This window comes from Narcine bancroftii, chromosome 1 (assembly GCF_036971445.1).
Source record: "Narcine bancroftii isolate sNarBan1 chromosome 1, sNarBan1.hap1, whole genome shotgun sequence".
In the NCBI taxonomy this organism is placed as follows: domain Eukaryota; kingdom Metazoa; phylum Chordata; class Chondrichthyes; order Torpediniformes; family Narcinidae; genus Narcine; species Narcine bancroftii.
In genome coordinates this window covers 212479979-212552067 of record NC_091469.1, presented here as the reverse complement: position 1 = coordinate 212552067, position 72089 = coordinate 212479979, and the positions used below count along the sequence as shown (strand labels likewise).

The 72089-nt window shown below is 42.0% G+C and overlaps 1 long non-coding RNA gene across 3 annotated transcripts; it reads left to right on the top strand.

Annotated features, from left to right (window-relative positions):
* Window positions 1–34897: 34897 nt before the first annotated feature.
* Window positions 34898–60110, top strand: LOC138738907 (uncharacterized). 3 transcript variants are annotated; one of them, XR_011341856.1, is made up of 4 exons: window positions 34898–34988; window positions 55514–55669; window positions 56667–56760; window positions 59858–60110. It is a non-coding gene; the product is annotated as an uncharacterized lncRNA (long non-coding RNA). The 3 variants fall into 3 exon arrangements; XR_011341857.1 differs by having other exon boundaries at window positions 34979–35066; XR_011341858.1 differs by lacking the exon at window positions 34898–34988 and adding an exon at window positions 52077–52248.
* Window positions 60111–72089: the final 11979 nt, after the last annotated feature.

Sequence of the window (72089 nt, the reverse complement as noted above, 5' to 3'; positions counted from 1 at the left end):
GAACATGCTGAAGGTGAGAGGGAGATGGTTTAATGGAGATCTGAGGGGTAAATGTTGCACACTGAGAATAATTAGTGTCTGGAGTGAACTGCCAGAGAAGACAGTCGAGGCAGGAACAGTGACCACATTTAAGTGGCATCTGGGTGGTTCCAGAATGAGCAGGGAATGGGGCATGTGGAATTAACTTGGTGTGGATAGGGTGATGGTCATCTCAAGGGCCCTGTTTCAACATTATTCTCCACTACTGCCTGCAGTGACTTTGTGTGCCTGGGCCCTCAGATTCTTCCCCAGATCCACTCAAAGCCTCTTCCTCCTTTCCTTAAACCTCTGCCATGGAGAATAGTGTTTTATTATCTCACTTCTTTCTGCATCTCATATCTTCTCCATCTCTGTATTATGCTGCTAGAACCATAGAGCAACAGAGAAAATAGGCCCTTTATTCATTTGAGGTGATGCCGAACTATTTCTTTGCCTACTTCCAATGACTGCACTCAACCCGGAGCCCTCCATATCTCGCCCATCTATGTACTTGTCCACATGATCTGTAAATGTTAAAATGAGTATGCATTCACCACCTTAGTTGGCAGCTCATTCCTCACTCCCATTACTCCATGTGAAAAAGTTACCCCTAAGGTTTTCCACTTTCACCCTAAACCCATGTCCTCTGGTTTGTATCTAACCTCAGTAGGATAAAAAACTTGTTGCCTTTAATCATCAATACCCCTCATAATTTTGTATACCTCAATCAAATCTCCCTTAAATCTTTGACGCTCCAGGGAGTAAAGTGCTAACCTGTTTAACCTTTTCCTGTAACTCAACTCCTGAAGTTCCGGAAACATCCTAGTAAATCTTCTCTGCACTCTATTTATTTTATTGATATTTTTCTTGCAGTTAGATGACCAAAACTGCAGACAATGCTCCAAATTTTGCTTCACCAATGTCTTATACAACTTTACCATAACATTCCAACTCCTATAGTCAATACTTCGATTTACTAAGGCTCTTATGTCAAGAGCTCTCTTTTCATCTCTATCTACCTGTGATGGCACTTTCAAGGAATTTTCTATTTGTATTCCCAGATTAATCTGTTCTACTGCACTCCTCAGTGCCCTACCATTTACCTTATATGTTCTACCTTGGTTTGTCCTTCCAAATAGCAACACCTCACACTTGTTTGCAGTAAATTTCATCTGCCATTCTTCAGCCCTTTTTTATAGCTGGTCTAGATCCATTTGCAAGTTTGGAAAGCCTTCTTCTTTGTCTGCAACACCTCAAATCTTTGTCTCATCTGAAAAATATGCTGATCCAATTTACCATATTAGCATCCAGATCATTGATATTGATGACAAACAACAATGGTCCCAGTACTGATCCCTGAAGAACACTAGATTGAGAAACAATCATCCACTACCACTCTCTGGCCTCACCCTATGGCCAATGTTCAATCCATTTTATTACCTCACCACAAATACCAAGCATCTGAACCTTCCTGACAAACTTCCCATGTGGGACCTTGTCAAAGGCCTTACTAACATCCATGCAGACAACATTCACAGCCTTTCCTTCATCAACTTTCCTGGTAACCTCCTCGAAAAACTCTATGATTAGTTAAACAGGATCTACTACACACAGATCCATGTTTATTTTCCATAATCAGTCACTGGTTATCCAAATCTTAGAATAACTTACAGTAATTTACGAATACTGATGTTAGGCTCATCAGCCTATAATTTTCGAGGTTATATTTGGAGTCTTTTTAAACAACAGAACAACATGAACTACCCTTCAATCTTGCAGCATCTCAACCCTGGCTAAAGACATTTTAAATATTTCTGCCAGGGCCCTGCAAATTCAACTCTGGACTCCCTCAATGTTTGAGGGAATATCTTGTCTGACTCTGGGGATATATCCACCATCATTTGCTTTAAGACAGCAAAACCCCCTCCTCTTTAATCTGTACAAGGTCCATGACCTCACTGCTTGTTTTCTTTCCTTTCCTACACTCTGTGCCAGTTTCCTGAGTAAATACTGATGCAAAACCCCATTCCAGATCTCCTCCATCTCTTCTGGCTCCATACAACCCAACCACTCTGATCGTCAAGATGACCAATGTTGTCGCTCAACACCCTTTTGCTCTGAGTATACCTGTTGAAACATCTTAGGATTTTCTTTCACACTGTCTGCCTAAGTAATCTCCTGTCTTCTTTTAGCCCTCCTGATGTGCTTGTTTTTTCTTGCATTTTTATACTCTTCAAGTACATAATTTGCTCCTTGTTTCCTGTTCCTCTTGTACAATTCACTCTCCTTCACCAGTTCCCCAATATCCCTCCAAGCACCAAGTTCCCTATCCCTGTTAACTTTGCCTTTACAAATATCAGTACTCTCAAAATTTTGCCTTTAAGACCCTTCCACATGCACAACACATCCTTGCCAGAAAACAACTTACCCCAATCCATACTTTCTTGATCCTTTCTAATGTCTTCAAATTTAGCTGTTCTCCAATTTAGAATCTCAACCCGAGAACCAGACCTATCCTTATCCTATCCTTGAAGCTAATGGAATGATGTTCACTGGACAAAATGTTCTCCGACACAAACTTTTGTCACCTGTTCCGTCTTGTTCCCAAAGAGGAGATCCAGTATTACACACTCTCTCTCCCTCTCTCTCTGTCGTACTTACAATATAATATATACTCTATATTGATTGAGTAAACTTTCCTGAAAACATTTAATAAACTCCAAGCCATCCAGCCCTTTCACAGTATGGGAGTGCCAGTCAATATGTTGGAAGTTAAAATCTCCTCTTGTAACAACTTTATGTTTTCTGCAGCTATCTGCTATCCCTCTACACATTCACTCCTCCAATTCTTGCTGATTTTTAGGCAACACCATGAATGTGGTCAGACCTTTTCCATTCCTTAGCTCCACCCATGTAGCCTTAGTGGGTGAGCCCTCTGGTCTATCCTATCTGAGCACAACTATGAAAAATATTACAGAATTAGAAAAAAAAATATCAAGGAACAGGACATGAAGAATAATACAGGCTATTGGAGACTAAAAAGGTAAGATACCATATATTACAAACACATAGAAATAAAAAGCTATACCAAAAACTAAACAAAAATATTTTGAGTGAGGTGAATGGGCAAATAAAGTCTTATCTTGGCAAGTTAAAGCAGCGGAGTCATCAAGAATAATAAATGCAAGAGAAGAACATGAAAAAGCCCTGGGTATCCTACAGCCGAATAAATCAGTGGGGGAGGATGGATTCCCACCCAAATTTTGCAGACAATTCAAAGAATTACTAATGGATGTTCTGGACCAAGCAGTAGAGACACAGACCCTCCCAGAATCATTCTCAAATGCTATTATTATATACTACCAACAAAAATAGTTACCCATTAAAAACTGCTTTATATAGACAAATTTCACTGTTAAATGTTGATTATAAGACACTAATAAAAGTGTTAGCTTGTAGACTAGGGCAATATCTACCAAAACTGATAATGAAAGACATTCCTCAAATAGTCTAAGAAGGTTATTTAATATAATCTATATGGAAAAATTTGAACAAAATCCAAATATAACAGTCTTCTTTGACGCGGAAAAAGCATTTGACTGTTTGGAATGGTCCTTACTATTTAAAACAAAGGAAAAATTTGGCATATGCAGAACATTTAAAAACTGGAGAAAAACCTTACATCATAAACCACAAGCTAAAATTATAACCAATAGTCAGATGCCAGCGGTGTTTCCCTTGAGTAGATTGGGATGCCACCTGCACTTTTTATACTCACGATAAGAAGAGATCCAGACGGAAAGGGCTTCAAAGTTGGACAAGAAGAACACAAAATTTGTCAATTTGCTGATGACATGCAATTGTACCTATCAGACCCAGTTAAATCTTTGGAAAATTTACATGAAACATTGCAAAAATATGGAGAAGTATCTGGCTATAAAATAAATATGGACAAAAGTGAGATAATGCCAGTGACACATGCAGAATGTGAAAGGGATCAAAAAGGAAATAAATTTAAATGGAAGACAGATGCAATAAAGAATCCAGGTCCTATCACTGTTCAGACAGAGCCCATCCTCTTTGAATATTTCCTTCTTTCCCCTATACTGTTGTTAATTTCCCATGAATTGGAATCGACTTCTCCTATACCAATCCTTGAGTCACGCATTTAACTCCAGTCTTCTGGACCTTCTGCCAATTTGCACATGGCTCAGGTCGTTATCCAGAGATAACCACCTTTTTGGTTCTGAATTTTTAATTTGGTCCCTAGCTCCTCAAATTCCCTTAGCAGGATCTCTTTACATTGTCGGTACCCACATGGGACACTTCAATTGGATCCTTGCCCTCCAACTGAAAATTCTCTGTCACTCAGATTAAGACATCCTGAACCGGGCACTAGGCAGGCAACACAGCCCTCGGGACGCATCTACAACATGAGAATTTTATTGTTATGCCTTTTGTTGCCTTGAATACCGGAGTCAAGCCTGAAGAGGATCTTGGGCAGAAGCATAATACCTTTTAAAAACTGTCGATAATGACCCTCAACATGGTGGCTGTGTTTCTCCCATTTAAAAGGTTTCTTATTTCTATGTTAATAACATGAATGTTTATAGCTCTATTCCCATATTCTAACCAACTCAAAAGGAGAGATCACCTCAGACCCAGCCCCTATCCCATACAGAAAGTGATAGAATGGATTTTGAGACAGGACAAACTACAGACAAGTGAAAGTAAGGATATCAATGTGGAGCACAACAGGGTATAACATGACAGCTTTTGAAACCTCACTGCCTGCTATTGGTTAAAGAAAGGATATGTGGTGGTGTGAGCAATGGGAGAAACACAGCCACCATGTTGAGGGTCATTATCGACAGTTTTTAATTCAAATTCACCGCACCCCTTTAAAGGCAGCCATGAGCTCAGTCACCTGGTGCATTGTGACGTCATAATCGCTGCCCAGGGTGTGGGCTGGAAGGGTTGCTGGAGTCAGAGAGAAACCTCTGACAACACCATTTTCCCATGGCTGCCCTGCCATGTGGCAATACAAGCAGGGCTGGTTTGCCATGAGGATGTGACCCACCATACAACGTCCCCCACAGAACCGGCTACGCGTCCTGATGCTTTGGCGGCTGGCCCCGACGCTTGGGCGTGGCCGTCTGCACTAGCTGTGATGTCCAGATGGGCTGCCTTCAGGCAGTCCAGCATAAAAAGTTCCTCTCTCCCCCCAACGTCCAGAGTGAAGGTTCTGCCAGACCGGTGAAATACTTTGTATGGCCCCTCGTATGGTCGCTGTAGTGGTGTACCTTGTGGTCCCCTCCACATGAAAACAAACTGGGCCAAGTCAAGCTCTTTGGGGAGATGAAACAGCAGGGTGCCGTGGCGGGCCGGGGGTGGGGGAACTAGGGAGGCCAGTTGCTTGCGTAAGTCCGTCAGCAGGTTTTTGTCGGTGGCCGTGGGCTGAGAAACTCACCCGGCAGGAAAAGCGATGCGCCATAGACCATCTCTGCTGCTGAAGCCTGCACGTCCTCCTTGGGTGCTGTCCTAATCCCGAGGAGGATCCAAGGTAGTTCTTCCGCCCAGTCTGGTACAGAGAGCCTGGCCATAAGCGATGTCTTCAGGTGCCCATGGAACCTCTCCACCAACCCGTTGGACTGTGGGTGATATGCTGTGGTGTGATGGAGCTTGAGCCACAGGACCTTCACCATCTGAGTCCACAGGGCAGACGTGAACTTTACCCCTTTGTCATTAGTGATGCGCGCTGGGACTCCAAAACAGGCGATCCATTGGGTGACCAGAGTCCTGGCGCACGTCTCTGCAGAGGCCTCCTTAATCGGGATGGACTCCAGCCACCTTATGGCCCGATCCACAACCGTGAGGAGGTAACGAGCCTTCTTGGACATCGGTAGGGGCCCAATGACATCAACGTGGATGTGACGGAATCTGCGAACTGCCGGGTCGAAGTTCAGGATGGGGGCTCGCGAGTGTTTCTGGACCTTGGAGGTCTGACATTTGGTAAAGTTCCTGGCCAGTTCCGCCACCTCCTTCTTCAGCCCGTGCCACACAAACTGCTCCGCGACCATCTGTATGGTTGTCTTTACTGCTGGTTGAGTGAGGTTGTGGATCAGACTGAAGACCTTCACCCTCCAGTACGGCGGGACCACAAGACGCGGTGTGCGTGTTGAGATGTTGCAGAGCAATGTGTCTGGGCTGCTGGGCGCCCAGACATCCTTGAGTTTGAGGGCCGAGATGGTGGCCCGAAAGGCCTACATCTCTGCATTGTTCCTCTACGCCTGAGTCAGTTGCTCATAATCCAGGCTGGGTGCGAGAGTGTTGGTGGCTGGGTGGGAGAGCACATCCGTCACTACATTGTCCTTGCCAACCCTGTGTTGGATGTCGGTCGTGAACTCAGACACATACGAGAGGTGGCACTGTTGTCTGGCAGACCACAGATTCTTGGCCATTGCTTGAGTGAGGGGCTTGTGATCTATGAAGGCTGAGAACGGTCTGCCCTTGAGGAAGTAGCGGAAATAGCAGCTGGCCAAATACAGCGCCAGGAGCTCCCGGTCAAAGGTGCTGTATTTGTGCTCCGGCGGGTGCAGCTGCTTGAATGAAAAGGATAACAGGCACCATTGTCCATTGAGCCACTGTTCCAGAACCCCCCGCCACTGCTGTAGCTGAGGCATCCACGGAGAGTGCCATGTGTGCCTCCGGTCATTGGTGCACCAGCAGCGTGGCACTGGCTAGAACCTCTTTTGTCGTGAAAGCCCTGTCCGCGCCCAAATGTTTTTCTTTGGTGGCCATGAGCGCGAACAATGGGTGCATGGTGCGCGCGGCTTTGGGGATGAAACAATGGTAAAATTTCACCATCCCCATGAACTCTTGGAGGCCTTTCAGGCTGGAGGGTTTGGGGATTTACCTTCTCCGGTACCAGTGTGGGCCCAGCCGCCAAAATGGTGTACCCCAGGAACTGGAGGGACTCCTTGCTGAACTGGCATTTGGCCGCGTTGATCGTGAGGCTGAAATCCGCCAGCCGGGCAAAGTGTGTGCGGAGGTGGGCTTTGTGTTCATCACAGTTGCGACTGGCAATGAGAATATCGTCCAGGTAAATTAACACAAAGTTCTGGATTTTTCAACTGTGTCCATGAGGCGCTGGAACATTTGGGTCATGTTCTTTAGACCGAAGGGCATATGCAGGAACTCGAAGAGGCTGAAAGGGATGATAATGGCCATCTTACCTATGTCATCTGGATGCACCGGGATCTGATGGTATCCCCGCACGAGGTCCACTTTGGAGAAGACCCATGTGCCGTGGAAGTTGGCGGAGAAATCCTGTACGTGGGGCACCAGGCATCTGTCGGGTGTGGTTGCATCATTCAACCGAAGGTAGTCCCCGCACAATCTCAAGACCCTGGATGATTTCGGGACAATATGGAGTGGTGATGCCCAGGCGCTGTCCGAACGCCAGACGATTCCCAGTTCCTGGAGACTGGAGAACTCCTGCTTTGCCTGCTGGAGCTTCTCAGATGGCAGCTGACTGGGTCTACAATGCAGCAGGGGGCCCTGTGTGGCGATGTGGTGTAAGACCCCATGCTGGGGCAGGGCAGCGTTGATGGCGGAGAATTTGTGTAGGATCTTGTCAAACTCATCCCTGGCGGCGGCTACAGTGGTGATTTTGGGTCTGCAGGTTTCTGCTGTGTCCAGTCAGGTGGTGTGGAACGTTCAGGCGTTGACCAGCATTTTGGCCTTCATGTCAACGAGAAGGCCGTGAGCTCTGAGGAAGTCGCCTCCTAACAGCGCAGTGCCCATAGAGGCTAGGATGAACCTCCAGTGGAGGGGGGGGGGGGTGGTGGATGATGTCATCCACCCTCGCTGCCGTATCTTGGTCCAGAGTGCCCACGACATGATAGAACATCATGGCGTCTTAGGAGATGTTGCGGAGTTGAAATTGTGCTTCCGTCTGCCCAAACCACGTTATTGGTTGGTGGGTCCAAAAGGGGAGAAGCTTGATGGAGGCAGCATTAACCTCTGCTGAATCCATGGTGTTTTGAGTCCAGAAAAACATCTGGTTTCTTCGGGGTCACCATTGTGGCGGTGTGAGCAGTGGAAGAAACACAGCCACCATGTTGAGGGTCGTTAACGACAGTTTTTATTCAGATTCAGCACGTCCCTATAAAGGCAGCATGAGCTCAATCACCTGGTGCATTGTGACATCATAATCACTGCCCAGGGTGGGCACTGGAAGGGATGCTGGAGTTAGAGAGAAACCTCTGACGATGCCATTTCCCCATGGCTGCCCCGCCACGTGGCGGATACAAGCGGGGCCAGTTCGCCATGAGGATGTGCCCCGCCACAGATACATATTTTTTTAATGGAACTTTTACTGCCTCCATTACAGTAAACAGTCCCCCTGCCTTGTTTGCCATAGGGACATTGGGACCTCAAGTAGTCCCATGTCTGAGAATGCTCAAGCCAGCAGATGGATCATCGCTTGAGAAGTGACAAGTCACTCATAATCCAAAAATCCTAGGATGCGACATTGGATCGGGAGTGCTCAGCTCTCACTTCAAAAATACAGAGGTGTGGTTCTATACTTGTACAATTTCAAATGAGTAAGGGGAAAATGACCCTCACTCTTAAATATTACATCATTCTATATAAAAAATAATTATTTTCCCTGTCCTGATACCTGGCCTTTTGGTGTTTACCTTTCACAAGCAAAATAAAATGTGTTATGGTCTCGCATTGTCTCAAAAAATACGATATGAATATGAATCTCTACCTCTAACTGTGCCTTTGGAACCCGCTCCAGGCCCCGACTCCCATCTCCAGCTCTGTAAATTCTTCCTTTCACCTCCATCTTCCCTGCCTCTGCACCACCCCCCCCCAGGTTCCTGGTCCCTTTTCCTGTCTCTACAACCTTCTCTAGTACCCCAACATCCCTTCCTGTTGGTGTCATCTGCTTCCATCCCCTACACCTCTCCCCATCTCTGTAACCCCCTCCAGTCCCCTACGCCCCTCCAGACCCTATAGCCCTCCCTGTCTTTGTAATGACCTTCAGTACCATCCACCCCTCCCTGTCCCTCTAACCCCCTCCTGTCCCCTACTCCCCTCCCTGTCTTTGTAAATCACTGCAGTTCCTGCATCTCTCCCTGTCCATTTTACACCCGCCCCACTCCAGTCCCCAACAGCCCTCCCTGTCTCTGCAATCCCCTGCAGACCCTTACACCTCTACATGTCTCTGTATCCCACTACAGCCCTCTATCCCCGTCCCCATCTCTGTCACATTCTCCAGTCCCCTGCACCCCTCCCTGTGTTTGTAGATCCCACGAGTCCACTATACCCTTTCCTGTCTCTGCAATACCCTTCATACATTACTCTCATCACTGTCTCTGAAACATCCTTTGGTTCCTCAAACTCATCTCTTTCTCTGCAACTCCCACCATTCCCTTATACACCCTCCCTGTCTCTTTTTCCCACTTCAGCCCACTACACCCCTCATGTTTCTGTCACCTCATACATTCCCCAGCACCCTTCCTATCTCAGATCCTACAGATCCTTACACCTCTCGCTGTCTCTGTTGTGCCCTTCAGTCCTTTACACCCCTCCCTGTCTCAGTAACCCCCTCCCCTCCCTGCCTCTTTCTCCTACTCTGGCCCCCTACACCCCTTGTGCTTCAGTCACCCCCTCCAGTCCCCTCGACCCCTCCCTGACTTTGCAACTCCCATCAGACCCTGCCCACCTCCCTGTCACTATAACACCCTTTAGTACTCCACACCCCTCTCTTTCTTTGTGACAATCTCTGGTCCCCGATATCTCTCCCTATCACTGTAACCCAGGGCTTCCAGACCCTACACCCTTCCCTGTCTCTGAAATATCTTTCAGGCCCCAACACTCCTCCCTGTTACTGTAATGCCCTCTGATCCCCTGAACCTCCCTGTCTCTTTAATCCTCCCTCTGGTCACTGAAACCCTTGTCTCTGTAAACCACACCAGTCCTCTATACCCCTCCCTGTCTCTGGAACCCTCTTCAGTCCACTCAACATCTCTGTGTCTCTGTAACCCCTCCAGTTCTCTACACCCCTTTCTTTCTCTGCAACTTCCTCTGATCCTCTGCACTACTCCCTTTTTTGTAAACATCTCTATCTCTGGAACCTGCTCCATGTCCCCTATCTCCTTAACTTCTTCCTCCACTCTCCCTGCCTCTGCACCCCCCCCCCACCCACCCCACCTCCAGACTCAGCATCCTTTCCTGATGCATCCGTCCCCCAACACCCCTTTCTGTCAGTGTCATCCTCTCCAGTCCCTTATGCCCCTCCTTACTTCTGCAATCCTCTCCAGACCCAACAGCACTCCCTGTCTCTGTAATGCCCTCCCATCCCCTATACTGCTCTTGTCTCTATAACTCCCTCCGGTCCCCTGCACCCCTTCCTCTCTCAGTAACCCTCCCTTCAGTCTGAGCCACCCAGCCTATCTCTCTCACCCATTCCAGTCCCATGAAGCTTGCCCAGTCTCCGTAATCCCTCCTGGTCCCCTCTACTCATCTCTGTCTCTATCATCCCGTCTATTCCTCACACCCTGTCAATGTAAACCCCTCCAGTCCCCTACACACCTCCCCTATTTCATTAACCCCTCCCGATCCCCTTCAGTCCCTTATATGCCTCCCTGTCTCCAGTCTCCTGCACCCCTCAATTCCTCTGTAACTCCCTCTGGTCTCCTACACTACTCCCCATCTCTGTAACCACCCCTCACCGCCACTCCCGATCAGTGAGCATTAGGTATGTCGCAGGTACGTGGGATAAGACTGGTCAGGGAAGTTAGAATTCTTGATCGTTTTCATTCAGCCATGATCCTATTGAATAATGGGGCAGGCTCACAGACCAGATGACGTCCTCCTGTTCTTATTTTTCTCTGTTCTGAGGTCACATCTGGTGTATTTTTTAATCTATTCAGAAAGGCAAGTTATAAAAATGTTTTGAATGAAACTGCAAGAACACCTGTGTTTGCTGTTCTTTTTTGTCATCATTCTTTGTTGGCATCAAGGCCTCAAACTCCTTCAGTGTGTCTGCAGCCATTTTCATGTCTTCTTCATGGAATGAAGTCTGCAAAACAAACGGCAGGCTTGGTTGCTATCAACCCGAAAAGGAATAAAAGGCATTTTGAGGTGTTACTGTTAAACAAATGCAGAAAAATGGAAAGATTTCCAGAAGGGAACACTTTTCTAAAGTTAATATTGAACATCATGTGGCATGGAAAACATTACTGGAGCAGTGGTTATACATTTATAGTATATCAGGAGATGCAATCGCTGCTTAAATTATTTTTTGGTCAATAGATAGAGCCTATCACATACCTTGATGAAGGTCTCAGGCCCGAAACATTGGTTATATTTCTTTGTCTCTAGATATTAAGGGTCCTGCTGAGTTTCTCCAGCAATTTTGTGTATTTACTACAATCACAGCATCTGCAAACTTACTCATCTCACTGCAAATTTCTGTCTTTTCCCTCTTTTTTTACATTTACAGTTTCTCAATTCTACCCACAGGATTTCTGCATTCCTCTGATCTTGTGTCCCTTCCAACAAAGGGTTTGATATCTTTTTACCAACAAAGCCACCCCCACCCCCTCCGCCCACTTGCTTGTCTTTCTGATAGGATGAATATTCTTGGATGTTTAGCTCCCAGCCGTGATCTTCTTTCAGCCATGTCTCTGTTGTGCCCATAACCTTGTACCTGCCAATTTCTATTGGTGCTTTAAGCTGATCTTCCTTGTTTTGTACACTGCAAGGATTTAAATGCAATACATTTAGTTTCATGTTCAGCGCCCTTCTCACATTTCTCTCCAAGTTGCCAAAGTTTAAGATTTAATCCATGTCCCTTTGCAGCTCCAATGTTTTCAGTTATTTTATATTTAGAATGTACATTTGGATCAAATGTGGGCAATATAGAAAAATTGGCACTTGTTTCAGCTATTATTATCTGTTTTAATTTAGTCCTTCCATCTCAGCTGCTTAAAGTACCATCAACAAACTACTGTACATGTGTTAATCTGTCCCACCATCTGCCGACTATAAATGTCGTGAATAATTGTGGTTCCAACATTGTTAACTGCCTGAAAAATCCTTAATAAGACAATATAATCCACCACTAAAGATACATACATGTATCTCAGAATAGTGTCTTTTTGAGATCCATCTTGCTCTGTTGCATTTAATGGTAGATATTGAACCTGATTCGTTGTGCTCTTGATTTTACATGTGCCTCTGTGACTCAAATAAACTGCGCACAATGCCCTGTTCTCCAATCAATTAGAAGGTGTCTTGGGTATGTTTTGAAGAGACCCTCAAAACCAAAATATATCAGTATCGCGTCATCATTTTTAGTCGTGTTTCACTGTTCAATGCATACTTTTAGTTAACTCCTTTGACCATTTATTATTGCCTCTGATCAGTTTGACCTATTTTGAACAGATTGTTTCTTTAATTACTCAACCAATAGTAAAACATTGGCTTTAAGTATATGCACACATCTTTTTAGAACCTAACCATGATAAAAATATTTTTACGATTATGGTTTGAAGTAATTCTTGATAGATAATTAGACAATGGAACACTTACCATGTGTTGTAATGCAGCAAATCATCCCCCAACGTAAAGTAGGATTAGTGAATAATAAAAAGCCCTTTGCTTTTAATACTGCATGCATAGAATGACAATGAATAAACACAGGAACAGAATAAATTGAATCATACTTCCATGACTATTTTGGTGGTTTAATGATCATTTGTAAAACACCATTTTCTGGGTTACTCTGCAAAATTTAAAACCATTGTAGATTACAATTGATTTTTACAGACAAATCCCATGAGATTCAGCTCATAACAACTTAGAATGGCAAGCTGGAAATTAGAGAGGTTTAAAAAAAATACTAAAGCTGATCACCCTTCAGTTTTGTTCCCGAAAACATTAAAATAGTACCCAATTGGAAGTGAGGGAAATTTTAACTTCTATCCAATGGCTACATGATATTATGTCTTCTCTAAGTTTGGAAAAATAAATTAGATACAATATTAAAAAGGTGAAGTTTGGACTTGATAAAAGGTGGGGCCTATTCATGGATTTTTCACATAAATTGAAGAGTGAAGGTGTATGGATGCCCTGAAGACTCCCTGTCTGGTATTTGAAGGTTGTTATTCAATCCATATCTTCATAATTTATACAAATTCATCTTGTTTCGAGGGAGGGATTGGATTTATTGGGGGAGGGGGAGGGTATTTTCTTTGCTTTTTTTCTCTCTTTAGTAGATTATTAGATAAAATTGGGTTTGAAAATGGGTTATTATAGATCATAGATTAAAATAAAAATACCTTTTTTCCTTATATAATGGAATTAGATTTATATCTATCTATTTTATATTTAATACTAACTTTGATAGAATATCTGACATAGAATAAATGTTAACCTAATACAATGAAAATCCTAATACAATTATGGAATTGGATTTATTGTAGGAGATAAGTTAATAATCATGAACATATTTCTAATTCATAATTCATCTGTGTTTGTATATGATATAACCTGTATAGAGGGTTTTATCTATTAACCTCTTTAGAAATATCTTAAAAAGAAAGGAAGTGAAGGAAATAATTTGTGTACAGGATGGCAATTTGTTTCAATTGATCAAGTTAGTGAGTGCCAAAGGACGCAATTATAAGTTGAATTAAGCTAGGTCTTGATTAGATTCAGGGAGTTCACTTATACTTATGGAACAACTTGTTGCCTGTGAAATGGTCACTGCATTGCTTCAAGCAAGAATTTGATATCTTTTTCGTTTTTGTGCACATCTCCTTTTATAAAGCACTAGGCACAGGAAAGAATTATAAATTATTTCTTGGACTCATTTGTATTTGTATCCCAGAAATGGAAGTATCAGAGAGTAATTTCCTGAAGTTTTCATACACACTCCTCCTCCCCAGCCCACCAGAATCGTTGTCTGAAGATGAAGCGCAAAATAATAGAGGATCCCTTCCACCCTGCATACAGCATCTTTCAGCGACTTCCGTCAGGGGAAGAGATACAGGAGTATCAGAGCCAGCCCCACCATGCTGAGGAACACCTTCTTCCCGCAGGCAGTGAAAATGCGGAACATCCAAAGGAATTGCTCACATTAACCATTCAAGACTCACATATATAAAAAACAATACTTATTTATTTATGTGTATAGATGAAATACGTGTCCTGCATATGTACTGTCTGCTTGTGCATTTTGTCTGGTTGTGTGCCTGCGTGTTTTGCTCTGAGGACTGGAGAACGCTGTTTTGTCAGGTTGTACTTGTGTAATCAGATGATGATAAATTTGACTTGACATTCCAGCTGAAATCCTTTCTTACAAATAAAATGACTAGTTTATAAGCTCTTCCAGGTCATTGCATGGTTTTGTGTGGGATGGTCAGCATATCTTGTTGGTCAGACTTGGGTGACCAGAATGTCTTTTCCTGTGCTTTATTGCTCATAAATTACTATGCCAGCTGAAGGATCCCAAGTGCAGTGCAATTCATTTCATTCTAACTCAAATAAACATGCTGGAGAAACTCAGTAGGTCACACAACATCCACAGAAAGTAAAGGCTAATTCATGTTTCAGTCATGGGCCCTTTGTCAGGTATAAGCAAAAACTGGCAGGTGGCTGAATAAAAGGCGCTTCATCATTCAAAGTTGGCTACTGTTTTGTGCACATACTCAAGAAAATAAGCAGTTAAGAAGGGGAAGCCTGGGAAACAACCCTACAGGGTAATTGACCACGGCAGGTAACCAGTAAGGGGTTCAACAGCTGAAGGACCAATACAGTTGAAGAGCCTGTCAGTTGGGCTGCCGGAGGCTGGCATGCGGGAACCAGGTATCAGGATCGTGTTTTGAGGGAGTGCTGAAGGCAAGAAGGGCTCCCAAAAGGGCTTCCTGATTGTAGCTGAGGTTTGGAACTGGGAGCTTGGGTTTGCCAATGGCGTGGATAGGAGGCTGTATGACTGCAGAGGTTGCAGGAATGCTGACAGTGAATCCATTAACGTGGTGACTACAAATGCACTCTCTCTCTCTTATGTTTGGGGCTACCTGGCAATGCGAGTGGTGCTTCTTTGTGTGCCCTTACACATGGGAAAAGCTGGCAAATTGTGTTTGTATTTACCTTTTGTGTATCAGTACAAGACAATAAAGGAATCATGAATAAACCAAATTAATTATTTGCAATGGCTGAGCAAAGAGTTTCATTCACAAAGACAATATTTATTTGTACTTGTTGGACTGGTGGATTATATTCTCAAGTATAATTTCTAGGAATTTTGGTGGGATAAAGCAGTTTAAAAATAATACTTGCTGCAAGTAACATTTTAGAACATAATTTCTGATGAGCCTTTCAAATAGCAGAATTTTAATATAAATTCTTGTTTTGTTGCCTCAATTTTATACATGGTTTTATTTTAAATTTACTTATTTCATTTTGTTACACTGGAGTACAGATTGGATTAATATAGATCTATGCCCTGAATTTATATTTCCAATATTAATATTTTATCATTTTATCTTATATCTTATGCATATGTCAATGTTATAGCTGTCTAACATGTTACTGTTGGCAGGAAGTATCATGAGTTGTACTAGACACGAATTAGAAAAAGAGGATGGAGAGACAAATTAAGTGGCTGAGAACCTATAACAGAGCCATGAGTTAGCCATCAAGTGTGATAAATAGAACCAATTGTTCCATTATTCTCCAAAAGTATTTCATGGGCTCCTAAGAAAATAACATTCCAATATAATTGTGGTTTTGGACAGGATGCGACTATCATAATCTATTTATTGGCAGCAGCTCTCAGGTCACTCGATTAGAATTGGGAAAATTATGTTGCTAATGAGAAGGTAATGAAAGTTTCTATTAACCCAGATATTGTAACCTGACATAAACGCCTCATGGAAAAGTGCAATGTTCCACACAGAGTAGTTAACAACTTTTAACACTTACTGTTCCTAATATAATGTATTTCAGGTTTTGATAAGGAAATGCAAGGAATGTGTGCACTGTCCAACTCTCAGATTCTATGAGGTATGGGTTATGGGTTCGGGATATGAGTTAACTGATATTCTCTACATTCACTTCCTGACCATAAAACCATATGAATAAGATGAAAGTGTTAATAAGTTAGCACGTTTGTAAAAATGATTGAAAACACCTTCTCATCGGCAACATGAGGAATTAGATGATGATCGAATTAGAAAGAGTAAATTTGTAACATCAATCTTCCTCTTTTCATCTTCTCTCTCCTCTTCCCCACAAGCACCACCAATTCCTCCCTCACTGTCATACGCCCTTTTACACTTTTAACACTAATTCTACATTAATTCCATTCCTTATTCATTCCACATTCTCATCCACTCTCGAACTAGGAGCAATTTAAAATGGTCACTAACCCTACTAACATGTCTTTAGGAAATGGAGAAGACTCCTGGCCTCAGAAGAGATCTAAGTGGTCACCGGGGAAGCCGTGCAATCTCCATACAGACAACAGTCAGGACTGAACCCCAGTCTCAGTGCCCTGGAGCTGTGGCTCTATTTGCCAAACAATGGAACCTCCCATTGGTTAGATTTTAGTGATCAATCATGAAATATTGAAAGAGAAATCAACAAATAAGAAGACTGGAGCAATTTTTTTTTAAAACATAGGATTTTAAGGATTTAATTTAGTCATGCCCTTTCTGAATTGTTAATGATTCCACACATTCATTTGGACTTTGAGGAATATTCTGCTAAAGTTCACAATGACTAAATTTAACTTTTGTAATGGTTTTGGCAAAGAAGCAGCACAGCTTTCTTCATTCTTTTTAAATTTTATTGAAGTCTGAAAGATACTAAATGAGCTTTCAATTTAGTATCCAATGTTCTACAGCAACTGTACCAACACTGATGCAGCTGGCCACGGAGCTCTCAATCAAGCTCCTGTAGTGTAAAAGATTCTATTTTTGAGTCATCCAGAAGCAACAAATATTAAGAAAAACACACATCTTTCTTAAGGTTTATTTCAAAAGAGGTACAAACTTTGCAGATTTAGAACAAGACTTGGGGGTCCGAGATTTGCATTTGAACTAAACAATTTAAAGCCACTTCCTAATTGCACATTGTCACAGGTTGACAGAAGCATGAGCAGCTTATAAGCGATACGACAGAACCCGTTCCCATTTGATTAACGGCTGACCGATAGTGATCTGCCAAGATTACTACAGAAGGCATAGACATGGCATCTCAGTATCAAGCCATGCCTTTCTCTTTGAACTTGAGCAAAAGTTCCTTTTCTTTTCCTATCTTGTCAGGAAGTGCATTCGCTGTTGCACCTTCCTGACAAGTGAGAAGATGTGTGTCCAGGAATGCTCACTTTTTAAGTCGACTCCAAGGAAGTAATATTAAAGACTAAATGTCATGGTTTTATTTGACAAGTTATGAACATTCCCACACAGTCAAAAACCCCTCCAAAAATAGTGTACAGAAAGGGTAATGTTTACTGATATTGAGGCAGGCTGCTTTTATCAAACTTTCTTGAATATACCTCATTAAATATTTGTAATGAAATCTCTTCAGAGGTTGGTTGAAAAAGCCTGGCAACAGTATAAAGCAAAAGCTGGATGATTTCCTTTGCAAAGCAAAGGAAAATGTAGTTGGCAATGGTCAAAATCTTCAACCCAGTCACTTATTTCATTGTTATTTATGTTCAGACCAAACATTTTGGCAGTTTCCGCAAAATAGGATGTCAAGCGCTGAAGAGCTGGCTCTGAATGGGTAACTAAAGCGGCATCGTCTGCAAAGAGTAGTTCACGGACAAGTTTCTCTTGTGTCTTGGTGTGAGCTTGCAGGCGCCTCAGATTGAAGAGAATGCCATCCGTGCGGTACCGGATGTAAACAGCGTCTTCATTGTTGAGGTCTTTCATGGCTTAGTTCAGCATCATGCTGAAGAAGATTGATAAGAGGGTTGGTGCGAGAACACAGTCTTGCTTCACGCCATTGTTAATGGAGAAGGGTTCAGAGATCTCATTGCTGTATATGACCCGACCTTGTTGGTTTTCGTGCAGTTGGATAACCATGTTGAGGAACTTTGGGGGGCATCCGATGCGCTCTAGTATTTGCCAAAGCCCTTTCCTGCTCACGGTGTCGAAGGCTTTGGTGAGGTCAACAAAGGTGATGTAGAGTCCTTTGTTTTGTTCTCTGCACTTTTCTTGGAGCTGTCTGAGGTCAAAGGCCATGTCAGTAGTTCCTCTGTTTGCGCGAAAGCCGCACTGTGATTCTGGGAGAATATTCTCGGCGACACTAGGTATTATTCTATTTAGGAGAATCCTAGCGAAGATTTTGCCTGCAATGGAGAGCAGCGTGATTCCCCTGTAGTTTGAGCAGTCTGATTTCTTTCCTTTGTTTTTGTACAGGGTGATGATGGTGGCATCACGAAGGTCCTGAGGCAGTTTTCCTTGGTCCCAACAAAGCTTGAAAAACTCATGCAGTTTGACATGCAGAGTTTTGCCGCCAGCCTTCCAGACTTCTGGGGGGATTCCATCCTTACCTGCTGCTTTGCATCTTTTCAGTTGTTCGATTGCCTTATATGTCTCATCCTGGGTGAGGACCTCATCCAGCTCTAGCCTTAGGGTCTGTTAAGGGAGCTGGAGCAGGGCGGAATCTTGGACTGAGCGGTTGGCACTGAAAAGAGATTGGAAGTGTTCTGACCATCGGTTGAGGATGGAGATCTTGTCGCTGAGGAGGACTTTGCCGTCTGAGCTGCGCAGCAGGCTTTGGACTTGGGGTGAGGGGCCGTACACAGCCTTTAGCCTCGTAGAAACCCCTGAAGTCGCCAATGTCCGCGCTGAGCTGGGTTCGCTTGGCGAGGCTAGTCCACCACTCATTTTGGATCTCCCGGAGTTTGCGCTGAAGATGGCTGCATGCGCGACGGAAGGCTTGTTTCTTCTCTGGACAGGACGGCTTTGTAAGGTGAGCCTGGTGGGCAGCTCGCTTCTTTGCCAGCAGCTCCTGAATTTCTTGGCTGTTTTCGTCGAACCAGTCCTTGTTTTTCCTGGAGGAGAAGGCCAGTACCTCTTCAGTGGATTGCAGTATGGTAGTCTTCAGCTGATCCCAGAGGGTTTCAGGGGACGGGTCCATGAGGCGGATTGCATCGTCTGCATATAGTGATACTTTATGAATATCCCTGCAACGAATAATACCAGTAATATTGGGTGCTTCTCTGATAGCAATTGCCAAAGGTTCTAAAGCTAAGTTAAATAATAAAGGGCTAAGGGGGCACCCTTGCCTGGTGCCCCGAAATAATCGAAAATATGGTGATCTTTGGGTATTAGTAAAAACCGAGGCAAATGGGGAATTATAAAGAAGTTTAATCCAAGATATAAATATCGGACTAAAATTAAATTTTTCAAGAACTGTAAATAAATAAGGCCATTCTACTCTATCGAAGGCCTTCTCAGCATCTAGTGAAATAACACATTCTGAAGACTTATGTGAAGGAGTGTAAATAATATTCATCAATCTTCTAATATTAATGGAGGAATAACGATTTTTAATGAATCCAGTCTGGTCTTCAGAGATAATATATGGTAATATCTTCTCTAGCCTTGTCGCTAGAATTTTAGAGAAGATCTTAGAATCAACATTCAACAAAGAAATAGGTCTATAAGAAGAACATTCGGTCGGGTCTTTATTTTTTTTCAAGATTAGAGAAATCGTAGCTCTGTAAAATGATTGTGGTAGTTTACCCAATGTGATAGATTCATCAAACATCTTAATCAGCCAGGGAGAGAGAGTAGAAGAAAAAGCTTTATAAAATTCCACAGAATATCCATTGGGACCTGGTGCTTTCCCCGAGTTCAGTGAGAAAATAGTATTATTGATCTCCGAATCTGTAATGGGTTTACTTAATTCTAAGTTATCTTGAAGTAATACTTTTGGGAATTTCAAATGTTCTAAAAAATTAAACATATTACTAAGATCTTGAGGGGATTCTGTACTATATAAGGATCTATAAAAATTTTGGAAAGATTGATTTATCTCTTCCTGGTTAACAGTCAGTTCTCCATTCTGTTTGCGAATCTCCACAATTTGGCGTCTAGCTGAAATATTCTTCAGATGATTAGCCAACAGTTTACCCGATTTCTCACTATGCACATAAAAATCAGATTTAGATCTAATTAGCTGGTTTTCAATCGAAGATGTAAGTAACAAATTATATTCCATCTGCAGTTCAATTCTTTGTTTGTAAAGTTCTTCAGTAGGATCAGTCACATATTTCTTATCAATGTCTTTAATCTTCTCAACCAATAGATGAATCTTGTTTTTGATGCATTTCTTCAAAGCTACTGAGTAAGAAATAATTTGACCACGAATATAAGCCTTGAATGTATCCCACAATATTCCATAAGAAATTTCCGTACTGTAATTTGTTGAAAAGAAAAAGTTAATTTGTTCTTTCATAAATTTAACAAAGTCTAAATCTTGCAATAATGTAACATCAAAACGCCAGTGCTTAATAGTAGAAACAGAGTCTTTGAATTTAAGAGAGAGTTGTAATGGAGAGTGATCCGAAATGGCTATAATGTCATACTTACAAGCAGTTACAAGTGGAATAAAACGTGAATCAATAAAAAAGTGATCAATTCTCGAGTATGAATGGTATACATGAGAAAAAAAGGAAAAATCTTTATCCGTTGGGTGAAGAAATCTCCAAATATCAACAGCTCCAGAGTTAGTAAGGAAAGAGTTAATATATGTAGCCGATTTATTCGGTAGGAGCTGTGAAGGTTTCGACCTATCTACCAGGGGATTCAGACAACAGTTAGAATCCCCACCCATTATTAAATGATATTCATTTAGATTGGGTAAAATAGTAAACAAAGATCTAAAGAACTCAGGGTGATCTACATTCGGGGCATAAACATTAACCATGACAACCTTAATATTGAATAATAACCCAGTAACCAATAAAAATCTGCCATTAGGGTCTACAGTGATGTCATGTTGAACAAATGTAATAGAGGGATCAATAAAAATAGATACACCTCGAGTCTTAGAGCATGAGTTGGCATGAAATTGTGGGCCTTTCCAAGATTTAAAAAAACGCAGATTATCCTCCTTCCTCACATGAGTCTCCTGTAAAAAAATAATCTGTGCTTTCAGTCTCTGGAATACTTTAAAGACCTTCCTCCTTTTAAACATGTTGTTTAGACCATTAGCATTCCAAGAGACAAAATTAATGTTTTGATCCATTACTTAGGTCAACCCTCCAGTATATAAAGGGTTAACCAAAGCAGGGACCCATGCGCCCGGAAGAAGAATTAAGATATAAGGAAGGACCGGAAATGACGACGTGTCAGCCATTTCTGTAGTTCTAAAAGAAAAATCAAGAAAAAACAAAAGAAAATGAAACATAAGAACCCTTGAAGGAAAATCAAAACCCACCCCCCACCCACAAAGCCCCCCATCTGACCAGAGAGTGATCAGAGAAAAAAGAAGAGATAATACTAAACCTACCCCCATGTCTTCAGACGGCAGCTCCTAATATTAAGATAAGATCCACCACCTAAACTTATAAAAAGGATAACTCAAGCTAAAATCAAATACTAAATATTGAAAGAAAAATATTTAAAAAGAAATAAAAGAAAAATCGTAATTGTGTAGTACCTACTGATAAAACAAAGTCATAAAGAGTTAAATCATTTTAAAATTAGTTTATGAAGAAAGACAAAGAGAAAATGGCGAATGTAAAAAAACCATGAAAAGTTTTAATAAACAAAAGATAAAAAATCGCCATTTTCAGTAATTCAGAAATAAAATAGTAAAGAATATAATCATATTATTAGTATAGATTAATATAAAATTAAACATACACTTATATATTTAAAAAAAAATTTCTCACAGAGGAGAAAGAAAATATATAAAAATGTGTTAAAGATGAACAGGATAATTAGAGCTATAATGATCTATTACTTTTCGAATGGTCAGAAATCAGAATCTGACTATTAACCTGAAAAAGACCAATATCTACCGCATTTTTTATCGGTCACTCGGGCTGAGAGGTCGCGCTAGACGGGAAATTAGCCGACAGGTAGTTCCGTGCTGCAGACACGGAGTCGAATATTTGACGAGCTTGGTTCTCCGGAGAAATCCTGAGCCTCGCAGGATACAGGAGCGCAGGTTTCAGTTTCTTCTCAAAACATTCGGACATCAGATCTTTAAACAGTCTTCGAGCGCGTACTACCTCCAGACTAAAATCTTCATAGGCTCTTAGACTAAAGCCACGAACAGTCACATTTCCAAGTCTTCTGGCTGTACGAATCAATCTATCCTTTGTACTCACGTAATGCATACGGACCATCACCACTCTGGGTTTGGAAGCTTCAGCATTTCGGTTCCAGATACGATGTACTCTATCAAGTAGCGGTGGATTAGCAGGGAATTCGGATGGGTATGTTTCTTTTAAAAGCTCGGCAAAAAACGTCAGGAGATCTCCTTTCTCAATGCCTTCAGGAATTCCAACCAAACGAATATTTTGTCTTCTGGAACGGTTCTCTGAATCAATGCTTTTCAGCTGGAGTGCTTCTAGTTGTTTAATTGCTTTGGAAAGTTTCTGTTCGACCTCAGTCAGTCTAATCTCTTTTTGTTGAACTTCAGTTTGAAGAGCTGCAATTAAGGTATGTTGTTTTTTGGTTTCAGATTCTGAAGCAATTAAAGCTGTACGAAGTTCAGCTAGGTCTTTTTTGCGACAAACATCTTTGAATTCATCACAAAAGAATTTTAAAAAGTCAGTGAAGGTCATCTCACTTAGTTTAATGTCTGGTTGTTTCTTCTCTCGGCCATTACCTTCTTCTGCCCGGGTTTTAGCTCGTGTAGCTTTTCCTTCAGTCATTTCTTCAAAATTTTCAGACTCAAGTATAATTAGAGAAATAATAAAGATCTTTCTGACTTCTGTGAAGTTAGTTCAAAGGTGGATACAGGTTAAAAATAGTATATTTTATGGAGCAAAAACCAAAACGTGTTCACTCCATGAGCGCCACCTGGAGACTCCGTGCAATTTCTAACTGACATCCTGCATAGTAAAATGGGGAAATCCAAAGGTTGCTCGGCTCTTTCTACACTGATTTAGAGCAGAATCCCATTATCTGGCTCACCATTGAAAGAAATAGTGTGTTGCGGCCCGTGGCCCACTCCACAGGCCGACACAGTAAACAGTCATTGAACACGACGATTGGGCAGACAGGACATGGGATGAGACGCCCGCTCCCATAGGCTGCGGGAATAGCGGTCGAATCAGCCAATCACAGCCAGCAGATAAAAGGGGGTCCAATCTGGGCCCTTGCATCCGGGAGAATCAATCAGCAGCCGGCCTCGCTCAAGCCACACCCCGGTGGTGAGCCACAGCCCAATAAAGTTAGTGTCGATTACACTCCATTGGTGTGCGTGTCTTCTTTTTACCTTGAGCTTTAACCGTAGCGACCCCGCTACAAATGTACATTTGCTGCATTTATTGACTCAATGTGCTATATGCAGTTCATTCAAGGTTCAAAATTCAAGATTCTTTTAACTGTCATGATAAAACAGATGTAATATTACACAAAATTGCATTTAGTCTGCTGTAATTTAGTCTGACCCATGACTGTAATGCCAGATCCAGCTCCTATAGAGTCATTACGTTTGCAGGTGACCCCACAGTAGTTGGCCTTATCTGAAACAACGATGGGTCCCACTGCAGAGAACAGGTGACATGACAGTAGTTGGCCTTATCTGTAACAACGACAGGTCTCACTTCAGAGAACAGGTGACATGACAGTAGTTGGTCTTATCTGTAACAATGACGAGTCGCACTGAAGAGAACAGGTGGAAAATCTTGTGAAATGGTGTGAGAATAACAACCTGAGCCTCAATGTGGACAAGGCAAAGGAGATGGTTGTGGACTTCATGAGGACCAGGTGTGACCATCCTCCACTACACATTAATAGCTCAGAGGCGGAGCGAGCACCACTTCCTTGGAGTCCATTTAATGTGACCTCTCCTGGATGCACAACATCTTCACACTTATCAGGAAGATGCAATGGCGACTGCACTTCCTGAGTAGATTGGGGCGGGCAGGGTTACCGGACATCATCGTGCCAACCTTCTACAGGAGCTTTATTGAGAGGGTCCTAGCCAGCTGGATGACAGTATGGGATGGTTGCTGTAGAGCAATAGATTGGAAGTCAATCCAAACGACCCTAAGAGCAGCAGAAAAGATCACTAGAGTCTCCACCTCCCCCTCAATGTGATCTACCGGTATTGTTGTTTGAAGTGGGCTCGCCAAATAATTGATGACTCCGAGCACCCCACACACAGCATCTTCCAGCTACTCTGGTCAGCAAACAGATACAGGAGTATCAGAGCCAGAACCACCAGGCTGCGAAGCGGCTTCTTACCAGGGGCACTGAGACTGCTGAACGACTGAAGAACTCCCCATGCAAACCCTCTGAGATCCTACCATTTATTGAACAATGTCTGTTTTGTTTTATATACTTTATTGCATATGCAACATTTGTCTGTATGTTATGTCTGTCTATGTATTTGCATGTTTTTGCACCAAGGAACAGAGAATAGGTTCTTTTGGTTGTACTTGTACAATCCAATGAAAATAAACTTGAATTTGATCTCGGTGTTAATACGGCATGAGGTCATATAATAAGTTCATGAATCACAGAATTTGTGACCTGCTGAGGGACAGAACAAGGGTGTTTAAGGCCGGGGATTGGGATCTTTACAAAAAGTCCTGGTATGACCTGCAGACGGCCATTGCTGAAGCCAAGTGGTAATTCTGCAGGAAGCTGGAGCCAGCTGTGGCAGGAAGTGCAGGCCATTACTGCCTATAAAGTGAGGGCGAACACTATCGATGGCTGTGATGCTTAACTAGCCAATGAGATGAACATCTTTTATGGCCGCTTTGAGAAGAAGAACCCAAGCAATGCCTACTAGGATCCCTGAAAAGGTTGAGGACCTTGTGAATCTGTCTCTGAGGGTGATGTCAGGACATCATTCAAGAGGATGAACCCTCACAAGGCGTCAGGCCCTGATGGCGTACCTGGCAGAGTACTGAAAATCTGCGACAACCAACGAGCCAGAATGTTCACGGACATTTTACAACTCTCCTTGCTGCAGTCAGAGGTTCCACCCACTTCAAAAGGGCATCACTGATCCCGGTACCCAAGAGAGTAGTGTGAGTTGCCTCAATGACTACTGCCCAGTAACACTAACTTCTATTGTGATGAAATGCCTTAAGAGGCTGGCTATGGCCAGAATTAACATGTACCTCAGCAAAGATCTGGAACCACTGCAATTCACTTATCGTCACAATCGCTCCTCAGCAGATATAATAACGTTGGCTCTCCGTTCAGGTCTGGATTACCTCGAAAACAGCAATTCATACATACGGCTGCTCTTCATCAACTACAGCTCAGTCTTCAATACCATTATTCCCACAGTGCAGGTCAAGAAGCTACAAACTCTGGGCCTCTGTCACCCTCCCCCCCCTCCCTCTGCAACTAGAGTCTTGATTTTCTCATTGGAAGACCACAGTCAGTACGAATTGGAAACAACGTCTCCTCCTCACTGATAATCAACACAGGCACACCCCAAGGATGCTGCTTATCCCACTGGCTAATCGTTATACACCCAAGACTGTGTGTCCAGGCGCAATTCCAATGCAATCTACATGTTTGCTGATGACACCACAGTTGTCGGCAGAATCACAAATGGCAATGAGGAAGCATACAGGAGGGAGATAGAGTGGTGTAATAGCTGTGATAGTACAGACCTATCACCAATGTATATAGTTACAATATCTAGAGTATGTAATGACTGTGCTAACAGCGATTTGCTGAGAGCTTAGCCACGCCTACTGACTGGGCCTTAAAGGGTTTTGTCCCTAGCCAGGTCGGATCATTCCGGACTGGTCGGCCACCTGTGAAGAGCTCCTGTCTTTTGCTAATAAAAGCCTTGGTTTGGATCAACAAGTCTTTGGTTCTTTCGACGAGCTCTATCATTTTATTAGCAAAAAGAATTTTTTTAAAAAGGGATGGAGCATCTGACTCGGCCAGAAAAACTTGACATCGACCCACAGTCAGCTACAGTCTTCAAAGCCTTTAAGTTCTGGCTGTTGAACTTTGAAAACTTCCTAAGGCTCATTGAGGTGGAGGAGGATAACCAGCGTCTAACAGCATTGCTGTCTATGGTGTCCTTGAGAGTCTACGAGAACATCCAGGATGAGACCACTTACACTGCAGCTATAAAGGTATTGAAAAAACTGTATGATCAACCAATGAACAGAGTTCATGCCCAGCTCGTGCTTGCGTCGAGGAAGCAACAGCCCGGTGAGTCCAGCAGAGCATATTTACAAGTATTAAAGGCGTTGGGCAAGGACTGTAATTGTGTGGATAAAACTGCTGCCGCCGAGATCACAAACAATCTCGTCCGGAATGCCTATGTGGCCGGGCTCCGATCGAACGAAGTGAGGCTACGTTTGCTCGAACAAGGGGAAGAAAAACTAGAGGACGTGGCCCGGATTGCAATCACAATGGAGGATGCAGTCTTAAAAGTCAAACGCGTTCTCTAGGGACTGGACCCCACGTTCTGATGTGAGTAGAATGCCATTCTACCCGACCACCCCCCCGAGATACTGACGGCCTGTCGGCTGCTGCTACACTTCCCCCTGCGAACCCAAAATGTTATTTCTGCGGGAGGGACAAGCACAGGAGGTCCCAGTGCCCAGCAAGAAAAGCCAGGTGCCAGAGGTGCCTTAAAAATGGCCACTTTGCTGCAGTCAGTAGGTCTGAAATGGCCGCCAGCAAACACAGTGCCTCGTGTGAAGCCCAACCGACACTATCCCATTCAAACTCTTCTTCCCCAGAGCTCTCACCCAATGAGAGCAAGGGCTCCCCTGCACGGCAACGCCTGACGTCACAGAGACGCCGAACCCGGAAGGGGCAGCCCACCCTCGCAACCATGATGTTGGCCCGCCTCTTGCCCCCGTGCGGAACTCTCGACCTGGCCTCGGTCCCGACTGTAGAGCCCGCTATTGCCATGGCCACGACCACCCCCAGAGCTGACGCTACCACTGCTGCTGCCGCTGCCATCGCCACAATCACCCCCAGAGATTACGCTACCGCTACTGCTGCCTGCTCCCCTGCTGCCGCTGCCCATGCCGCTGCCGGTGCGGCCACTGCGACCGACTGGGGACCTGCCGCGGCCAACCAGGTACTCGCCCTAGTGTCCATCGCTGACGACCGCTGGGGCCCGACCACCGTGACCGACAACCTACCCACCGCCAACCACGAGCAACAATCCCCACTACTTACCGTTCAGCCGCCGACGCCGCCACAACAGCACCTCCGGGAGTACCTCCAACCTGCTCCTCCAGTGCTGACTGTGTCTATGACGTCATCCCGTTGCGTGACGTCAACAAGCGGAACTCCCCTGTCAACAGGATCAGTGGCTGCTTCTATAACACTAAATCAGCAATGCTCTCATCCCCTCACTAAAGCAATGGATCTGATTAAAATGCATGGACACTACACCAATTGCTTATTTGACTCTGGGTCAACTGACAGTTTTATCTGGCCAGATCTGGCCCTCTGTTGCGGACTTGACATTATCCCCACTACCCAGAGGATCTCATTAGTGACTAGGTCGCACTCGACCAGGATAAAAGGGTATTGCATCACCACGCTGGAAGTACAGGGCGTAACGGTCACCCATTTCAAATTATTCATCCTTCCCCAATTGTGCGCCCCAGTGTTGCTGGGATTAGACTTTCAGTGTCAGTTTCGAATGGTGTCCCTTCACATTGGGGGACCCCACGGCCCCCCTCTCGGTCTGCCATCGCCCCACCCCTGAAGCACCCGAGAAACCCGCCCCCGTGCCCCGGGGCCTTTCCACACTCCGGATTGCCCCACCAGCACTCTTCGCAAACCTCACCCCTGACTGGAAGCTTGTGGCCACCAAAAGTCAGCAATATAGTTACGAAAACAGGCAATTCATTAGGAGTGAGGTGTGTAAATTGCTGGATGAGGGCATTATCGAACCCATTTCAAGTCCCTGGAGAGCCCAGGTGGTGGTTGTCAAGAATGGGGAAAAGCAACGGATGGTGGTTGACTATAGCCAGACCATTAACCGCTTCATGCTCCTGGATGCATACCTCCTGCCACGCATCACGGATGTGGTGAACCAGATTGCCCAATACCGCATATTCTCCACCATTGACCTATGTTCGGCCTACCACCAGCTCCTGATGCGCTGTGAGGACCGACCATTCATGGCCTTTGAAACGAATGGGCGGCTGTAACAATTTTTCAGGGTACCATTCTGCGTCACGAATAGTGTCGCGGTATTCCAGCGGGAAATGGACCGGATGATGGACGAGAACAGGCTAACCGCTACCTTCCCGTATCTAGACAATGTCACTATCTGCGGCCACGACACACATGACCACGACGCCAACCTTGACAAATTTCTTCAAACTGCTGGTCGGCTGAACCTGACTTATAATTTTGACAAGTGTGTTTTCCGGACCACACGACTTGCGATTCTAGGTTGCGTGGTGGAGAACGGGATAGTCATGACAGATCCTGACCGCATGCATCCCCTAATGGACTTACCCCCCCCCCCCCCCCCATACTCAGAAAGTGCTCAAATGCTGCCTGGGCTTTTTCTCATATTACGCCCAATGTGTTCTACACTACGCCGACAAGGCGCGTCCTCTTATCAAGACCACCTCCTTTCCCCTCTCGACCGAAGCCAGAGCGGCTTTCGATCAAATCAAATCCGACATCGCCGCTGCAACGCTGCACGCGATTGATGAGTCTGTCCCGTTTCAAGTTGAGAGTGATGCATCCGACTTCACCCTGGCAGCCACCTTGAACCAGGCCAGTCGGCCTGTAGCCTTCTTCTCCAGAACCCTCCAGGGTCCAGAGAGTAGACACTCCTCGGTCGAGAAGGAGGTCCAGGCCATAGTTGAAGTGGTGCATCGTTGGAGACATTACCTCGCTGGGAGGCGCTTTACACTGTTGACTGATCAATGCGCGGTCTCCTTCATGTTCAGCAACACCCAGCAAGGTAAGATAAAAAAACGACAAAATCACCAGATGGAGAATCGAACTATCCACCTTTAACTATGATATCCTGTACCGGCCTGGTAAGCTCAACGACCCGCCTGACGCGCTCTCCAGGGGGACGTGCGCCAGCGTACAGATGGACAGACTACAGAAACTCCATGAGGAGCTCTGTCATCCAGGGGTCACTAGGTTTGTCCACTTTGTGAAGGCGCGCAACCTACCCTACACAGTCGAGGAGATTCGCTCCATGACCCGAGACTGTTCGGTGTGCGCTGAATGCAAGCCCCACTTCTTCCATCCGGGGAACTCCCACGTTATCAAAGCCACCCGCCCCTTCAAGTGTCTTAGCGTAGACTTTAAGGGGCTCCTACCGTCAACCAACTGTAATAACTACATCCTTATGGCCATCGACGAGTACTCCCGCTTCCCGTTCTCTGTGCCCTGCCCAGACACCACCGCCACTTCAGTGATACAGGCCCTTCACAGTATCTTCACCATTTTCGGGTACCCCAATTCCATCCACAGTGATAGGGGGTCCTCATTCATGAGCGCAGAGCTGCAACAGTACCTTCTAGAGTGTGGTATCGCTTCAAGCAGGACCACCAGCTATAACCCACACGGTAACGGCCAGATCGAGAGGGAGAATGCCACCATCTGGAGAGCGGTTACACTGGCTCTCCGGTCTAAAGATCTCCCCACCTCTCACTGGCAAGAGGTTCTCATTAGTGCCTTACATTCCATCCGCTCCCTCCTATGTACCGCAACAAATGCCACCCCCCCACGAAAGGATGTTTCTTTTCCCGAGGAAATCCAAATCAGGAACCACTGTACCGGCATGCCTCACCGTCCCTGGCCCCGTCCTTTTGCGACGCCACATCCGGCATTCCAAGAACGACCCCTTGGTCGACCGAGTGATTCTACTCCACGTGAACCCACATTACGTCTACGTTGAGTTCCCAGACGGGCGGGAGGACACCATTTCGGTGCGGGACCTAGCTCAGGACACGGTAGGCCCAGCAACCCCCCCAATGCAACCTTCCCCAACTCTTTATTCCCCAGGCCCCGTGCCGCAACAGAAAGACCAACAGCACTCCAACGACCTGGGCCACCCTGCCGAGAACACGGCTGGGGAATTGAGTGAAGGAGCGGTCGCACCCGATGAGCCCGCTGGTGACAGCACTCCAGCGACTCCAATCCCGGCACCACGGCGGTCACGCCGGAAGGTCAGACCCCCTGATCACTACAGTCCTTAACCTACCCCTTCCTTTCATTCTCTTCCTCGTTTTTTTTCCTTCCCTTCTCCCTCTTCAGCCCTTCCACCCCAGGGTCAGTTCTCCAAGAAGGGGTGAATGTGATAGTACAGACCTATCACCAATGTATATAGTTACAGTATCTAGGGTATGTAATGACTGTGCTTACAGCGATTGGCTGAGAGCTTAGCCATGCCTACTGTCTGGGCCTTAAACGGTTGTGTCCCTAGCCAGGTCGGATCATTCCGGACTGGTCGGCCACCTGTGAAAAGCTCCTGTCTTTTGCTAATAAAAGCCTTGGTTTGGATCGACAAGTCTTTGGTTCTTTCGACGAGCTCTACAATAGCAACAACCTTGCGCTGCACATCTGCAAAACCGAGGAAATGATTGTGGACTTCAGGAGGAAGTCAGGGGAACACACCCCAGTCCTCATCGAGGGTTCAGTAGTGGAGAAAGTCAAGAACTTCAAATTCATGGGTGTCAACATCTCCGAGAATCTGTCCTGGAGACTCCATGTTGATGCAATCACAAAGAAGGCTCACCAGCGGCTATACTTTGTGAAGTGTCTGAGGAGATTCATTATTTACCGACGACTCTCATAAACCTCTACAGGTATACAGTGGAGAGCATTCTGGCTGGTTGCATCTCTGCCTGGTATGGAGGCACCAACCTTCAGGACAAGAATAAATTCTCAAGAGTTGTTAACTGGACCTGCAACATCACAGGCACCAGACTTCACTCCATCAAGGACATCTACATGAAGCTGTACTGTATAAATATTGGGTAGAATTTGGTAAAATTAGAGTTGGTTACATACATACACACATTTTAAAACAGATCTTATTTGAAAGACTGAAGAATTCATTTTCAGTAACATTGCAGGATCTTTGGAGACTTTTATGCGCATTTCACAAGTAGGTGCTAATTGAAATGATGTCATAAAATGAATAGACCATTGTTTGGAATTGGGGACAGGCTGGATGGTTGGATAATTACAAAGTTTCTGACCTTTCTGCAAAGTGGTCACAGAAAGTTCACTCCTAGGTTTTGTTTACCTAAGAAAAGAGCTTGACCAAGAGAGGAGAACTCCTGTGGTTTGCTAAAGAAGGTGTTGGGTTTTGCAAGTGAGAGAGTCACATGGGCTTTTTGGCAGTCTCAGTTGGAGAAAGAGAGAGAGATAAGACAAGTTCAAGAAGCTCTCTCAGCTAGTGTGTGTGTGACACTGAAAGCAGCTGAACAGTGCAAGCCAGGAGAAGCTGGTGGTTGGAAACAGAAAGCTCCAGAATAGTGGATGGCTGGAAGTGCTATCGGTCTGATGTTTCTCTTGGAATAAGCAGAACAGAAAGGAACTCTGTGATACCCTGAAAGAAAGAGGTTACCATCTGGAGAACCCTGATGGGGCAAGTTTCATCAGCGAGACCTAATGGTGGTACCTCGGTTGTGGAAATCCTGGAACAACAAATCTCTCTATGCAAACCTATAAGAACCTTTCTGAGTGGTAAACATTTACCTTTCGAGCTCCAAAGCCTAGTGAACTTTATACATGTTAAATTCTGGACACAGTATAAGAATTGCCTGCAACCAGAGAACTTGGAAGAAGGAGAAGTGAGATTGAACTGTGAACCAAAGAACTTTTCTTAAATTTACACACACACTACATACACGTGCGCTTAGAATTAGAAGGGGGTTAATTTGGGTTAAAGTATAGAGATAAGTTGAAGTTTGATCCTATTTTCATGTTTAAAGATAATTAAAAATAACTTTTGTTTTAAAAAGTACTTGTCTTGGTGAATGTCTATTGCTGCTGGTTTTTGGGGTCCTTTGGGATCGTAATAAAGCGGTGTCTTAAGAAAGCAACCTCTATCCTTAAAGACCTTCACCACCCAGGCCATGCCCTCTTCACTCTGCTACCATCAGGAAAAAGGTACAGGAGCCTAAAGACGACTACTCAGCGGCACAGGGACAGCTTCTTCCCCGCTGCCATCAGATTCCTGAATAATCAATGAACCAAAGACACGGCCTTACTTTTCGTGCAGTCTTATTGTTAATTTTTTTTTTGTTTATAGTAATGTTGGAAGATGGTTATAATATGAATGTTTGCACTAAAATGCTGCTGCAAAACATTTAAGTTCATGATTTGTTCATGACAATAAATTCTGATTCTGAAGTGTTCTGGTCACTTATGTCAGCTGTGATGCTACCAGGAATACAAGTTGAAAAGTCATAGAATCATGCTCTTCACCCTATCCTGTCCATGCTGACTGTCGAGTACCCATCTGAACTAATCCATAGAACCATAGAACATTACAGCACAGAAACTGGCCCATTCAGCCCTTCTATTCTGTACCAAACCATTTTTCTGCCTAGTCCCTGTGACCTGCACCCAGCCCACTCTCAGTGGAAAAAGGCTATCTAAATTTACCAAATCTATCCCTCTCAAAATTTTAAATACCTCTATCAAATCTCCCCTCATTCTTCTACATTCCAGGGAATAAGATTCTAACGTGTTTAACCTTTCCCTGTCATTCAGTTCATGAAGTCTGGGCAACATCCTAGTAAATCTTCTCTACAAGTTTTCCATCTTCTTGATATCTATCCTGTAGTTAAATGAATTTACTAATATTTTGCACTATTTACTAATATTTATTCTGCAGTGTTAAAACCTGCAACATTAAATGTGTGGAATGATGGTCGAACAGTGCTTGAAAAAAGCAGATAAGCAGGAAAAATAACTCAATCTGCAAATCCTGAATGATAATTTGCACAATGAGTGAATTAGGAATTTGAGGATAAAAGTGGAATTAAAGGTTTTGAACTGGCTCTGTGGAAGTCCCAAATTTTGAGTAGCTCCATGTGAGAAAGAAGGGATAAAGTTGATCACAAATAAAAAAATAAAGGGACAGTGGAGACACATGATGCTGCAGATGTTGGAATCTGAAGCTAAATCTAAACTTCTGGAGGTATTCAGTCTATGGACGTAAATGGATGGGATCAATATCCTGCGTGAATGTAGAGAGTATAGATACAGTGGTTCTCAATTTTTTCTTTCCATTCACACACCACTTTAAGTATTCCTTATGCCATCAGTGATTGTTTAAGGTGGTATGTGGGTGGGAAGAACAATTTTGCAAACCACTGTTTTAATACCTCATTGACTCGTTTTGTGCATGATTTCATAACTCTAAAGGAAATGGGCCAGTGACAATTTTTATCAAGCAAAATATTTCAGTGACAATTGAGACCAGAGCAGTGTTGAACATGAACATCCACACAGGATGCATGTGCTCTATGCATGGGCTGGTAGCACACATGAATGATACCTATAAAAGGTTAAGTTACCTGATTTAAATGTTTTAAAGTTTTGAATATCTTTTGCGATCTTGTTATGAACCACACATAATGAGTAGCAATAGGCAATGAAACAATGTTTCATTTTAAAAGACTAATTTCATTTCTTACCCTTAAACTATAGTCTTAACTCTTAAGCTATCCTTCACATTAAATCTATCCCCAGCTATGCACAGGTGTGTGTGTGTGTGTGTGTGTGTGTGTGTGTGTGTGTGTGTGTGTGTGTGTGTGTGTGTGTGTGTGTGTGTGTGTGTGTGTGTGTGTGTGTGTGTGTGTGTGTGTGTGTGTGTGTGTGTGTGTGTGTGTGTGTGTGTGTGTGTGTGTGTAAGTTACTTCAAAGTTCAGTCTTTTAAATTCAGTGTTGAAGCGCAGGCCTTTGAACTTTGATGCCCAGAATTAATGTTGAATTGATGGGAAGACTGGAGTTGTGGCTGCTACAGATTCACTAATTCTCCTTGCATTGCCTTTGAAGAAATGTCCATCCACACAGGCTGTGGTCACAACACTCTTAAGGTTGAAGCAGCATCTTGTTTTTGCTGTCTAGCGCCTCTCGGAGGACTCGAACACTGCATGCCTTTGTGAGTGTGGTCTTTCATAACTGGAGAAATGCTGTGGAGAGAGATCGGGGATTTCACTAACATGAATCTTCAAAGGAGCAGATCTCTTGCTATAGAGTGTGGAAGGGTCAGGAGAGGCGATTTGGAAAGGAGATTTCAACAGTTGTCAACGAAGAACAACCACAAAAGAGCAGGAATTATGTTTCCTCTCTCATTGAGGTTCTTGGAATTAGGTGGAAAACCAGTTCCATTTACAAGGGAAGATAGAGGCTTTTGATAACATGTCAGAGGGGGGAGTGGACTTTTCCTCTCCTTACTGGATTATACGGTTAAAAAGGACCCTGAATTGTGGAAACGATCCCTCGCAGTACCTTGTACACCTGTCACAACGTGCAAAATGAACTCATAAGTACACTCAGCACTGAGGTGACAGAGACTATAGTGGAGGAAGGAAGCGACTCCTATTAAACTTTGAAAGTAGGTGGTACCTGTGACTCCAACAGGTGTGAAAATATATTGATGGTCATTCGATTGGTAAATGAGTCATATGAGGTCATAGAGCACCTGGTAACCATGGCAACAGCTGGCAAAGGTGATGCGCAGAAACTATTTTCTCAGAGCTAAATGAGGTTCGACTGAACACATCAAAGATTCTAAGCCAGGTATTTGATGGGACTGCTCAGATTTCTGGGAATCATAGTGGCGTCCAGCAGCTACTGCAAGAGAAACTGTGTTGTGAGGTACCATAAGTACACTGTTTTAATCACCAGCTACACTTAGTGGTCGTACATGCTGAGTTAGCTCTGGTGGATTTTCATGTGTGTGATTCCCTTTACAAATTCTGCAGGAAGCCCACAATTGCTGTGCACGATAAGGGCGGGCATCTTAAACACCTTCTGGAACGGAGATGGACGGGACATCTCACCACTGTGTCAGTCATTCTGAAATCCTTCGATGACTTAGCATCTCTTTTGACTAGAGGGATTGACTCTTTACTGGTTTATAGCACAGACATATGAACGGAAAATGTGGGCTTGCTGCACGATATGACCCAGGCCAGTTTCTCATTCGTGGCCAAGTTAGTGCACACAGTCCTTGCCCTGTTGGACCCACCAAACAATCTTCTACAGTAATAGTTCTCAACCTTTTTCTTTCCACTCACATACCACTTTAAGTATTACCTATGCCATCGGTGCTCTGTGATTAGTAAGGGATTGCTTAAGGTGGGATGTGGGTGGAAAGTTTGAAAACCACTGTTTTAATCATACCTAATTGACTTGTTATGTGCACTGTTTCATACCTCCAAAGGAAATGGGCCAATGACAATTTTTCTCAAACAAATATTTCAGTAACAATTGTGTCTAGAGCAGTGATTCTCAATCTTTTCTTCCCACCCACATACCACCTTAAGCAATCCCTTACTAATCACAGAGCACCGATGGCATAGGGATTACTTAAAGTGGTATGTGAGTGGAAAGAAAATGGCTGAGAACCACTGTTCTACAGAAAGAGGACACTGACTTGATGGCAAGTTTAAATATCATGGGTAGTGCAACAGGATATATATTGAGACTCTGTTGTGATGAGGAGTTTAATAAGGTGTGGAACATAGCCGCAGCTGCCAGCACAGCACTGAGATCCGCAATCACCGATCGGGAACACAAAGCAAACACGATTATGATGATTATGTCATTATGGGAACTACTGGTCACAGGGATGATGATGGAAAAACAGAACTTTGGAGACTGTACTCTAACACTCAGTGCTTGGAGAAATAGATCACAGATTCAGTGAGCCCAACTCACAGTTGTCTAGTGCATTTGTTGCCCTGAATCCAGAAAGTGATACATTTCTTGATGTAAAGGCTATGAAATCTGTCACGATTGCCTATAATTGAGACAGAGTTCAAAGTTCCTAAACAGTTTTTCCGCTCACAAAAATGATCACAGCAAATCGAGGGGGACTGGACTATTCAGCACATACTTTCAAAGTATCACACATATCTGAGCAGTATAAGTCGCTACTTTCAAACATGCCTTAACATTTGGCGCCTCCACAGCCATGTGCGAGAATTCATTCTTCACTCTGAGAAACGTATTTTCGGAGCACAGATGTGCAAAAGAAAGGGCCGGTGGGTTCAGCTGGCGTTTGAGAGGGACCTAACCCGAGAAAGGACAAATGAGTGGAAGGACACCATTCTTAGGAGATTCATCGCCAACACTCACTGCTTCCCTTTTGAAGCTAAGGCATGCGTTTAATTTACTTTATGATGTCAGCCTTGGCTTTCAAGATTATTACTCAAAATGTTGAATGACTTTTGTGTCTGCCTGTACTTATTCGGTAAGAATGGCGTATATAGTCTATTTGAAATAATGTTGATGCTCACAGTGGTGTGTGTGTGTGTGTGTGTGTGTGTGTGTGTGTGTGTGTGTGTGTGTGTGTGTGTGTGTGTGTGTGTGTGTGTGTGTGTGTGTGTGTGTGTGTGTGTGTGTGTGTGTGTATGTTTGTGTGTGTGTGTGTGTGTGTGTGTGTGTGTGTGTGTGTGAAAAAGAAAGACTTTGCAGCATGGTTTTAAATTGGAACTGGGTTGGGGTGTTGGTTGTTGACGTCAACGTCTTATCAGCAGTTTGTGTGTGGTTAGATGATGCCACAGTGACGGTACTGGTGTAAATAGAAATGAATGTAACAATGGACACTGATGGAATTCCATGGAGACAGAACTTTGAGCAGTTTACCTTTTGTATTTATTGTACTCGAATAAAGTTTCTGCTTGGTTGAGGTTTAACGTTCATCTCATTTACAGCATTGAGAAGATGATAAATATATGTGAAGCCATTTTGCTTTCACTAATAGCTTTATTCCCATGGACACGCGAGTGCAGGACCGGAAGTTGAAGTTGAACAGTCTACAGTCCTTAATGGAATAGTAAAAGCACCATTCATCATTGTGCTACAAGTCTGTAAATCTTAAGCTGCCATGTCTGTATGGAGTAACTTAACACTCATCAGTTGCTGAGATTCATTCATTGGCTAAAGGTTGAAGTGAAGAAACCCCAGCAGTAGTGGCCTAGAGGTTGCGGGTGGGGGGGTGTCACCAAAAGGTGTCACGTGATATCCAAAACAAGAATGTTTTTTAAACAAGGGGTCCACATTCGCCATTCTCCAATCCTCTGTTACCTCCCTTGTGGCCAAAGAGGACTCAAAGATCATAGCCACTGCCCCAGCTCTCACTTCCCACAGCACCTTGTGGTATTATGCTTCCAGCCCTGGGGTCTTATCGATGTTAATGTTATTAAGAAGATCTAACACCTCTTCCTTAATCTCCACATTGTCCAGCACACAAGCCTGTTCTATTCCAACCTCTCACCCTGATCAAGGTCCTTCTATCTTGTGAATACTGAAGCAAAGTTTTAATTTAGGAGCTCCCCAACCTCCTCTGCCTCCAGGCACATGTTGCCTTGAATTTTCTGTGCTAATTACTTATTACACTAATGGCATAAAGTGGATTTTATCACAGTAATAGCAGAAGACATTTGTGGTCACTGATCCTTTTTCTTAAGCAGTAAAAATCCAAAGAAAGTACAAAACCTTATCGAGATTTAAAGATATAAATATTTTAAAACTGCACAAGGCAAGTTTCCCTTTCCTGTTGTTGTCTGGTGTTTCACTATTTCCTGCAAAAACGATCACCTCATTTGTTTTGAAGCAGTCATGCTTTTTTTAAAAATCTGCTTCGACATAGACACAAATGTGTCAACTAACAAAGGACAAATCACTGGAAGATAAATTACTCAGATCATTGTAACGGCATCACAAGATTCTCCACAAGCCAAATCTCCTGAAAGAACTGTGCATAATTCAAACCAATTTGAGGTAACTGAAGTATTATGGCAAAGTTTTGAAATACCGCTGTGCAATATAGAGGCCATCATATATATTATTCAGGTACCATCTGTCATCTGTGTAAATTGTATATCATGTAAGGAATGTCTCATTTTTCAAAATGACATTGTGTTTTATTTGCAGTATCATTTTGTAGCCCAGTAACACGATCCATTACAGATGTCACACTTCTGTGTCTTTTTATGCTGCATATTATATTTACCTCAGCAATACTTTTCTTTTCTGTTTTCAACTTCATTCAGAAGGCACAAACTTCTCCAAACAGACTGGCCTGGATTTTGAGAAGGACCATCACCTTGACAATAGGCACTCAAGAGGATTTCTCTTTATCTAATGTTGGTTGCCGTCATGCAGCAGCTACTCAAAGGGACACCATGTCTACTCACAGCTGTGATGCTGTTAATTTGGCGAAGTAGCCAATCAGGTGAAAGGATTTTCACAAATAGCTCGTAAAACAAGAGAAGTCTGCAGATGCTGTGAGTTTCTCCAGCATATGCATGTATTATTCACAAATATCTAACCAGGAAGGGGAGAGCCATTTAACAACTGGAAGAAAGGCATTGGATCAGTGGTTAACAAATTTTTTCTTTCCACTCACGTACCACTTTAAGTAATCTCTACACCATCGGTGCTCTGTGATTAGTAAGGGTGGCATGTGAGTGGGAAGTGAAGGTTGGGAATCACTGCTCTAGACCCAATTGTTCCTGAAATATTTTGCTTGAGAAAAATTGCCATTGGCCCACTTCCTTTGGAGTTCTGAAACCATGCACATAACGAGTCAATGAGGTCTGATTAAAACAATGGTTTTCAAACCTTTTCTTTCCATCCACATACCACCTTAAGCAATCCCTTACTAATCACAGAGCACCTATGGCACATAGGGAATATTTAAAGTAGTATGTGAGTGGAAAGAAAAAAGGTTGAGAACCACTACATTAGATCAAATTAAAATCTGAAATATTATATTTAAGAAAAAGGAAAATAATGTTTTGTATTTGATATTATTTATATTTAGAAATATGAGGGGACTACAAAACAAAAAATTATTTTTTAGGGCTAGAGTCTTTGCCAAGCAGTAATGTAATCTCAGGGTGCCATGGAAAACACTTGGACTTCAATCCACAAAGCACAACACGTTCAAATTAATTTACAACAAGGCATTCACAAAAAAAGGTTCTCATTAATTCCATTGATTTCCCTTGATGCCAAGAGAGAAAGATTGAAAACTGCACCAAGCTTTTGCAGTAATGCTGAATCACCCCCAGTTGCTTTGAAGTGTCTTCATTAATGAGTTTATAAACAGATGTCTTCAGCTTATTTAGTTAACAAAATCTTTATAATCAAACATTTTAGGTCTTGGTTGCAGAATCAAACAAACCAGAGATCTTAACTCCATGTACAAACAACAGAAAAAATGATAAGGAATAGCATATAAATGAGCACCACTTTATCAATCTAAAAACATAGGAAAGAGGAGCAGGAATAGGAATATGAAGAATAGCTTTTGCCTTGGTTAGTTTATAGACCCTCCCCGCATTATCATCAGCGAGACTGAGCTGAAGACAGTCTACCAGTTCAGCTACCTGGGATTCACCATCTTGTCAGAAGCCAAGATTGATAAAGAGGTTGACAACAGACTGGCAAAGGCAAAGAGCACATTCGGCAGGCTGGACAAAAGTCTGGAGCAACAAGTACCTGAACAAAGGCACAAAGATCAGTGTGTACAGAGCCATTGTACTGACCACCCTCCTATACAGCTCTGAGCTGCAGGTCACCTACTGTCACCAACTCTTTGAGCGCTTTCACGAACGCTGCCTCCACACCATCCTCAACATCCACTAGAGTGACTTCGTTACCGACATTGAAGTCCTCGAACAGGTGGAGGTTTCCAGCATTGATGAACGCAGCAATGCTGGGCAGGGCACATCTCTAGGATGGAGGATCATCGCCTTCCCAAGACTGCTTCATGGCGAACTCTCCACTGCCCACTGTGACAGAAGGGCTCCAAAAAAGAATTACAAGGACTGTCTGAATAAATCCTTTGGTGTCTCTCACATTGACCATTGCCACTGGTTTGCTCTAGCCTCCAATCGTGTGGCCTGGCAACACAACATTCACCAGTCTGTCTCCTCCTTTGAGAATGCACGAAGGGCTGGCCTTGAGGACAAAAGGAGATGTAGAAAGAACCGTGATACAGCAGCACAAAACACAGAACAGAATTTCCCTTCCAGGTGCTGTGGCCAGGCCACGTCTGTCAGCTACCAGTGAGCCTACAGCAGGTGTGGACAGCCCCCTTCCTAAATCTTTGTTCTTGAAGCCAAGCCATTTTATTGATATTGAATGCTTGCAGGATGTAGAGAGTGTCAAAAGAATCAAAGGCTTGTTGATCCAAACCAAGGCTTTTATTAACTCGAAGACTGGAGTGTATCACATGTAGGTCGACCAGTCCAGAATGACCTGGTCTGGATAGGAGCAACCCTTTAAGACCTGCCAGTAGGTGTGGCTACACTCTCAGCTAATCACAGTCATCCTACACTCTTCTTTGGCTTGGCTTCGCGGACGAAGATCTATGGAGGGGGTAAAAAGTCCACGTCAGCTGCAGGCTCGTTTGTGGCTGACAAGTCCGATGCGGGACAGGCAGACACGATTGCAGCGGTTGCAGGGGAAAATTGGTTGGTTGGGGTTGGGTGTTGGGTTTTTCCTCCTTTGCCTTTTGTCAGTGAGGTAGGCTCTGCGGTCCTCCTCAAAGGAGGTTGCTGCCCGCCAAACTGTGAGGCGCCAAGATGCACGGTTTGAGGCGATATCAGCCCACTGGCGGTGGTCAATGTGGCAGGCATCAAGAGATTTCTTTAGGCAGTCCTTGTACCTTTTCTTTGGTGCACCTCTGTCACGGTGGCCAGTGGAGAGCTCGCCATATAACACGATCTTGGGAAGGCGATGGTCCTCCATTCTGGAGACGTGACCCATCCAGCGCAGCTGGATCTTCAGCAGCGTGGACTCGATGCTGTCGACCTCTGCCATCTCGAGTACTTCGATGCTAGGGATGTAAGCGCTCCAATGGATGTTGAGGTTGGAGCGGAGACAACGCTGGTGGAAGCGTTCTAGGAGCCGTAGGTGGTGCCGGTAGAGGACCCATGATTCGGAGCCGAACAGGAGTGTGGGTATGACAATGGCTCTGTATACGCTTATCTTTGTGAGGTTTTTCAGTTGGTTGTTTTTCCAGACTCTTTTGTGTAGTCTTCCAAAGGCGCTATTTGCCTTGGCGAGTCTGTTGTCTATCTCATTGTCGATCCTTGCATCTGATGAAATGGTGCAGCCGAGATAGGTAAACTGGTTGACCGTTTTGAGTTTTGTGTGCCCGATGGAGATGTGGGGGGGCTGGTAATCATGGTGGGGAGCTGGCTGATGGAGGACCTCAGTTTTCTTCAGGCTGACTTCCAGGCCAAACATTTTGGCAGTTTCTGCAAAGCAGGACGTCAAGCGCTGAAGAGCTGGCTCTGAATGGGCAACTAAAGCGGCATCGTCTGCAAAGAGTAGTTCACGGACAAGTTTCTCTTTTGTCTTGGTGTGAGCTTGCAGGCGCCTCAGATTGAAGAGACTGCCATCCGTGCGGTACCGGATGTAAACAGCGTCTTCATTGTTGGGGTCTTTCATGGCTTGGTTCAGCATCATGCTGAAGAAGATTGAAAAGAGGGTTGGTGCGAGAACACAGCCTTGCTTCACGCCATTGTTAATGGAGAAGGGTTCAGAGAGCTCATTGCTGTATCTGACCCGACCTTGTTGGTTTTCGTGCAGTTGGATAATCATGTTGAGGAACTTTGGGGGACATCCGATGCGCTCTAGTATTTGCCAAAGCCCTTTCCTGCTACACTACAATCCAATCACAGTCATCCTACACTACAATCTGTAAATATACACATTGGTGATAGAATCTGTACTATCACCTGGTCTGGCTAGGAGCAATCCTTTAAGACCTGCCAGTAGGTGTGGCTATGCTCTCAGCCAATCACAGTCATCCTACACTACAATCTGTACATATACCCAACACCCAACCCCAACCAACCAATTTTCCCCTGCAGCCGCTGCAACCGTGTCTGCCTGTCCCGCATCGGACTTGTCAGCCACAAACGAGCCTGCAGCTGACATGGACTTTTACCCCCTCCATAAATCTTCGTCCGCGAAGCCAAGCCAAAGAAAGATATACACATTGGTGATAGAATCTGTACTATCACACAGGAACATAATGCAATATTTATGGTGAGAACTATATAGATTCCTACATGTATAGAGATTGCAACTCAAAAGGTTGCAGTATACAAAAGTGCTGGTGAAACTCAACAGATCATGTCGCATAAGCTGCTGTGTTTCTCTTGCACTTTAGTGGACTGTACTGCATTGAGCAGAATGGGTTTCATGGGCCTGAACAATTTTCTACCATACTGTATCATTAAAGCTAAAATTAATTTCGAATATAGCACACACCAGGTGGCTTGTTCATTAAGTGGTGCAGGGACAGGAGGAATGCTCTATTATCGTGGATGAATGTGGCATCAAATGCCACTTTCGGAAACTTGAATGGATCTGATAGCACAACCAAATGAATGTTATGTGCAGCCACATGATGAGGGGCATAAATAATCCTTTGGTGCGTACTCTTCCATGAGTGTTGTGTGCTCACTTTCAGTTTGTGAAGCCAATATGAAAACTCTTTTCACCAGGTCACATGCACTTAGTCTTAATATTTTTCTGTACTCTCCTTTCTACAATCAATAGCTGTGACTTTAAATGCCACCCTCTGTGTTTGAAGGTCACCATACTGGAATGTTCTCTCCAGTGTAGCTTGTTACTTTTAATTTCACAGGATAAATCTTGTTCTTTATGGTGAGGGACATAATCATCGATAGATAATAGATTCACCTGGGCTCTGGTGTCAATCGTAAATGGAATTAGTCTCATTTACAGTCAATGAAACCATCCATTCCATTTTACCAGCAGCAATCTGTCGTGACTCCATAAAATATTTCTCCATTTTTTCATCCACTGTGTGCACCTTTCTCTTGTTTTGCAGCACTTTGAAAAATGATTCTTCTTCCCACATTTATAACAGGACTTTCCATAGGCAGGACATGTCTTTGGAAAGTGTCTGCCTCTACACCTGCTGCATAATCTGTTTGAGCCTACATCTTTGTTGTTGCTTTGGGGAAATCCTGGTGCTCTGCTTCTCTGTTTTCACTGCATCCACTGTGTGTCTATCCTGTGCAGCTCCTTAGCTTGTGCTCATGTGGTTTCTGCTGCCCTACACATATTCACAGCCTTTTTCCAGAATCAAATATTTTTTACACAGCAGTTTTGCTCTCAGTCCATTATCTGAGATTTTGCAAACTATTCTGTCTCTAATGAGTAACTTTTTCAAATCTCCAAATTCACAGGACTTACTCAGTGTGTGAAGCTTACCTAAGTATTGGTCAAAGCTCATGCCTTGATTCTGGTCACAGGAGAAAATCTTCAATCTCTCAAACGTGATATTTTTACTTGGAACAAAATACTCCTCAAATGTTGTCATCAGAGTGTCATCGGTCTCTCCCGTCCAGCAGCCTCTAAAAAAAAATGTTGAATCGCTGTTTGAAGTGTTTCCAATTATCAGTTAGATTGCCAGTAAACTGCATCAGTGTGGGAGGACTCACCTTACCCATGACGGGAACTGTTGCCTTTTCCTACTTGCTCGCACACTTCTGACACCATGTTGCGATTGTTCCTTGAAGAAGAACAACCTTGCATGGGTTTTAATGCTCAAAGAACTTTATTTTTTGAGCTGCTTGAATCAACAACATCCTCAGCTTCTGTTGTCATCTACTTTTTGTTCCCATGCCAACCCCGGGCATTGCCTACTGGGCAATATAGTTCTTTATTATCCACGCATAATAACACACCGATCGCTGGTGCTGTAAAGGCATTGTGGGTGATGATGGTAAGCCAAGCCAAAGAGAAAAAAAAGGCATTGTGCTAACCGCTACGCCAACTGTGCCACCCCTCATGTTTTTATTTGTGCTTTGGCAAAGCTATATACCTCAGCCACTCCATATGAAAGTCAGCTTCACACTTCAGGTCGCTGAGTAAAGAAAGTGATCGTGTGATTCACTTTCTGGATTTAACAACGTAATGGGGACATATATTAAGGACCAATTTCTGGAACATGGGGTTAATAGAGATGGGAACCTGATGGTGGGCTGAAGTACTCGTGGTTGTGTGAACAACAGGTTTAATGGGTCAGAAAAGCACAGTTCGAATGTGATACACTCTTTATTTGTCCATGAGGGAAATTTGCCACAGGGCATCGCAATCACTCACACACTATCACAAAATACCAAATGCAATCACGTTGGATGCAACTAAATAAGCTATGCTAGATAGAGGAATACAGTAGAGGAAAATGCAATGACAGTAGCTACCACCCCTCAACCTTGTGCAGGTATGGCACCAACATTAAAAAAGGAAAGGGATACACAGTATTATAATGATTAATCAGTATAAACCACAAAGCCCTGCACCTATTACTACACACACCTTGATCTCGATTCTCCAGCATCGGCTCTGGATTGTGACCTGGAGTGGAGCTCAGGCTCATTACTTGGGGAAAAGAGAGCTGGCAGCTCCACATGTCGGTTATTATACTCCCCCTACTGGTCAGTGGGGGGTAGCCTGGGAGTTTAACAGAGCCTGTAGCGACTTGAGTGATTTTTTGAAAAGGCCAAGCGCAAGATGCATGCTCAGCTTGGGTGGTCTTGACCTTGATTAATAGATGGGGTGGCTTCCATACTAATTCTCACTGGAGAGGTCACATGATCCTTCACAAACCATATTCTGATCAGGTTCCAGCCGGAGAGGTCATGGAACCCTCCATAGTACACCTCTTCTATGCTGTGTTCTAACAATTCTATACACACAAAATGTTAAATCAATGAATCCACAAGGAGTCAACATAGCTGTAACTATCTTCAATGCAACCCTATTTAGCAAAAGAGACTTCAAGCATTAAATAAGTTTGGGGCACATTTAAAATACTTGAGTGATTTTTTTCTCCTCCATTAATTTAGAGAATGATGCCAAATAGAGACAGAAATTAAGTGACTGGCTGAGCTATGGGCATAAGGATGTCCACGTTGGTGACCCTTGTGCATTCCAAGGAGATCTGCACTTTAGCCTTGAAAGGACAATGCTAACTCAGTTCTTTCTCTTGTATTTTATCAAATGAAAATAATGGAACTATGAGATCACTGTAATGTGGAAATTGCAAGTCAATAAGTGACTGCAAAGAGGAATTGTTTCTGTTCTGACATGTCTATATACACAAAATGTTAAATCTTTGACTTTTCTCCAGATTTAATTATCTAATCATTCCAAGACCCTCCATTGAATTAATCCCTTTGTTTCTGCTTGAAGAGTCAAAGTCAAAATGGAATAATGGACAGACATGGTTCCTCAGCAAAAGAGAAAGCATCAAAACTTATAGTTGATAAGACCATCCATTATACCACATGTATCATCCTCCTTGCTCATTGTTAAATTCTGTAGACTCAAGAGACCGCAGATGTGGGAATAAAAAGCAAAAAGCAAACTTCTGGAGGAACTCAATCTGTAAGGCATCATCTGTAGGAGAGAGGGTGTCAGCGTTACTGGATAAGAATCTGCCTCAGCTACTTCTTTACTCTTTTCCCATTTACCATCTCCTCCAATCAATATTCACAGTTATGGACTAATGTTGTAAAGCATTAATGATTGTCTTCAAAATGGATGAAAGATGGATATGTGTCAGTAATCCTTCCTGACTGACTTGACAAATGCTTGTACCAAACATTGAAATGAGCTATGTTCAAGTTTAAGTTTATTATCATCTGACTGTATATATACAACCATTTCTCTGGGCCATCATGCATGCACACACATGCACAATTTACATAATAATCATGTATATACATAAATATATCATGGCTATGCTTCATGGTCGAGGATGATGGCCTTTGTTCTGTTGATCCACAGAGTGAAGATGCCTGTGAGTGTATTTTTTTTAATGAGTACTTGATGTTGCAATCCAAGAAGCACATGATGCTTCACAAATCAACCAACTAGTTCCAATGGTATGAAAACCACAACAATTGGAGCTGATGGATTTGTTGCAGCCTTCATCTGCCTTCGCAGGTGTCGAGTTCAGGGTAACTGCCTGTTCCACCATTGAGGACTTGCTTGGTTTGTTTTTTGTTAGGGACCTCACCCTCAACCTTATTGCCATGGGTGGCCCTACCAGGAGCATAGCTCCAGACAGCATTTGTCTCAGGATCACACAACCATTTAAGATTAAAAAATCTATATCTATATGTATATCTATATCTACAAGGGTATATCTATATTTATATGCATATCTATAACTATCTATAGATCTTTATTGCATGCACACACACACACACACACACACACACACACACACACACACACACACACACACACACACACACACACACACACACACACACACACACACACACACACACACACACACACACACACACACACACAATATATATATTCTGGCTGGTTGCATCACTGCCTGGAGGCAACAATTCGCAGGACAAGAATAAACTTCAGAGATTTGTTAACTAGGCCTGTGACATCACAGGCACCAGACTTCACTCCATTGAGGACATCTCCATGAAGCAGTGACTTCAAAAGCAGCCTCCATTCTCAAAGTCCCCACCACCCAGGCTATGCCCTCTTCACTCTTCAAAGATTGGCAAAAAAGGTACAGGAGCGTGAAGACAAGCCCTCAATGGCACAAGGACAGCTTCTTCCCCGCTGCCATCAGATTCCTGAATAATCAATGAACCAAAGACCCTGCCTTACTTTTTATGCACTGTTATTTTAATTTTTTTATATAGTAAATGTTGTAAGGTGGTTTATAATAAGAATGTTTGCTCTCTGATGCTGCCGCCAAACACCAAATTTTGTGATTGTTCATGACAATAATTTCTGATATATTTATTTGGAATGGTATTATGGTTTTACTATGATTTAATCGGTTTATTATGCTTCCTGAATTGGAAACAGTAAGTGCAGGGGGATGATATTTTGTGATCCCAGCATTTGCAATGGTCCTGTCTTCTCTGATAAAGGAGAAGGATTGTTAAAGGGTATTGATAAAGGTTCACACCCAAAATATTGACTCTCTCTCTCCAATGATGCTGCCTGAGATGATGATACCCTCCAGTTCCTCTTTGCGCTTTGTTGATGGATCAAGCTTTTTTGCCACAAAACATTCCAATCATTTGGACCATGCCAGACCACCTGTGGAGAAACACTTCTAAATTTAAAAAAAATTTAGTTTAAATTTACAAGTGCATGGTAACAGGACCTTTTGGCCTACGAGCCCATGCCACCAAAATACCCCAATTAACCTACAACTCCTGTACGGTTCTGAAGAGGGGGGAGGAAATGGAGTGTCTGGAAGGAACCCATGTGAGAATGTACGAACACCTTACAGACAGCGCCGGATTCGATCCTGGTTCACTGGCACTGGAATAGCATTGTGCTAACCGCTAGGTTAACTGTGCCACCCATGTCTGATCATGTCAGTCAGGCAGTGGTCTTCTGGAGGTCCTGTCAGAGAAGGTGAGCGAAGATCTGAGTGGGGGGGCACTGAAAATGCTTTGTAAGGACTGACTGAACTATAGGGTCCTCCTGCCACTGAACAGTGATGGGCTCACACCTGTGCCATTACCTCTCATTGATAGGATCTTTCAGGGGAAATCACAATACTGTAAATATTGTGACTGAATAAAGAATATGCTTATAAAGTGAATGAAGGTGATGTTATGGCACACTTTTGCAAATATATTTTATGCATAAAATATGTATAAAAATATTACGAAGGATGAGCCCTAATTAATAATAGTTGACAGATGAGACAATTTGAGATTAAAATAATGTTGTGGACATGTATTTAATCAATAATTCATTCCAATTTAATTAACACAGGAATATTTAATAAATTAATGTGGCAAAAGCTCTGAATTTTCTTTGCTTAAAGCCATGTTCCCCTATTGGTTGAGACAATATTAATACATAGTTTCATATTCTTCTGTGCTCTGCTGTTCTGAGCACTTTTGTGGATGGTAGTCATAGTTACCAATAACGCAATCCATTAATATTTTTTGCAGCAGACTTCCACACTGATCTGTTAGTGGACTGCTCTGTTCTGATTGACTGTTCAAATATTTCTTCCAAAAATTAGGTCCCATTTAAATAATTACAAAGTTATTGGGTTGCCTTTTCCAACTATCTCTCAGTGCCAGGTTAGTCCTGATACAGGCTTGTTCCAAATATTTAAATAATTTGATCCTTCTTTGAATAACTGGAAAGTATAAAGTTTTAAATTGAGGTGGACTTATCAACTGGTTATTGCACAAATAAATTTAGAATCTTCACAAGAAAATTGTGATTTTGTTCATTGCAAAAGGTACTGGATCTGACATTATGAGATAAGACACTGTGATAACATGTTGAAGATTCATTTGCTTTTTGAATGGGCTGATGGCATACTGAAATAAGTAGTTGCATACTGCTTGAAGATTACATATAATTTACATTAAAAATTTGAAATAAAAAAAATCTGGGAATCATATTTACATATTGTAGGAATCAAGTTGTAATCACCCAAACGGAACCTTTCGACTTCTAAAATCGAGAAAATTAAGTTATGTTAGATTTTATTTGATAGCTTTCGTAAGTTTTTATAAATGCTATCCAGATATTTTCTTTCTTCTTTTCTATTGCGTTGTTGGGGGGGAGGGGGAATTTAAAAAAAATCACTTTGTATTAATTTTTCATTATTTTCAAATAAGACATTTATGTACAATTTTTTTAAAAGCATAAGTGAAATTAAATTTTCAAAATTTTAATTGCTTGTCCATTTTTTAATATTGTACCCAACTTGGTCAGGATGATAGATTATACTTGAAAATAAAGGTTCTTGAGGAAATTAGACATGCTGATGAATAATAATGACAATTTGAATCCAAGGAGGGTCAGAACTCAGAGTTACCAGAGGTACAAACAAAATTTCAATTCTTAAAACTAAGTAGACTCTTCCATCATACAACAAAATCCTTGACTTTTTAAGGAAATAATATCAATTTAAAAATATCACATTAAATCAATTGTAGGATTTTAAAAATCTGAATTTGTCTTTCACACATACAAAAGGGATTCAAGTCTCAATCAGTACAGGTTCAGATGTTTGTCACACATATTCCAAGATATAGTGGCAATGTTTGTTTCATGAGCAGTCCAGCTAATCATCTCACACATGATACAACATCTAAGTCTCAATAAAGGAGCACAGAGTGACAGAGAGAAATAAGTTGGCACAGAGCAAAGGCAGCATAATTTTATTATTTGGAGGTTTATTTAGGAGTTTGAATATGCTGGGAAAATTACTGTCCTTGAAATCAGTGTTGTGTGATATCAAGCTTGTGAATCTTCTTCTTGATGGGAGGATTGTTACTGGGGAGGGAATCTTTTAATATGCAGGCTGCTTTTAATGGTTCCATTACCTCTGTGGGTGAGGGGAGAAATCACGAACAGGTTACCATTAACACTTCCTGCAGAATCAAATAAATCTCACTTAACTAATTTAAAATTAAGAAACTTGGGGACTGAAGTGAAGATGGACTCTTATAGTTAATTTTAAGCAAATAAATGAGAAAAATCTGGGCAATTGCAATCACTTCTATCCCATAGAGTTCCTGATTTATGTAAAACCAATTTGATTTGAGAAGTTACCTAACCAGTCAATGCAATGAAGTAGAATTACTCTGATAAAATTTACATCTATCACTTGTAAGCAATCTATAAATCAACCAGATAGCCATGAAAAAGCAGGGATTGGTAAATTTGCAAGGAACACGCTTGCATGTTGTGGTGCGCTGTTAGACAGAATCAGACACACACAAGGTAAAGACTGAACAACAGGCTTTAATCCACAAAAACCTCCACAGAACCAGGCTGGCTGAGGCTGCAGCAACTCAGTGTGAGGCCTCGGGAGGCCGGCACAGGCTTATATCCTGGAGGGTGATTGACACCTGACTGGGTGGAGCTTGATCCATTCAAGTCGACTGATTGGCAGCTGGCCAGGTGTTGTCCTGTCCCCTTACACTCCTGCAGGTACAGAGGTTGCCCCCTGCAGTAGGCTGGTGGTGTCCCACCACAGTGTGCGCGTGTGAGATGGAACTGAAATGGCTGTACGGGTGTGTGAGACAGAATTGAAATTGCTGTATGGAAGTGTGAGACAGAACTGAAATGGCTGTACGGGTGTGTGAGACAGAATTGAAATTGCTGTATGGAAGTGTGAGACAGAACTGAAATGGCTGTATGGGTGACTGACACAGAACTGAAAAGGTTGTATGGGTGTGTGACACAACTGAAATGGATGTATGGGTTTTTGACACTAAACTGAAATGCCTGCATGGGAATGTGTCACAGAACTGAAGTGGCTGTATGAGTGGGTGAGGCGGAACTGAAATGGGTGTATGGGGGTGTGATAAAGAACTAAAATGGCTGTATGGGAGTGTGAGACAGAACTGAAATGGTTGTATGGGAGTATTTTGAATTGCAAAAGAAATGAGAGAACAATATGCCCACTTCATGTGTTTTCACCAGGTAATAATTAGGCTAAGCAGTAGTGGATATTTGAATGAGGGTCCACAAATTTTCTTTCTAATCTTCTGTGGAACCTGCAAGGCAGAAGTTCACTCCCTGTCACAATAAAAGTGTTCCATGTTGACCACCACTAGATCACACTCAATTCCAAACTCTGTTCAGGGAGCAGATTACCAGGCAAACGGAAAAAAACAATATGCTTAAAGCCTCCTCGAGGAAATGTGATAGCCTCACCGATTTGTAAAACTCCCTCATCCATGACTGCTCTAAGTGGAGAAGAAGGATTCAGGAGAGAATCTGAAATTGGTGCCCCAGTAGATGCTGGGCAGTCCATAAAATTTAATTAATTCATTGTTTTTATTACTGAATGGTTTTGGTGAATGCACTTTAAAGGATAATATTTTTTTGGTCTAGAATTGCACATGGGCCAGATTGAAGGAGGCAGAAGAATTTCTTTCTTGTGAAACAGATGAGTTTTTATAATTGTTACAGAGTTCTGTGTTGTGTATTGGCCTATGTCTTGTGTGGTTTTATGTTAAAAAGTGACAGTTTGCCTTAGAGAGCCAAGGTGAAGGTGGACTGCTGAGAGAGTGGGAGACGGTCTGAGCATGTGCAGAAAATGAAATAAAATTCTGGACTTGGACAATAAACCACCACTGGGTGGTGCTGTGGAGTGGAAGGCCCAGAGTATGAGTTATGGTCTGGAGGACAGTTTAGAATCTTGGGATTTCAAAAAGGGATCAACATTCCGAAGGCAACCAGAAGGATCTGGACCAAGCCATTAAGCCATTGTTCCTCTCTCTGCAAGCAACACAAAAAGACAACTTTGAATTTTGTGCTCTCTCTCTCTCTTCTCTCTCTCTTTTCTCTCTCTTCTCTCTCTCTCTCTCTCTCTCTCTCTCTTTTCTCTCTCTCTTTTCTCTCTCTTCTCTCTCTCTTTTCTCTCTCTCTATTTTTTCTCTCTCTCTTCTCTCTCTCTTTTCTCTCTCTCTCTTTTCTCTCTCTCTTTTCTCTCTCTCTTCTCTCTCTCTCTCTTCTCTCTCTCTCTTTTCTCTCTCTCTCTCTTCTCTCTCTCTCTCTTTTCTCTCTCTCTCTTTTCTCTCTCTCTCTTTTCCCTCTCTCTTTTCTCTCTCTGCCTCTCTCTCTTTTTTCTCTCTCTCTCTTTTCTCTCTCTTCTCTCTCTCTTTTCTCTCTCTCTCTTTTCTCTCTCTTTCTCTCTCTCTCTCTCTCTCTCAAAGATCTTTTGGCTTCAGTTTACCAAACAAACTGAATTTTGTTTATGATCTTTGCTTGGGTTGAGATCGAAGTTTTTGTGAGTCTTGTTTGTTTTGTGTCTAAGATTTTTTCTGTGGGCTGGTTGGAAATATAGCGTAGTCTTTAATTGCATATGTTATATTTAGGCTGGGAATTTATTAGTTTTACGCTGTTATACAAATTTGCATAGTAACCAGTGGGCATTGTTATAAAAGGGGGGATTTTGAATTAAAGTTTGAAGGTGAATTTTTGTTAATAAAGTAATTGTTCATCTTTACCCCTGTGTGATATGCCTCCTTTGTGGTTGCTGGTTTGATCTTGTAACATAATAATGCAGTTTATTCATTGTCACCAATATATAATGACAGCAGCTATTTACTTACATTTTGAATTTAGTTGATTACAATAAAATTATCCAAAATCAGATTATCCAAAATCCTCAGTTTCTGAAATTCTTTGGATCCAGAAGTGACGTCTGTTCAGCTCTGAAATCTTTTTTTGGATAATTGAGGATTTAATAAAAATCAGAAATCCTCAGTTATCTGAAAAATTTCAAAGCCAAAATGACATCATTTTCCCTCGAAAAATGTCAGATAAATGAGGACATCTGAAACAATCAGAAATCCTCAGTTATCTGAAATGTTTTTCAATGCCAAACAGACATCGCAGGTTGAAAAAAAAAACAAATTGGAAAAACCTCTTGAGTAGAATTTTGAGTTTTTGGTGCTAGATTTATCTTATTTTGTTCAGATTGTTTTTTTGGTGAGAATTAAACATTATTTTAGACTTTAAAAAGCCTTCCCTTGTTTGTTGTTGTTTAAACACTGTTACAAGTGATTTGCAGTTGCTACTAAGCTGGTTTTTTTTAAATATGAGGAGTTAAAACAATTTCCCCAGAATAAATCCCTTGATCAGCATTTATATTTGGAATGGACTGAGCTAAAAAATATAGATTTGAGAGAGAGAGATAGAGAGAGATGGAAAACAAATGCAGTACGAGTTAGAAAAAAAAAATTGAAGAAAAGGAAGAAGAAAGGAAGGAAGTAGAAAGCCAAAGACAGTTTGAGAAAGAATAAAGGCAGTTTGAGCTAGAGTTGGAAAAATGTAGATCTGAGGAAGCAAAAAAAAGGAGTTTGAAAGAGAGGAGAGAAGAAGGAGATTTATCTCATGGTCCTATTGAGAGGTTTATGACTAGTAGGGAGGTGAAGTTAAGTTCCTCCATTTAATGAGGCTGAGATTGATAAATACTTTCAGCATTTTGAGAAAGTTGCTGAGAGTTTAAAATGGCCAAGAGTCCATTTCACCCTCATGTTACAGAGTGTGATCAATGAGAAGGCTCAGCAAGCTTACTCTGGCTTTACAATCCAACAAGCCACTGATTATGATATTGTAAAGCAAGCTGTGCTTAAGGCTTATGAATTGGTTCCAGAAGATTATAGAGAAAAATTCAAGAATTTGATAAAATTGGTGACACTGTCTATACGGATTTTGCATATGACAAAGCTGTGTTCTTTGACCAATGATGCACATCAAAAGAGTGATGATAACAAACTGAAAGAATTGGTGTTAGTTGAGGAAATTAAAAGGTGCATTTCTCATGACATAAAAGCATATTTAGATGAAAATGGAGAGGAAACTTGGCAGAATTCTGCTAAATTACTGGAGAGTATGCTTTAACCCACAAGACTAAATTTGTACCAAGTAAAACTTTCCAAAGGGTAACATGGACTATCCAAGTAAGTTAGAAAAGAATGGGGAAGTAGTGCAAGGGGTAAAGATGAAGGGAAGCAAGAAAAGGAAAAAAAAATTGGCTCCCCTTTGCCGCTCTGTAAGAAACCTGGTCACATGATAGCAAATTGTCCCATGCTGAGAGAAAAGAAAGTCAAAGAGGCAGCACCAGATGTCTGTATTCAAAGAGACGAACCATGAAAATAAAAGAAATTCCAGACCTGCTGGTAAAATAAGGGAGGAGTTCAAATATTTTGTGTCAGAAGGTTGTGTTTTGTTAAAGGAAGGGTAAGCACATATTACAGTAAAAATCCTTTGAAACACTTGGGCCACTCAGTAACTCGTGTTAGGTAGTGTTTTGGAGTTTTGCAATAAGACTGCTGTGGGTGGCATAAATTTGATTAGAGGTTTGGAGCGTGATTCAGAGATGGTACTTCTGCTCAAGATAATTTAAAAATCAGAATTAGTTAATGGACATGTTACGATAAAGATCAGATCATGTTTACCAGTGGAAGGAGTTTCATTGTAATTAGGAAATGATTTTGCAAAGGGTAAAGTTGGACCTGCAATGAAGTGAATAGCTAAGCCAGTCATTGATGAGACAAAGGAAGAGTTTGATATACATCCAGCTTGTGCAGTAATGCAAACGATGGCTAAAAAGCTTGCCAGTGAAGACGGTACTGTGCAGGCTGATTTAGAATGGACATGCATCTGTGATGATGCACAACAGCACTCAGGTTGTAATGACCTGCCAAATCTTTCTTTATTGGACCAGAGTTCTGGTGTTAAACCTGAGAGTAAGGGAATTGTTGTTATCTCAAAACGAGTTTATAAACACGCCAAACAGAGATCTTGATCTTACGGAAGTGAGAGATAAGGCTCTCTCTGCTGATGAAATTAAGAAAGTGCCACTTGGATAGTATTTTAAGCAAGGTGTGTGTCGGACTCTGGCTTTACCTTACTCTTAATTTAGTCTATGTGTGGTCTGAGTCCAGCGTGTTCTTTGAATGAAGTGATAGGAGAAGGTATTCGGTTCAACAGTCAGTTTATTACACAGCACAAGAATAAAACTTAACAGAGCTCTGGGTCAGTCGTTAGTTCATAGGTCACCTGCACAGTGAGCTATTCCCCAAGACTGACCCCTATTGTCCAGTTGGCTCAGTTTATATAGATCAACCTTATCATACAGAACAAAAGTTGTCTTCCTATGCTAGATCTTTTTGCATAAGGGTTATCACAAGTTATCTCCTGTTTTGCAGATATCTGGGGTGTAGCACTCCCATCTTAATCCTCCAGGCCAGACTATCCTGTTGTGTTGATCAGAAATTAATTCATCCCCAGATATTTCTAATCACCATTCTGTTCCTGTCTGGCCAATTTCTGCTGTTCTCTTTAACACCTCCTCAGTTTGAGCATTCCTCCTAAATCGTTTTATGCATTTCCTCTCCCTGTATTTTGAGAGCAGACAATTTTGCTCAGCCAACTTTGCTCCATGCTGTGATTGCCACTTAATCACATTCCTCTTTTTCCCTGAACCATGCAGTAAATATAAACTTATTAATTAATCATTTCTTTCATATTGTTTTAACCCCTAGATTCCAACATGTGTTGATGAGAAAGTGGAGATCACCTGATATCCCTGTCAGTGAAGAATGGGCAGTTGTTCACCAGGTTGTAGTTCTGAAAGCCTTTAGGGATGAAATTTTTGCCTTGGCCCATAACACACCTTTGGGTGGTCATCTTGGTGTAAGGTAAACTATAAATAAGATGATGGAACAATTCTATTGGCCTAGTTTAATAAAAGATGTTATGACCTTTTGCCAGACCTGTCACTTTTGTCAGGTTGTGGGTAAACCTAATCAGGGAAATCAGGGTTCCCCAGTGGTTCCTTTAAAACCTATTCCTGCATTTGGCAAACCCTTTTCTAAAGTTATTTAAAGATGCTTTGCTGAAAGTCTGTAAAATAGCTGAAGAGAATTTGAAAATGGTTCAAGGTAAAATAAAAGTCTCGTATGATTAAAAAAAAGCTAGAGAACTTTTAAACCGGGGATACAGTGTTGATTATTTTCCCAACAAATTTCATTCCTCTTGGGACAGAATTTTCAGGCCCATATGAGATAGAGTTCAAGGTGAATGAAGTCAACTCTGAAGTTAATATACCTGATCAGAGTTGTTAAACATAAAGTGGCCATGTCAACGTGTTTAAACCTTATTTTGAGAATTTGGATTTTAGCAAAAAGCAGTCTTCACCAGAGATATTGATAAAACTGTGGAGTTAGGGAATTATGAGAAGATACAAGATGATCCTTGTGAGGGTCACTTCAAACAAAACGTTGTCCCAGTCACCTGTCTAATTTGAGTGTTTTGCGGAACTTGGATGATAAATTGGCTCGTCTTCAGCCCCAGGAAAAGGAACAAATGAAACAACTATTTGTAAAATTTAGGAACTTGTTTCTAGACATGCCTAAGAGAACTTCAGTAGCTTGTCATGATGTTGATGTTGGAGATGCCAAACCTATCAAACAACCTTCATATTGAATGAATGTGGATAAGTGTAAACTGGTAGATCAAGAGATTGAATATATATTAAAAGAATATATCTTAAAATAATGACATTATTAGACATTCTACCTCAGTTTAGAGTTCACCTTGTGTCCTGGTGCCTAAATTAGATAAGATGGTTTGATTTTGCACTGATTATAAAAAAGTTGATGTGGTGATAAAGACTGATGTTTATCCTTTCCCTAGGGTGGATGATTGCGTGGACAAGGTTGGAAAGGCTAAAGTTTCCTATGAAGATGCACATTAAAAGGTTACTAGTGCATCCCCTTAACAGACAAAGGTAGAATAATTTTCTGCATTTGTAACTTCCACAGGATTATATGAATACAATGTTTTACCATTTGGAAAGAAAAATGCTCCAGGGACTTTTCAATTCTGTAACTCAAGGTTTAGCGCATATGGATCCTTACACTGATGATTTGGTTACAGGGAATGACATCTGGGAAGCACATATTTTTGAGTTAGAGGAATTGTTTGACAAACTGTTAACTTAGCTAAAAGTGAATTTGGGCATGCTACTGTGACTTATCTTGGTTATGTCGTTGGCCCAGGAAATTTGTGCCTGTTCGGGTGAGTTTCTGAGTTTCACGTTCCCATGGGTAAGAAAGCTATTAGGAGCTTTTTGGGAAAGTTAGGGTATTATTTAAAGTTCTGTAAAAGTTTTGCTGATATCACCCTTCCTTTGACTAACATGTCGAAGGATGAAAAGTTTATTTGGACAAAAAGTTGTCAGAAAGCATTAGATAAACAGAAAGCCAATTTTTGTCACAAATCTGTGCTTAAGTCACCTGACTTTAAAAAGTCATTTTCTTTTATAGTAGATACTAATGATGAAGCTGCAGGAACAATGTTATTACCAAAGGATGTTTTTGATAATATTGATCATCTAGTCAGTTACTTATCAAAGAAATTCAATGAACATCAAAAGAATTGTTCTTGCATAGAAAAAGAATAATTGTATCTTGTATTGTGTTTGCAGCATTTTGGTGTTTACATTTGCACTGCTTGGGGACCACTTATTGTGTATACTGACCATAATCCTTTAGTGTGTTGGAGTAAAATTAAAAATAGACAATTATTAAACTGGAGTTTAATTCTGGAAGATGATGATTTAATGATAAAATTTTAAAGGCAAGGATAACATAATTGATGATTGTCTTTTAAGATGTAAAATCTGAAAAATGTTATATTTGTCTGTATTTTATAACATTAGAATGTAGAAGTTTTAAAAAAACATAGGATGCAGTTAAAATGTGCTTTTAAAAGCTCAAATTTTTATCAGTTGAAAGGCAGTGTTGCAGACTTCTGATTTTTTTTAATTGAGTTACTTTGGGGCTTGGAACAGGGTGAAAACACGCACAGATTTCATAATAAGATTTTGAACAGATATAGTGGCACTGAAGTCCAAGCTGTAAAGTGAGTTAATGCTCTCAATTAAGAACCAGAGCAAAAGATTGTTTGCCTAAGGAAAAGACAGCTGTTCAGGGAGAAAGTCTTATGCTTTTGGGAAATTGAAACTGAAACCAGTGTTGTTCAAGCAAGCCATGTGATTGAGACACATGAAGAAAGGACAGTGAGTATCATCAGCCAGTCATCTGAAAAGACAGAAGTGAAGTAACTTTGTGTGAGATGGACATTGCTGTTATTTTCTACTTGTCAAGGGAAATTGTGATCTGCTGGGACCATTGTAATGGTCATTTTAATTTAGCCATGTCTGGGTAAAGAAAGGAGGATTATTCCTGTATTGGGATTGTGACCATTCTGATGGTCATTTTGTTTAACCCTTGCCTGGGTTCATGGAAGTATCGTGGAAATCACAAGTTTCCTAACCCCTACTCATGGAAGAGGGGAGTTGTGATAATCATTCATATGAAAGAACATTTCTCTGGAAACAAGTCAACAAGAATTTGTGAGTTTTGAGAAGTCTGATGTGTCACCTACTGCATAATTACTTCTGGACAACAGTTTAAAAGTTCTGAGTTTCAATACAGGATTTATAAGACTGAACTTTGAATGGACTTTTCAGAATTGTGCATAAGTGTACTGGTTTGGGTTACCCACCCACACCCACACACACACACACACACACACACACACACACACACACACAAACACACCACTGAAGCATAGTTGGGGTTAAGTTTAGATTTAAGTAATATGCTAATGAAAATATTGTTTTAAAAATACCATTGTCTTGGTGAACTTCTATCGCCGCTGGTCTATGACATAACAATATACAGTAACAAGTGTATCATAAGATGCGAATGCCACCAGGTGGAGGCAATGACACTTCAGTTGACTATTTACGCTCTTTCTTTTTTTTTCTCCTCTATTTTCCTTCCTTCCTTCTTCTGCAACATTTATCTCATGAACCCGTTTCAGCTGGGAAGACAGCACATTTGAGCTTATGCATTTCTTTCTGAAGAAGCTGCCAATACTCTTTTTTAGTTGCTCAAGGTAAAGTGAAACACAACTGTGATATCACAGCATGTGAGCTTCAGAGCTTTGGAGTGGAAATAGAATTATTTCATTGCAGGCTTGGACCATATAAAAAAAGAAACAGCAAAAGGACCTGTGATTTTCTTTTTGAAACATGAGTTTATCAATGAAAAGAACAAAGCTTCTGCAGATTTGTATGCTACAATTAAATCACATCGAATAAAATATATTTAAAATTACTTTAATTCCTCATGTATCTGCAAAGAATTTGATGCCTTTTTAAAGGATATGCAGAAGGAGTCAAAGCGTTCCTCAGGACACTCTGAAACCTTCAGGAGGGGCACAGGAAGACGGGAGTCAGGTAGAATAATCATCAGTAAGATGGATGGAAAGGGAATGCAGAATGAGGAAAAAAATGGGCAAGGGCTGGAAGGAGTAATAGAAAGAAGGAATGGATTGAAAAGCAATAATAAAGTGAGCACAACCAAGGAATGGGGAAGAGGAAAGAAAAGAGGAGGTAAAGAAAACTGGTGAGAATTAGAGGAATCAGTAGAGGTGACAGTGAGTGATGGAAAACGGAAGCACAAGGTATGAAGGGAATACTAGGAGGTAGAGTGGAGGAGGTACTGAGATGAGGAGAATAAGGAATTCCACAGTGGAGAAGAAATAGGATGGGAGAAAGATAGAGAGAAGTGAGAAGCCTCAGAAAGGAAGGGTTTAGAGATGGAAAAAAAAGATGCAAAGTAAAATGAGAGAGGGAGAAGGAGGAAGACAGAGATTGGAAAAGGATGCTGGTGGAGGCTGTAGGAGCTGAGGAAGATATATCAAGTTAGAGGAATCATCAGACGATAAGCTGCGTGCGTAGAGATCATCCCTTCTCTTCAACTTCTTTCTATTTTACCAATTGGTCTTACAATAATTTTTTTTTACATTTAAAGCTACAGCATGGTAACAGGCCCATCCAGCCCACCAGCCCACACCGCCCAAATTCACCCATGTGACCAATTAGCCTACTAACCCCATAAGTCTTTGGAATGTGGGCAGAAGCCAGAGCACAAAGAAGAACCCAACACAGAAAAGGGAAGCTTCTTACAGACAGTGGAAGATTCGAACTCGGGTTTCTGCTGCGAACTGCTATGTTAACCATGCGGCCACACATTAAAACCATAAATATTTCACTTGCAATCTTTACTCCGACTTCTATTTTGTACTTCATTTGGTTTTCTTTTGTAATATCCTATATAGGGTTAAGGTTCCCTGTTCATTTAAATTTTAAGCAATGATTCTCCCCTGATCAACTTTTACTTTGATTCTAAAGTCCTTTGTTTATTTATTTAAATGATCTTTGAGGTACATTATATATCCCAGTGGTTCTCAACCGTTTCCTTTCCACTCACATACCACGTTAAGTATTCCCAATGCTATCGGAGCTCTGTGATTAGTAAGGAATTGCTTAAGGTGGGACGTGAGTGGGAAGGGAAGATTGAGAATCACCACTCTAGACCCAATTGGTACCGAAATATCTTGCTTGAGAAAAATGGTAATTGGCCCATTTCCTTTGGGAGTTATGAAACCGTCCACATAATGAGTCAATGAGGTACAATTAAAACAGTAGTTTTCAAACATTTTCTTTCCACCCACATACCACCTTAAGCTATCCTTTACTAATCACAGAGCACCGATGGCATAGGGAATACTTAGAGTGGAAAGAAAATGGTTGAGAACCATTGATCTAATTGCTCCACAATGTTCCAATTATTTAAATATGATATAAATTAGTTTGATTAGTTTTTTTAGAGTATTGGGAGATAAAAAAACTCTCTCTTCAAAACTGTTGGTGGACTTCACATCAAATTGAATTACTTCCTTTGATGGTAAAGGATTAAAAGATGATTCAATTATGTTGTTTTCTGAAAGCAGTCATTCTCTTTCTGAATGGGTAGATTGATTGGCTTCAGAATCTGATTTGTGGGAATAAGCTTCAATGAGCTACAAAGCATTCCAATATTTGAATATGTTTAATAGGTTTTGCTTACATTCTAGTTAATGTCCATATGCTTTCGAGCACGTTATCAGAGAGGGAAATAATCATGAGCTCACCCGGCATACCATCTTATGTGCTGGCCATCATGCCATCTTGGGAAGTCCCAATATAAAGAATAATGGATGTTTGCATAACATGGTCCTTCCAAAATATTACAGGATTTGTGGAGATTCTTGCACACTGAGTATTTAATTTGTTTTAAATTTTGGGTTACAACAAGGTAACAGGCCCTTATGGTCCCACAAGCTTATGTCACCGAAGCACCCCAATTAACCAACAAACCCTGTACAATTTTGGAGAGCACCTGAAGGAAATCCACAAAGATCACCGGGAGAAGGTATAAACTCCTAACACACAGGGCCGGATTTGAACCTGGGTTGCTGGCATTGTAATAACATTGTGGCAACCCCTGCACTAACTGTGCCATCCCTATGCTAACCCCTCACACCTCGTGCTGCCAAAGTGACCATAAATCTCATTACCTTTCATTTGTCAATTGACAATAAATGAGTACCATATTGAAATGATGTCATCTAGTTTATTCTTATAATCATCTACTCCTATTCTCTTCTTCTATTTATGCAATCCACCTCAAACCATTCACTGGGGTAATGATTTCAGGTGTAGTGGTGCAATGGTGCACTACAACTCCCAGGAGGCATTGAACCAGCTATGTGAATTCATTGCATGATGACGTCAGTGTGTGATGACATCAGCATGTGTTTCTGGCTTTTAAAACGTTGTGTGGGTGATGAAGAGTAAATCTGTTTGATTCACTCTAAAGACACCTTGTGTAGTTATTTTGTCGTGTCCCCTGTGATTTCAGTGGTCACAATTGGTGACCCCGACATGTCCAAAAACGTATTTTGGGACAAACATGGATGCTGCAGCCGTTGCTGTGAAGCTGCCACCTTTCTGGACAGCTGAGCCTGAACTGTGGATCCAACAAGCTGAAGCACAATTTTACCTTCGCAAAGTTGAATTGGACACCACTCATTATTACCATCTTGTCAGTGTCCTGGACAAGGCCATCGCTAAGAGGGTGTGATAGTACAGACCTATCACCAACGTATATAGTTACAATATCTAGAGTATAATGACTGTGCTTACAGCGATTGGCTGAGAGCTTAGCCACGTCTACTGTCTGGGCCTTAAAGGGTTGTGTCCCTAGCCAGGTCGGATCATTCCGGATTGGTCGGCCACCTGTGAAGAGCTCCTGTCTTTTGCTAATAAAAGCCTTGGTTTGGATCAACAAGTCTTTGGTTCTTTCGGCGAGCTCTACAGAGGGTCAGCAACTTCCTACAGGATCCACTACATAGCAGCAAGTATAACACTTTAAAAGCACTTTTATTATGTGTATATGGTATGACCCGTAGGGAAAGGGGAGCCAAACGACTACACCTCGATGGGTTGGGAGACCACACCCCTTCAGAACAAATGGATGAAATGTTGTTCCTGGGAGCTGGGGAAAGTCCCAATATGTTATTAGAGCAGTTCCTTTTAGAGCGAATGCTAGATGATATTAGGTTCTTGTTATCCAAGTATTCATGTGAAGACCCAAGGGCTGTAGCGATGGAGGCAGACATTCTATAGCTGGCTAAAAAGCTCAGCAAGGAACAACTCTGCACAACCAACTCCTCCGATATTGACCCTGTGTCACACTCTAGTGCTCTTAATACATCACTCCCTACATGCAGGTAATGCCCCAAAACAAGGAAGCAGTCTGCGGACACTTCATCTTCGTGTTATTACACAGGCTTTGGGGAGTAAATGCCCGCAACTGCCTTCCACCCTGCTCGTTTGTGGGAAATGCCCAGGCCAATCGCCAGCAAGGGCTGTGGCAGTTGGCAAAAAAAACATTTCTGCTGGTTATGGGGGTGGGGGGGGGGGAGGAGGGGAGAGAGTGGAGTATGCATTATTTCAATGCATATGTACTACAATCTTTATTTACTTTGTACAATCTATACTTACATTAAATATTTTTATTTAATTCTATATCACTACATTTAATTTTCATTATCTCCTCTGCTAGTCACTCACCACAATTACATTTTAAAATTGATTAATGTTTTCCTGTATCACTGCACCTTATCGTATATATGCTGGGCAAAGATGGTTTGTGCTTGTGTCTGTATTGTATATTTCAAAAGGAATAATTAAGGTGCAGAGATGCAAGTTTTTCTAACAGATCTTCAGTTCTGAACATTGATGGAAGCAAAGTCATTGATGCATCAATTGAAGCCAATTGAAAGCGGGATGCCCTGAGGAAATATTACAACTGGTAGGCTGCTTGACTTCTGACCACCACAATTCTTTTTTTAATGCAAAAGGACCTGGAATAGGTTGCCTGAGGCTGGTGCAATAGGGACATTGAAAAGACTCTTAGATGGACACATGAATATATTAAAATAATAGAGGGTTATGGGTGCATGGTAGGGAATGGTTAAATTGTTGTGGAGTGGAGTGGGTTTATATGGTAGGTAGGAACAACAAGATAGCAAGAATGAATTTGTGGCTTGAAAGGTGGTGTAGGAGGGAGGGTTTCAGATTCTTGGAACATTGGAACTGGTTCTGGGGCAGATGGGACTGGTACAAACAGGATGGTCTGCATCTTAGCAAGGCTGGGACCAATGTTCTTGGGGGTTTGCTTGCTAGCATTGTTGGGGAAGGTTTAAACTCATGTGGCAGGGGAATGAGACCAAGACCAGAGAGTCAGAGGGGTGTAAAATGAGAATAGAAGCAAAAGGTAGCAAGATGAAAAGCATTAGTGGCAGGAAAATAAAAGCTGGGGGAAAATCAAAAAGAGCTATTTATTTACATAATGGTAAAAGGGATAAGAGTGTGGCTAAAGAAAGGCTGAAGGCCTCGTGTCTCAATGCAAGGAGCATTTGTAATAAAGTGGACGAATTGAATGTGGAGATAGCTATTAATAACTATGATATAGTTGGGATCGCAGAGACGTGGCTTCAGAGGGAATGTGACTGGGAGTTCAACATTCAGGGTTACTCGACATTCAGGAGGGATAGACAGAATGGAAAAGGAGGTGGAGTAGCCTTGTTGGTTAAGGAAGAGGTGAATGCCATAGAAAGGAAGGACATCAGTGTAGAGGATGAGGAATCCATATGGGTAGAGCTGCGAAACACGAAGGGACAGAAGACGCTAGTGGGAGTAGTGTACAGGCCGCCTAACAGTAGCAGTGAGGCTAGTGAAGGGGTCATGAAGGAAATTGGTAATGCGTGCAACAGAGGGATGGCACTTTAATCTACATGTAGATTGGGTGAACCAAATTGGTAAGAGTAAGGTTGAAGAGGATTTCTTAGAATGTATGCAGGATTGTTTTCTAAATCAGCATGTTGAAGAACCGACAAGGGAATGAGCCATTCTAGACTAGGTATTGAGTAATGGAGAAGGGTTAATTAGCAATCTTGTTGTGAGGAACCCCTTGTGCAAGAGTGACCACAATATGGTGGAATTCTTCATTAGGATGGAATGTGACAGAGTTGATATGGATACAAAGGTTTTGAACTTGAAGAGGGATAACTTTGATGGTACGAGATGTAAATTGGCTAAAATAGATTGACAAATGGTACTTAAAGGACTAACGGTTGAGATGCAATGGCAATCGTTTAAGGATAGCTTGGAGAAAGTGTAGAAAATGTTCATCCCAGTTTGTACGAAGAATAAATCGTGGAGGGTAGCGCATTCGTGGCTAACAAGGGAGATCCGACAGTTTGTCAAATCTAAAGAAGGAGCTTACAAATTAGTCAAGAAGAATAATATCCCTGATTATTGGGAGAAATTCAGAGTTCTGCAGAGGAGGACAAAAGGATTAATTAGGAAAAGTAAAAGGGATTATGAGAGGAAGCTGGCAGGGATAAAAAATGACTGTAAAAGCTTTTATAGATACATTAGGAGAAAGAGGTTAGTTAAGACAAATGTGGGTCCATTGCGGACAGAAACGGGTGAGTTGATCATGGAGAACAAGGGTATGGCAGACTGTTTGAATGACTATTTTAGTTGTCTTCACCAAGGAAGACTTAACTAATCCACAGGAAATTACTGAGGATTGGGGATCTATTGTGACGGAGGGACTAAAGGAAATAATTGTAAGTCAAGAAGTTGTATTAGTTAAATTGCAGGGATTAAAGGTGGATAAATCCCTGGGGCTGGATAATCTGCATCTGAGAGTGCTGAAGAAAGTAGCCCAGGAAATAGTGGATGCGTTGGTGATAATGTTTCACACCTCTTTGAAGACTAGATTACTTCCTGAGGATTGGAGGGTGGCCAATGTAACCCCATTCTTTAAGAAGGGAGGGAGAGAGAAATGGGGAAACTACAGACCAATTAGCCTGACATCGGTAGTAGGGAAGGTGTGAGAATCGATTACTAAAGATCCAATTGCAGTACATTTGGGAAGTAGTGGTATCATCGCACGGAGTCAGCATGGTTTTGTGAAGGGGAAATCATGTCTGACGAATCTAATAGAGTTTTTTGAGGATGTAACCAATAGAGTGGATAGGGGAGAACCAGTGGATGTGGTATATCTGGACTTTAGTAAGGCGTTTGATAAGGTTCCGCACAGAAGACTAGCATATAAACTTAAAGAGCATGGTATAGGAGGTATGGTATTAAGGTGGATAGAGAATTGGTTGAGGGACAGAAAGCAAAGAGTAGGAATAAATGGGTTCTTTTCAGAATGCCAGCCAGTGATTAGTGGGGTACTGCAGGGCTCAGTGCTGGGGCCGCAGTTGTTTACGATATATATCAATGACTTAGATGTGGGAATAGATAGCAGTATTTCAAAATTTGCAGATGGTATGAAGTTGAGTGACAGGGTTAGCTGTATGGTGGATATTAGGAGAGTGCAGGGTGATTTGGACAAGTTAGGCGAGTGGGCCAGGATGTGGCAGATGCAGTTTAATGTGGATAAATGCGAGGTTATCCACTTTGAATGTTTGAACAGGAAGGAGGATTATTATTTAAATGGTATCTGTTTAGGAAAAGGGGAGATGCAGTGAGACTTGGGTGTTGCTGTGCATCAGTCGATGAAAGTGGGCGTGCGGGTGCAGCAGGTGGTGAGGAGGGCGAATGGTATGTTGGTATTCATAGCGAGAGGATTTGAGTCCAGGAGTATGGAGATCCTGCTGTAGCTGTAGAGGGCCTTGGTGAGACCACACCTGGAGTACTGTGTGCAGTTTTGGTCACCTTATCTGAGGAAGGATATCCTTGCCTTAGAGGGGGTGCAGAGAAAGTTCACGAGGCTGATACCGGGGATGGAGGGACTCGCCTATGAAGAAAGGTTGGATAGACTAGGCTTGTATTCTCTGGAATTTAGAAGATTGAGGGGATCTTATAGAAACATAAAATTCTTAAGGGTTTAGACAGACTAGATGCAGGAAGGTTGTTTTCAATGCTGGGAAAAACCAGAACCAGGGGCCATAGTTTAAGGATAAGGGGGAATTGTTTTAGGACTGAGATGAGGAAAATATTCTTCTCTCAGAGAGTGGTAAATTTGTGGAATTCTTTGCCACAGGAAGTAGTTGAGGCCGGTTCCCTGTCAATATTTAAGTGTTAGTTAGATTTGGCCCTTGTGGCCAATGGGATTAGGAGGTATGGGGAGAAGGCAGGAACTGGGTACTGATCAGCCATGATCATAATGAATGGCAGTGTAGGCTTGAAGGGCCAAATGGCCTACTCTTACACCTATTTTCTATGTTTCTATGGCACAACATTGGGGACTTAAGGTCCCGTTCAGTGCTGCAATGTTCGATGTTCTAAATGGCAGATGGCGTTTAATCCAGACAAATGTGAGGTGTTGAAGTTTGGGAGGTCAAATGTAAAAGGCAATTTTTCTTTAAGGTGGTGGTAAGTGCTTGAGCTGCTTTGCAGTGGGAAGTTGTCGAAGCAAATATGTCAGCCCTGTTTAAAAAACATTTAGACAATTACATGATCAGGAAAGAAATGGGGAAATGGAAATTGTAAAGGCAATTGGGATTAGTTTAGTGTTTCACCATTGGTGTTTCCATCATTAGGGCCTGTTCCTGTGTTATACTGTTCCATGAAGTATGGTTCCTTTCAGTGTAATGTTTTACTCTTGACAGCCAGTTTCTCTGGCACTTGAGGCAACACTCAAATAAATGCTGTCTGATGTCTAGGGATGTCACTCTCAACTTACCTCTTGAATTCAGCTCTATGGCCAATGCTCAGACCCAGTTTGCAATAAAAGCTACAGCTAAGTGATCATGGTGAAGCCCAAATTGTCAATTAATTATTGATGAATAAGTTCAACTTGATAGGGCTACCAACGGCACCAGCCATCGCTTTGCCGATTGTTGAGAACAGACTGATCAGGCACTAATTAGTCCTCTTGGATTTGACCTGCTTTTTGAGAACCGAACATTTGCCTTCATTTTTCTGCTGCAACAAGTAGATGCCAATGTAACTTTATTGGAACAGCAAAGCTAAAAATGTTGTTAGTTTTGGAGCACAAGCCTTTAGTGCTGTAGCTGGTATGTTATCAGTCTCTCAGCTATCTCATGATATTCTGAGGCAGTGTATTGACTGGAGACCAGTTTCTGTGATGATGGGAACTACAAGAAAACCTTTACTGCTCTTCCAATTTTCAAGTACAACCAAGAGTCATTGCTTTTTGCTACTTTAACAGTGTCACAATACCATGCTACCTTTTTAACCTTGACCTTTTAAACCAGCGGTTCTCATCCTTTATCTTTCCATTCACGTACCATTTTAAGTATTCCCTATGCCATCAGTGCCCTGTGATTAGTCAGGCATTGCTTAAGGTGGTATGTGAGTGGGAAGGGAAGGTTGAGAATCACTGCTCTGGACCCAATTGTTACTGAAATATTTTGTTTGAGAAAAATTGTCATTGGCTCATTTCCTTTGGAGTTAGGAAACTGTGCACATAATGAGCCAATTAGGGAACGATTAAAACAGTGATTTTCAAACTTTTTCTTTGCATCTACTTACCACCTGAAGCAATCCCTTACTAATCACAGAGTGGTATGTGAGTGGAAAGGAAAAGGTTGAGAACCACTGGTCTACACCAGTGCTAAGCACCTCATTTTTTGAGAAGTCTCTTTGTTGCTTCCCAGTCATAATAGTGAGTCTAACTAGTCCAGATCTTAACAACTGTTTCTAGTTTTCATGAGAGCAACAGATTTTTGTGCTATAGAGGAATGGGAAGAGCGGAATTTAGGCCAATATTAGGTAGCTATGATCTTACTGAGCAGTAGAACAGACTCATGGGGCTGTTTGACATACTCCTTTGCTTTCTTTTGGCTCATGACCTCCATTTTTGATATCTGCATTGGCCACTCACCTCCCACATCTCCTTCACATTATTCCTTTTATCCCTGTACTTTATAGTGCAAGTCTTCCCTTGCCTCTTTCCTCCATGTCCATCTTCCACTGCCACAACTGCCCATTCCACCTCAATCCTATTTTTTTATCCTGGTTCTCCACCCACTTATAAATTATTTGATCTTAACAATCTAATTTCTAATAAAAGGCCATTGAACTGAATCATTACATTTGCTTACATCTTCACAGATTATGTCCAGCAATGGACCATTTCCAGTATTTTCTGTTTTAATTTCAGATTTAATGTTCCTTGCTTTTGGTGCTGAATGAAATAATCTTTATTCCATTAGACTCCATGTGCATTTAATGTAAAGTTCATCACTGTTTAAATGATCCTTCATCATTGTTAATTCATTCTCGATAAATCATTGATACTTGTTTGTCGTTAAGTTGTCACTTGCCAGCATTTTAAGTGCACAGTTATAATAATGACAGCCAGCCTAACTGATGCCTCTGCACTTGAGAGCATGAAATTCCCATTAGATATGGCCTGGTGCTGTGTTCCTCACCTCCACTTCAGTAATGAAGATTGCACCTCCTGCTGAATATTGTGCTATGAATGACTTTCTACTTGCATTACTGACATGTTCCTTTACATAGAATGTAAATGTAAGACAGTCGTTATGCTCCATAAGAATTTATTTTCATCAGCTATTACACCCAGTTCCTATCTTTTGAAATGATGGCATGCCCACAACCGATCAGCTCAAACCTCAAAGCTAGCAAAGCAGTATGATCGTAATCAGGTAATCCATTCAATGTCCTTGATTGGGAGGTAAGAGTTGGTCAGTATACTGAAAATAACTTTCCTGTAATACCTTGGGACAGTACTGTTGTATATTTTGTATCCATGTGATACAGCAGATTGAATGAAGGTTCCTTATTTCATTCTAAAGACAGATCTCAAGATGGCATTAGTCTCTTAACATTATATTGAAATTACAAGTGAGGAGATTAACCGCAATCTTGTAACACCAAGCTGGTGTGGCCACTGGAATCACAGTGGACATGACCAAATAACCACACAAGGTGTTTCTAGAGTGAATCAAATGGATTTACTCTTCATCACCTGCACAACCTATTAAAAGCCGGAATTATACGCTCGACACGCACTAATGTCATCATGCACTGACAACACATGGCCAGTTTGATGCCTTTTGGTAGTTGTAGTGCTGCCACACCATGCACAATAGCAACATCCATCAAATAGATCACGAATCTGGAATGTGATTGTTCAGAAATCTAAACAAGTAGCTCATCCATTTGTTTAGAATGTGAGTCAGGAACCTGGAGTGCAAGCAGGGTGAACAGCCAGAGCTTGTGTCTGGACTGTGGACCAAGAATGCAGCTGAAGTGAGGTTGGGGTCTTGAACAAAACGGCTTGGTGATGTGACTGGTGCGTGTACCCAAACAGCTGGGTTCATTGAAAAATTTGTCTTGTTACTGTGTAACACAGTAGTTCTCAACCTTTTCTTTTCCACTCACATCCCACTTTAAGTAGTCCCTACATAATCAATGCTCTGTGATAAGTAAGGGATTGCTTAAGGTGGGATGTGAGTGGGAAGGGAAGGTCTAGAATCACTCCTCTAGACCCAATTGTTACTGAAATATTTTGCTTGAGAAAAATTGTCATTGGCCCATTTCCCTTGGGAGTTCTGAAACCATGCACATAACGAGTCAATGAGGTATGATTGAAACAGTGGTTTTCAACCTTTTTCTTTCTGTGCACATGCCACCTTAAGCAATCCCTTACTAATCACAGAGCACCAATGGCATAGAGAATACTTAAAGTGGTGTGTGAGTGGAAAGATAAAGGTTGAGAACCACTGATGTAACATATATAAAAAATAAAATTGTGTTGAAGTATTAATAGGGGTCTTAGGAAAATATGCTAGTCTGGCACTAAGTTCCAGGAGTGGCAGATGATGAGAGTGTTCATGATTGCTGAGATCAGGGTACTTTTGAGATAAAATAACAAAATAAAAAACAAGGTGGAATGCATTCCATCTACTACCACCCTCTGTATTTTTTGTAGGCGAGCCAAATCTGGTTCCTTGCAGCCAATGTTCCATGTCTTATGACATTTTGGAACATTATCAAACACCTATCTAAAATTCATATAGACTGCATCCACCACTCTAGCTTCATTAAGTTCTTTTGTCACCCCCTCGACAAACTCATTTAGTCAAGTGATGCACCGTTTTCCCCTCACTGCCTCTTCCCCATGCTGACTATCCCTAATAAGACTATGCCTCTCCAAATGCTCACAATTCTTGCCCAAAGAATCATCTCCAATAGTTTGCCCAACGCTGACGTAAGACTCACAGGTCTATAATTCCCATGATTCTCCTGTTATTTGAACAAAGAATGCTGCAAGATGGAGACATAATTACAGAATCTGCTCTCCATTCAGTAGTTATTTGTCTCTGTTTTCCCTTGTTCCCCAGAATGCCTAGTTTATTGTCTATTTTCTTGCTGCTTCAAGATTTCCAACAAAAAAGTTATCTAAATAAAGTTTTGGAAGACGACAATACTTACTTTTGAGTTTGTTTTTATTTCGTACAATTTGTGCATGACAAATTCATTATGGATCAGCAAGAACACAGTTAGCCCAGGATTATAAGTTTGGATAATATCTAAAGTTGATGAGGAACAATTTTCGTATTTCGATCTGAACATATTAGCCACTGTAATGATACTGTAGCAGCGTGCAACTCCGTCGTGATGAACTAACCCCACTTGTTATGTGGGGTCACCACTGTAGTGTGCTGTGCGAGAACGGTGGAACAGACTGAAGACACAGGCTGTTAGCTCGATTGTCGCAGCAGAGTGTTTATTCAAACTTTATGTGCTCATTTATCGGGCTAGCTGTCAGAATGCGCGTCCGCCCTGCCACTTATGCGCATGCCCACTTCTGCTCTGGATCAGAAGAGATGGGTCAGCATCGCCATCTTCATCGTGACTGCCCCACCGACCGCGCGTAACAAGCGGGGATGGTTCTTCACAATGGAGTTGTCGCGACAATATGATCACATCAAACAATTCACAATGCACATTTAGTACAGATGTCATTTCTACAGCAGAGACTACTTTTCTCCCAAAATAACAAAAAAATCTCAAAATAAAAGTAGAAATATTTTAAATAAGTGTTGAATAAATGATAAGAATGACTCTTTTTCCTCAAGACTATATTTTCTTTCCATCTTGACCAACATCACCATCAGCTTGGCTAACCCTGTATCTACAGGTTATCCAGTTTGTCTATAATTAGAGCATTATGAACCATGGTTCTCTTTCACTTAGCATGCAGTATCACTAGTGATGAACTCACCAGGAATATTAATTTACAACCATTATGAGAAGTCCCAGAAGTGACAGTGGCTGATATTTTTTCTATATGCAATATTTTTTCTATGCCCATATATATGCAAGCTGTAATTTATAGCTGCATTTGAGCTTCAACATATTTGATTTGGATAATGTAGCAGTTGCCAGCATCATCGATCTTTAAGACATTATTGTCCAAGGATGGAATCAATTTTTTCATGCCCTGGATTCCATTTACAAGTTTTCATTTTTCTCTGCTGCAATTACCTAGTACGATGTTATATATCTTTTATAGTTAGATAAAAAAAAGCTTCAAATTTAGATTTCAAAACTGCAATTAATTTATTAGCAGAATATGAACACCTCATTAATTTCTTCAAATTAAATTTCTGCTCCATTAGGTTTTTATTATGTGGACT